At 33.8% G+C, this 72089-nt stretch overlaps 4 protein-coding genes and 4 long non-coding RNA genes across 12 annotated transcripts in view; 6 read left to right on the top strand and 2 right to left on the bottom strand.

Moving 5' to 3' along the window:
- LOC136839582 (pro-resilin-like) overlaps nucleotides 1-8946 on the top strand; it is a 57556-nt gene extending 48610 nt beyond the window's left edge. Inside the window, exons 2-5 of one of the 3 annotated variants that reach the window (XM_067105840.1) lie at nucleotides 672-730; nucleotides 8073-8169; nucleotides 8412-8498; nucleotides 8639-8946. In XM_067105840.1, the coding sequence (XP_066961941.1) occupies nucleotides 8158-8169; nucleotides 8412-8498; nucleotides 8639-8878 (339 nt within the window). In that variant the 5' untranslated portion in view covers nucleotides 672-730; nucleotides 8073-8157 and the 3' untranslated portion in view covers nucleotides 8879-8946. Of the gene's footprint in view, nucleotides 1-671; nucleotides 731-2871; nucleotides 3084-8072; nucleotides 8170-8411; nucleotides 8499-8638 lie in introns of those variants that run through there. The other 2 variants (XM_067105842.1, XM_067105841.1) reach the window with 2 other exon arrangements.
- A 3085-nt stretch (nucleotides 8947-12031) lies between these two features.
- On the top strand, nucleotides 12032-13350 carry LOC136839781 (pro-resilin-like). 2 transcript variants are annotated; one of them, XM_067106118.1, is made up of 3 exons: nucleotides 12032-12534; nucleotides 12818-12904; nucleotides 13041-13350. In XM_067106118.1, the coding sequence occupies exons 1-3, from the start codon at nucleotides 12433-12435 to the stop codon at nucleotides 13278-13280; spliced, it is 429 nt and encodes a 142-aa protein (XP_066962219.1). In that variant the 5' UTR covers nucleotides 12032-12432; the 3' UTR covers nucleotides 13281-13350. The 2 variants fall into 2 exon arrangements, with proteins under 2 accessions (XP_066962219.1, XP_066962220.1); XM_067106119.1 differs by having other exon boundaries at nucleotides 12467-12602.
- A 442-nt stretch (nucleotides 13351-13792) lies between these two features.
- LOC136839585 (uncharacterized) lies at nucleotides 13793-18816 on the top strand. Its single transcript, XR_010853390.1, has 4 exons — nucleotides 13793-14074; nucleotides 14286-14415; nucleotides 18078-18293; nucleotides 18572-18816. It is a non-coding gene; the product is annotated as an uncharacterized lncRNA (long non-coding RNA).
- Nucleotides 18817-26890: 8074 nt separating this feature from the next.
- LOC136839580 (uncharacterized) lies at nucleotides 26891-35096 on the top strand. Its single transcript, XR_010853388.1, has 4 exons — nucleotides 26891-27500; nucleotides 31733-31857; nucleotides 34035-34375; nucleotides 34644-35096. It is a non-coding gene; the product is annotated as an uncharacterized lncRNA (long non-coding RNA).
- On the bottom strand, nucleotides 33943-34279 carry LOC136839581 (uncharacterized). The gene is made up of 2 exons (XR_010853389.1): nucleotides 34137-34279; nucleotides 33943-34094 (listed from the first exon to the last, which is right to left on the bottom strand). It is a non-coding gene; the product is annotated as an uncharacterized lncRNA (long non-coding RNA).
- LOC136839579 (uncharacterized) lies at nucleotides 35020-55268 on the bottom strand. Of its 2 annotated transcripts, XR_010853386.1 has the most exons (8): nucleotides 53465-55268; nucleotides 50147-50370; nucleotides 46391-46497; nucleotides 44067-44217; nucleotides 39415-39546; nucleotides 37273-37484; nucleotides 35457-35829; nucleotides 35020-35282 (listed from the first exon to the last, which is right to left on the bottom strand). It is a non-coding gene; the product is annotated as an uncharacterized lncRNA (long non-coding RNA). The 2 variants fall into 2 exon arrangements; XR_010853387.1 differs by lacking the exon at nucleotides 46391-46497.
- LOC136839683 (cuticle protein 7-like) lies at nucleotides 48333-49139 on the top strand. Its single transcript, XM_067106036.1, has 3 exons — nucleotides 48333-48344; nucleotides 48586-48774; nucleotides 48900-49139. The coding sequence occupies exons 1-3, from the start codon at nucleotides 48333-48335 to the stop codon at nucleotides 49137-49139; spliced, it is 441 nt and encodes a 146-aa protein (XP_066962137.1).
- LOC136839578 (pro-resilin-like) lies at nucleotides 52158-53197 on the top strand. Its single transcript, XM_067105839.1, has 3 exons — nucleotides 52158-52193; nucleotides 52539-52622; nucleotides 52748-53197. The coding sequence occupies exons 1-3, from the start codon at nucleotides 52182-52184 to the stop codon at nucleotides 52985-52987; spliced, it is 336 nt and encodes a 111-aa protein (XP_066961940.1). The 5' UTR covers nucleotides 52158-52181; the 3' UTR covers nucleotides 52988-53197.
- Nucleotides 55269-72089: the final 16821 nt, after the last annotated feature.

Raw genomic sequence — 72089 nt, 5'->3', positions numbered from 1 at the left:
AAACTACTGAGGCCAGAGGGCTGCAATTTGGTATGTTGATCATCCACCCTCAATCACCAAACAAAACAAATTGCAGCCCTCTAGCCTCAGTAGTTTTTATTCAAGGTTAAAGTTAGCCATAATCGTGCATCTGGCAACGATATAGACCACGCCACCACCAGGTCGTGGTTAGTTTCATGGGCCGCGTCTCATACAGCATTAAACCGAGACTACCGAAATTTAGATCTGTTTTCGGTGGCCTTGATTATGCGATGTACAGAAAACTCGATTACGCCGAAGAAACTTCGGCGCCTTTTTTACTTGTTCTTGTTCCTTCTATAATAAGTATGTTGCACCGTACTTCGTTGTTTCGTAAAGTTGTGAATTTATTAATGAATGATTAAAACAGATATCCCGTTATTTCATCTTATAGTCAGTCTTACAGCCAAAATTTCTCGATTTTTTTTTATTTTCCATCAGCTATACCAAAAATTATTTTAACCCTCACTTGACAGTCTCTTGTCTAGCCATTCTCTGTAGCCTAAAGTTCTATAGAGAACTTTGACCACGTTCCTGAATGCCTGTGTGCAACTCGTTCTGTTGAGGTCTCACGACATCACTGGCCATTCCAAGAGATCATAATGTCGCGATGTCTGTTTCAGAAGGTACCGATGTCAATCTGTCCTTTTCAGGAGGTCACGATGCCATGCTGTCCATTTCGGTAGGTCATTTCGCCAATCTGTCCATTCAGGTAGGTCTTGACGTCACACTATCTATTCCAAGATGTTTTTCCTTAAATTTAGTTTTAGACTAAGAAACACTCTGCTTGGAAATAACATGGATGTTGATGCCCTAAATTCTTTATAGGCTATTTCCTCATTCTTTTTATCATCTTTTAGGAAATTATCTCTCTCTCTCTCTCTCTCTCTCTCTCTCTCTCTCTCTCTCTCTCTCTCTCTCTCTCTCTCTCTAAGCTATATAACATCCCCTGAACTCTCTAAAAAGCTTCCAAGTACATCGAATTTATGTAAAATGTTTAATCTGACACGTGTACAAGTAAATCTATCAGAAGTTGAATGCACTGAGATCATTTAAACGGTAAACATTGATATGCAAAGTCAGTCTTTTTAATAACACCAGCTCTTCAGTTAGCATCAAAGTAAATAACTTTACTAATTCACTTATCTCTTAATATTAGGCTCTTTCATGGCAGTAATTCAAAAGCTCATATCTAAGGTATATGTCAAGATCTCAAGATCGTTGCGCATGTATATTTAACCTAGGTATTTTATTTTATATTCATTTATTAAGCATTTCAAGCTTGCTGTCGCATAGGTTTTCTTGAATATCCTTTTATATATCAGCTGTATCTTCTTGATATTTTAGCACAGCATGTTTTAGACCCTCCGGTAATTTTGGGCAATATAATGAAGTACCAGAATTTATTGATTAAGACAATTTACTCTTGAACTATTTCAATTTCCTCAACATTCTTTGTAGATATCAGGACACCTGTCCTTGGCTTATGAATGGAAGAGTGTACTACGATATGGCTTTTTACATTTTACATATTCAGACTAGTTTATACATTAAAGTTTATCTGTATTTCATTATTTTGAGAGATTATTATAACCTCATGGTTCATTTACAGTACATAGATACAGATGAGTGGACCGACAGAAAATCAGAGGGGCAGTAGTCTACTGGTTTTCAGGTATGTTTATTTTGTCGTCCGATATGCGCAAACGTCTGAAGTCACCCATAGCTGCAAGTATACGTCCATCCAATTGTATCAGCTATGCCGCGATGCATTTGCATATAATGCAGAGAAGGTAGCCAATGGGCTAAGAATTTCTCTCTCTAAGGGTTCCCTTTAACACACATGCACCGGAACATGATTGAATGATTTTAAAATTCTTTTAACAAATTGACAATTATGGCATTCTGTAGAAGGATTTTGATTGTTGAAACCAGTAGGCCTATTTAGACGCTTGCAGCTCGCTGCATAGGTTTATATTTCAGTGATAAGGGAACAAATATATTCTAGTTGTACTGCTTAATATTTCTATAAGCTTGTTGATGGGTATTTCCAAAATAAAATAAACAAATAATATGTTCAATGTCTTGGTGGAATTGTAATTTCTGTATATATTGCTCATACTTTTTGCTATATCATAAAGTATATAGTTTTTTAAAAGATAATTATTATCTCATCCATTTTTTCTCCTTTTCATTTCCATCTGCAATATCTTATAATAGTGGTGTTGATTAAAAAAAAAACTATTATCTCATCCATTTTTATCTCCTTTTAAAAAAATAACATTTCACATTTTTTCTCCTTTTCAATCTCTATCTGATAATCAAAACTGGCCCACTACCACCCCATTCTTATGGTAATAAATAAAAACATACATGATATATAAAAACATACAAATGCCTATATGAAAGATACTGAATAGGAAGTGGTTACTGTCGATAATTCAGAACGTAAAAAGCCATATCGTAGTACACTCTTCCTTTCATAAGTTTGAGACAGAGAGAGAAACGAGTGGGCGGGCTTCTTTCCTAAACTCTTTAGCTAAGCCAAGGACAGGTGTTCGGATATCTACAACGAATGCTGAGGAAATTGAAAAAGATCAAGAGTAAATTGCCTTAATCAATAAATTCTGGTACTTCATTATATTGGCCAAAACTACCGGAGGGTCTCAAACATGCTGTGCCAAAATATCAAGAAGATACGGCTGATATTTAAAAAGATAATCAAGAAAACCTATGCGACAACAGGCTTGAAATGCTTAGTAGTGTTATCCTTTATCCTTGAAAAATCTCTGTCGTACTTTTTAATGCGACATAACTTCTTTGTGAATTAGATTAGCCAACTTGCATCAACCCAGCTAAGGCTACAATAGGGGTGTAACCAAATATTTTTTGTGAATAAACAAGCGTCGAAAAAGGATTCATATCCCGTAGCTACTAGGTCAAAGTGGGTCCTGGTGGCTACAAGTCTCATAATACGGCAGCTTTCGTCATCCGGGCACAAGATTTTGCTTATGTATTAAAGGATTTATTATCCCTGGTCTTTCAACGCTCTGCCACAGGTACCTGTAAGTATTCTGCACGTCTTAGTAAAACACACAGCCTTAAGTGAGGTTAAATATGTCTGGGAAGGGGGCCATGGCAGAAACGGGACAAGACTTCCTAGGTGAGGTTAGGTAATTTGGAAGACTCCAGGAAAGTTATGTTAAGTTAGGATAGGGTGGATCTCTTTCGATTGAAAAGGTATTTACAGCTAAACCAAGCGAACGCCAGGTGACTCTAGTAAAGAATAGGCATCTAATTATCCAGTAAATAAGTATTGAGCTTGCAAACTAAAGTTTGCCACACAAGTCATCTCCTTAAACTTTGGTTGAAATCGTTAGGATTGTAGTGGACATTAGGAAATTTAACCTTTCTAGATACTTTTAATTTTTTGAAAGTCTCTGTTGCAGCGCTTGCATGTGTTAATAAATAAGGATATGGTTTATATAACAAGATGGAAAAAAAGTTCCATCATCATATCGCAAGGGAATGCATAATCCTAACCGTTTTTGCATCGTTCCCAGAAATCGATTATCTTGAGCGTGAAAGGTAGAACTTATTGCTATGCCGATGAAAAAGGATTGATATTTCTTGCTCTTGCTTCCTTTTAACTTGAAATAATGGCCGATTGATTAGGATAAATTCCTCTTTTCTTTGGTAATTATTTCATTTACTCGTACACTGTGCCAGCTCATAAGACTCACAATCTGTTATCTTTAAGTCTTTAATTAAAGGTGGTGACTACTAACAATAGTATTCGTACACATGTACCGGTATTGTTTTCTGGCACTTTTTATCACCTTGCAATAAACGTGGTATTTTGGGCCCAATAACGAACTGATTGACTTCCTTAAAATACCGTTGTAAATCAGCCAAAACTGAGTCAAGTAAGTACAGCTGCATATAGTTACGATTGTGCTAAAAAAATAAAATATAAAATTATTGTTTCGTTGACTCGGTGCTAAATTCAGCGGGAAAATGACATCCTGCCAAATTTCGAATTCTCATCAGATTTTAACTGGAGGAAGCTCAAGAGCGTTCGTAAAAAATAGAAGATTTAAAAAAAAGAAAGAAATATATGACATTTCATTGCAATTTCAGGGACAAGAGAAGGTCTGCGACATGTGCAAGGAACTTCAAGTACATTTTATTATTTCTGCAAAACTGTTGAAACAGTTTTTTATGGTCCACGAATCAGTTTCTAATGAAAGTAATAGTTGTTCACAGATGAAAAAGTTCTCTATAAATGCAACTTTTTAGATTAAATAACTGGCGTTTCAACGAAAATTTATTATAGTGACGTATAAGACATCAGTTAATAACGAACTAAACTAAATTAACTAATGCCCTCTGTGCCGTAAAACGCAAAAGGCAACAAATTCTCTGATATCGGAAAGTTTTTTTTAACGACAGTTTACCTCAGACCAAACAAACAGTTTGAGTTTAGTATTCGTCAACAAAATGTTTTTTTTTTTTTTTTTTTTTTTTTGAGCCACTTTCATGATAGAAGAAATAAGTCGTTAGAAACATGTAGGATGAGATTTAATGAATAAAAACACTGATGACTCCGTCTGTGTTGTGTTTTCAGTCATAAACATGCATTCAGAACGTAACCTGCCGTGAGAACAGGTTTCCCGGAAAAATTACCATCGAATTAATAAAGTCCACCTAAGAATACATAGAAGAAATGATCTAAACGCAGCCTCTAACTTTGCTGATGTTGCAAGCAACTGCAAGCAACAAATGCTTACGAATCTCATCCTTTTGTCTGCATTGTTGGAGCCCATTTTTCATTCCAACAGCTCTGATTCACTCGGAACGCCGCTGCGTGTTTTCATGAGTTTCTCGCTTCTGCTTTCATGCGTCATGATTTTTGTCAGAGATATAACTAACTCTGAATAGGCTCTTCCTGCCATTAATATTTCTCAACTTCCAGCACTTGCTTCCCATTAATTATTGCTCTAATAGAGATGTTTACGCTTGCATATGCGCATGTTTAATGTTTATCCAAGGGGAAATACACTCACACAACTGTGCAAGAATGGAAAAGCATAAATGGAGTGCAAGAGCTCTGGTTTGGCATGAAATTAGCTGCAATTTATTAAGCGTTCTCATTACATAATAGATTGTTAATGGAAGTTGCTTTATTTTCTTGTTCAAAAATATGAACTGAGCGGTGGCCCTTTTAAGTTGGAAGAATTTCTCTTATGGTTTCATTAGGAAGATTCGAAAATAACGTAAGTTGTTTACGATTTTACAACCACTGATTCTTGTATTAATATTTTGATGACAACTAATTCCATTTCATCTTGGGTTTGTCTTGTAGAACATGTCATGCGAATTTAAGTAGTCTGTCTATTTGCTGCAATTCTATCCGTAATGGAATTTGTAAACCTTGATGTCACGTCATTTCATGCCTCATATGAGATATTCTTCTCTCTCTCTCTCTCTCTCTCTCTCTCTCTCTCTCTCTCACACACACACACACACACACACACACACATATATATATATATATATATATATATATATATATATATATATATATATATATATATATATATATATATATATATATATATATATATATGTATGTGTGAGTGTGTGTGTGTGTGTGTGTGTAAACGTGTGTGCGTGTGGGTATAAAAAAAGAAAACTATCACTTTTAAAACCCTTCACGTCTATTGAGAAATACACTGCTCTTCCCTTGCAAACTTTTCTATGAAACACAAAAATTTTTCCAATCCTTCTCCCCATGAATTCAAAATAGCTTTATATGTGTGTTCGTCTTTATCTTTTAAACTTTAAAGGCCATTATTGTCCAATTTTTATGAAAGAAAAAATAAACTGTCGATGAAGATAAATTTACAGATACATAAATTTCTCATCTACGTTAAGGAATATTATTTTGTAAGTATCCACAGAGAATTTCTCAGTTACGTTTCGAATGAGGAAATTATTCTTTGTCATTATTGAAATCATCACCATCTAAGTTATTCTCTACAACTTAGTGCAAGTATACATCCCCGAGGACAAAGAAATATATTTTCATCATAACTGTTTTTTTTTCAGCAGTAGTTACTCCCCAGTTTGATTCCTGCGTTTAATTCTGTTATAAATTCCATTTATTCTCAATTATTTTATTTGTATTTTTAAGATCCCTGAAATACAAACTATAGGACATCTTACTCCGTTATCATTTTTCCACGGCCAAGAATAGAATAGTTAGATCTTGCGCTTCCTGGCTAAAATCAAATTTAATATATTCACTAACCGTGAAGGAACTGCGAGGTTATTTTTCAAATCGTTGTAGAATCAAACTGGCAGCCTTTAAGGTCAGTCTTCGGATTTGTTTTATCTTGGATGCCTAGTTTTTCAAAGCCCCATTCGATCACTTCTCTCTAATACCGTAAATAAAACTAAATATGATTTTTACCAACTGGTCAGTCTCGAAGCTGATGACAAGTGCTCAGACTTTCTACGAACGTTGAAGAAGTATAATTTCAATACAAACTGCTGATTAGAGTAACAAGGGGAAGAAAAAAGAAGAACTGCTTGTGCAGCAAAAACAAAAACAAATCAGTAGTATTCCTAATCCCTTATGTCCGACATCTGAATATTCCTCATGAATCATAAAATGATACTCATGAATCACAAAGTTCAAGGTTCTCATTACTCTGCAGTAGCAAAACAAGTATTTTTTTAGGCTTCAATTTAGAGTGAAAAACGTACATGGTTCTACTTACAAAATGCCACCAGATCTAATTTCATATGATTTTTGGGTATTGGTGAATAAAAAAATCATATATCTATGGCACATAAACACTATCGCAAATAAAATCATGCATTTAAAATTCAAAGGCTCGCGCAGAAATTATTATTATTATTATTATTATTATTATTATTATTATTATTATTATTATTATTATTATTATTATTATTAATAGATTCACAATTTCGTGAAAAACAGTTTGAGTAATAAAAATCCACAGTTATATAGTAAATATATTACTATGTAAAATGAACCAATGACTTTCGAACACTGAACGGTGTTCCTCATCGGTGTTAACGTAGTAATATATTTACTATATAATTGTGGATTTTTATTACATTATTATTATTATTATTATTAGTATTATTATTGTTGTTGTTGTTATTGTTGTTGTTACTGTTGTTGTTGTTATTATTCACAAAGTGTTTATGTTCTTATAATGTAAGTAGCAGTGTAACAAAGAGGAAGATGAAGAAAGCTAAAACTGCTGTATACAATTAATAACACAAACTCGGTATGTAACATGAAAAAAAAAGTGAACTGACAGATGATAATTAAATGACCTTTCGTAGCCTCTGATCTCGAGCAGACTGCATCATTTACAAGATCGTTAATTGCCTTCCGCAATTGTTAAAGAAACGTTACACGCCCCATCAAGTAATAAGCAGCATACCGGCATGGTCATTATTTTATCATGAAAAGTACAATTAAAGGTACACGGTTTGTAGTCAGTACGAAGATGCTTGATAGTATGTGGTCAGGGGAATAAAGACAACTTAGCTCTTGAGGAACAATAGAGAATGAACAACAAATCTTGAAAATAAGATTTATTTAAAAGTATGTCAAAATAATTAGTAATAAAAAGGCAAAAACGATTCATATCGTTCAAAATTCAAAGTACTGCTGTTTTTTTCTTGATTTATCTTTCTTTCTTGTCCGAGGTGAGCAAGTAATTTCATCAGTAAGAAGAAATTCTGACAAATCACGTTTTTTTTTAAATCTCACTTCCTAAAGCAATCATCAAACCATGACAAATAAACATTACCCAGTTAAATAGAGCAGCGTACGTACTTGACCAAAACTCAATACATCTTTATGCAAATAACATAACTTGAACCACCTGCGGTGAATAACTGTTACGGACGAATCTCCTTAAACACAACCTTGCAAAGAGTGATATTTTCAAGATCTAAACGTTTGTTACGATTAGGTGGGACCCTGTGTGAATCCTTTCTCTTTCAAGGGCCGGAGACTCCTCCCTTCTCAGCTTCGGTATATAAAGCAGCCATTCGAGTAGACTACAACGCAGTCTTCTTCAGCAACCCACAATGATCGCTAAGGTAATGTAGATAAACTATGCTCGGAACTGACAGTTAACCTCTTGTGGTGGAACGATATTTCAAGAAATCCATACATGTGAATGCAAGGGATCTATTTTTTCAGCATAAGATGCCTCTCGGCTCGCTATTGCAACAGTCTGATAAAAGCACTGAGAGAAGTCTTAGATGCTATAATATCTGAGGACTTTATCAATGACATGAGCTATGGGGGAAACAATGTTTGATGGACATATCTGTTACAGACTTGTCTGGTGTTGGTCCTCGTCGCCGCCGTTTTCGGTGCCCCTTCTCAGCCTCCCTATGGATACGCCCCTCCACCCTCCTATGAGGTCAGGTTTGATCAGTGTTTTTGGATATTAAATATCTGATAGTAATTGACATTACTTTGAACAGCTTGCTCGTAATGCAGTTGACAATTGAGAATAATTTTGAAACGTCATAACTGGTTTTTTTTTTTTCTTTACTTCAGGAGCCAGCCAAGTACGACTTCAACTACGCCGTGAAGGACGACTACTCTGGCAACGACTTCGGCCACGAAGAGGCCCGAGATGGCTACGACACTCAGGGATCCTACTACGTCCTCCTCCCTGACGGTCGCCTGCAGAAGGTTTCCTACAACGTCAACGGAGACTCAGGATTTGTGGCTGAAGTCACTTACGAGGGAGAGGCTCAGTACCCTGAGTACCACCCGGCGCCTTCCTATGCTTAGGCAATCTATTTATGGAAAGAATATGTGCAACTATTTAAGAGAGATTTGTTAAATAAAACTATCGTTTAAAGAAATATCGTGTTTTAATATGGCAACTAGAAATGTTTGCTATACATTCAGTCGTTCGTGTACAATTCAAAAGTGGCTTATATTTATATATATATATATATATATATATATATATATATATATATATATATATATATATATATATATATATATATATATATATATATATATATATATATATATATATATATATATATATATATATATATATATATATATATATATAAAGGAGTCAATCGCCAGTTAACACGTACATTAAAGTTATATTAGACACAGGGACAGAAAACTTCATTCTCGTAAAATGCAGGGAAGGAAATGGGGAACCGAAATTCTTAAATTTCTTAAAATCACAAATTGCTCTTAGATAATCTAAACTTCCTTCTGATCAGAAATCATAATAATTTTGATGAAATCTTAGCTGATCCTCCTTACTTGCTGATTTTTTTTTTTTATCTAACCTCAGAGTTCAAAGAATTTTATGAACGATTACATCGAATCAAAAGTAATCTGAGCTATACATTAGTTACTCGAGACAATACCCATACAAGCATAATATTTCTACGAGGAGACAGGAATTTTTAAAAGCAGATTTCCCTCAAAAGTAAAAGTATAAAGTTTCTTCATATGTGTCTATGATGCCTGAGAACTTCTGCTTGATTAACTTAACTAGTCTTTAACTAAACTTCCACCTCCCTTCCCTCTAACCTGCCTATAACTAAACTTCTGCCCGCCCGCAAATTCCTGAGATGTATGCCAGTATTGCACCAGACCCGGTTTTTTTTTTTTTTACCATTCCCCTAGGTTAGGTTAGGTTAAGTTAGGCTGGGTTAGGTTAGATTAGACTAGAACTACTGGAGTAATTTGGGTGTTGGGAACATAATGAGATTGTCTTCAAGAAAATTCTATGGTTAGTTTTCAAGATATGGCGTCCCACTTTTTTCAGGGAAAGGTCTCGGTTACTCTCGGGAAAATGCAGCCCGCCCCCTCCATCAAACCTGCTGTCTGAAACTGAACTTCCACCTGCTCTCCATCTAACCTGCTGTCCTTTTCTAAATCTTACGGCTTTTTTTTTTTACATATGATCACCTTATCTATTTTGTCAGTACTTGTAGATAGATGTACAAACTTCCAATCCTATAGAAATAGGTGATATATTTCTTGTTCATTTTTCGAAATACGAATTAAAATAAACTTCTTTGTCCATCTTACCTGCTCTTAAGGTTTAAAAGACTACTTTTTCAATCAAACTTTCGAGAGGTTTCCCCTCCATATATAATTTATTCAGAAAAACTAACAGAGCTGTTTCCAAAACTTAACTTGTCTACAAATCTTCCACCTGCCCTCCATCTAACCTTGTTCTGCCCTGCACTAAAATTTTAACTAAATTTCCACCTTCACTCTCCATCCAACCTGCTGTCCTTTATTAATCTTTCATCCTACTCTCCATCTAACCTGCTGTCCTTTACTAAACTTTGCCAAACCAACTGTCCATCTAACCAGCAGTCCTTTACTAAACTTGCTTTACCACCAACTGTCCATCTAACCAGTTTCTTGTAATTGCCATTATCAATCTAAACCTATCTTGGAATGGTTTTATTTGATATCCATTTTTATCTCGCTGTTGTTATCTAACCAGCAGTCTTCCATCTAACCTGTTTCCCTTAACTAAACTTCCACCTGCCCTCCATCTAACCTGCTGCCCTTAACTAAATTTCCACCTACTCTCCATCCAACCTGCTGTCCTTTATTAAATTTCATCCTACTCTCCATCTAACCTGCTGTCCTTTACTAAACTTCCACCAACTGTCCATATAACCAGCAGTCCTTAACTAAACTTCCACCAATTGTCCATCTAACCAGCAGTCCTTAACTAAACTTCCATCTAACCAGCTAACCAGCTATCCTTAACTAAATCTCCACCCGCACTGCCTTCTTTTTAAATCTCAACCGGTTAGGTATGATATGGTAAAATCAAAAATGGTTTCTGACTGATAATCGTTAAAGTCATTATTTTGTGAAATTACAACGCGTTAAACTGAACTACTGATTACAGATGGTTTTTAAACTAAAGAGTACAGTTCGTTCGTAAATAAATTTTGTTTTGGGGAAGGAATCCAGAGAAAGACTTGTAAAATCAAAAGTTCCACATGACTTTTTTTTTCACTATCACTGTATATATTTCATGCAATCGCCTGGAGAATTAAATGTAGGCCTGTTTTGAGTATACTGGTTTTATTACACTGGGTAAAATGTTGTAGAATGAGAAGTATGAAGAATGTAGAAGAATGCAGATGACTGGCCGAATTTCAGAGATTTTTTATCCTTCGTCATAGTTATAACATATTTTCTCAACATACCCTAAAATCAGTTTAAGATATAGTAACATACAGGAACGGCGGTAATGTTAGAAATCTTCTTACTCTATATGATCTTGTCTAATAATTTTGTACGCACATTATCTTATATGTTGCCATTAAAACATTCTACAGGAGAGCAAAGCACTTTTAAACTGTATTAGACTAGTTATTTGTTAAAGACTGTTTGTGTAATTTTAAGAATTTCTTAAAATATGATATTATTTTTCCATGGAATCTTATAGAAAAGAAATGGAATTTTCGTGATCGAAAACAAAGAGAAAAGAATGAATGAAAATATAAATATAATAAACGGTCATTTAAAAAAAAAACAAAAGTACAAAGGGAAATATCTGATGCTTTAACCAGGCATAACTAAAACAAACAAAAAATGCACCGAAGTTTCTTTAGCGCAATCGAGTTTTCGGTACAGCCTCTACAGCGTATAATCAAGGCTACCGAAATTAGATATAAATTTCGGTAGTCCCAGTATAATACTGTATGAGCCGCGGCCCATGAAACTTTAGCCACGGGCCGGCGGTGGCCTATCCTATATCGCTGCCAGAAGCACGATTATGGTTAATTTTAACCTTAAGTAAAATAAAACTACGAAGCTACAGGGCTGCAATTTGTTATGTTTGATCAACATACCAATTTGAAGCCCTCTAGCCTCAGTAGTTTTTAAGATCTGAGGGCGGACAGAAAAGTGCGTACAGAAAAAAAGTGCGGACGGACAGACAAAGCCAGCACAATAGTTTTCTTTTACATAAAACTAAAAATTAAAAAGGAAAATTAAAAGTTTGCTTTGGCGTCCCATTGAATAAGAAGAAAACTCATTATCAAAATGGCCGTAGGTCTTTATCAAAGAAGTCTTAAAGAACTTGAGGTAAACAAAGGAAAAAAAACAGGAAATAAGGTAACTGTTAACATCAGCAGAATCCCAATCAGATATCCAAGTAACAGTTACGGATCGACTAGAACTTTTTTGTCCAAGTTGAAAAGTCCACAAAGAAGAAGAATCGATCAAGAAACATACATTGGCAACCAACCACAGCGAAGTAACTTGTTATGTCGCAGAAGAATGTCACTTTAGCTTTCGAAACTCCATCGTAAGGTACCTTGAGCGAAGTAATGGCAATGTCAAGGTCAGGTGGGTGGTGTAATAGTGAGGGACTTCTTCGGGAAGGACCTTTCTCCCGTCGACACAATTGGCTCCTCCCTCTTCGACGTCAGGTATATAAAGCCTTCTTGCCACTGTATGTTATCCAGTTCCTTTCGGAGAATTCATCATGATCGCTAAGGTAAAGCAAGGCTAACGATTACTTTTGAATATATCTAAATTATATAAATCAGTCACCGTAGTTGAATATATGCAAAGAGGTATGTTTCAATTCTTTGTTTAGGAAGCTATGAAGGTGATTTACTTAATAGAAAATACTTCTTACGTATGAAGCAGATGCTATGCATGATATCATAGACACATCAACATGTCACTTATTGCGTTACATTTTGTCAGGTTTCCTTGTTAATGGTCCTCGTGGCTGCTGTCTTTGGTGCCCCTTCCCAGCCACAGTATGGATACGCCCCTCCTCCTTCATACGAGGTCAGCTTTTAATCCTGTTATTCTGAAATGGAGAATAATTCCTAATACGTTCAAAATATTTCAGAAAATGATGAAGTGACTTTTGATCCAAAATACTAATAACGGAATGATCTTGTACTTCGGTGCATATTGACAGGAACCTGCCAAGTACGACTTCAACTACGCCGTGAAGGACGACTACTCCGGCAACGACTTCGGCCACGAAGAGGCCCGAGATGGCTACGACACTCAGGGATCCTACTACGTCCTCCTCCCCGACGGTCGCCTGCAGAAGGTGTCCTACAACGTCAACGGAGACTCAGGTTTTGTGGCTGAAGTCACTTACGAGGGAGAGGCTCAGTACCCTGAGTACCACCCGGCGCCTTCCTATGTTTAGTCTATTCATGGAACGATAATACATAACTATTTATGAGACATTTGTTAAATAAAACTATCTTTTAAAGAAATATGTTTTAATATGGCCACTAGGATTGTTTACTGTTCATTTCAGTCGTGGTTAAACTATAATATAAATCCCTCCCTCAAATTCCTCTTTATAAATATATATATATATATATATATATATATATTTATAATATATATATATATATATATATATATATATATATATATATATATATATATATATTATATATAATATATATATATTATATAAATATATATACAGTATTAGATATATTATGTATATATATATATATATATATATATATATATATATATATATATATATATATATATATATATATATATATATATATTATGTAAGTGCCGTATGCATTTTATATTTTATTCATAATTTTGAGGCTTCTTGACTCGACTGCTACAGCGTAACCTCTCAGGACTAACTTATTGGGCAATTGCCAGATCCAAGAAGCTGTAGTTTGACGAAGTGACGATTGTTTATTTGAGGAAAGCCGTCCTCCTCAAAGCTACTGTGTGGCCTTAGAGCAGTTCACAAGACTCATTGGTCAGACCCCATCTGCGATGGACTTCTGCATTTATTAGGCATGTGGACTGGACGAGAGGTGGTGTGCAATCGATTAGGACTGTATAGCTACAACTGATCTTAAGGTGTTACATCCGTTCAACTTGAGCAGTCGTAATATCTGCGGCCTGGACAATTATTGCTCCCATGCTGTTAAATATTTAGGTGGACCCAAATACAGTGTGGTTAGTATCATTGGTTTTGTTTATGTAGTAATATGTGCGATTTAATTAGAAACCATGTTAATGCTTGTTTTTCGGTTTTGGTAATTTTTTTATTTAGCTACAGTAATTAAAAGGTATTATCTGAAATTATCTACTAGATTAAATTTATTTAGGTGATTGGCAATTGAAAGTAAAGTTAGGAAGCCTCATGAGCGTTCTCACTCTCACCCAGTGTGAGTCTGTGACGTGCATGCGGTTAGCAGTAACGCTCACAAGGAAGGTGTGAGGCGACTACGACGACTACGACAACCTTCTCTGCTGTACTTTAAACTACAGAAATTGAATATCGAGGACAGTACAAGGTACCAACGTTGCTCTTCATCCGTAAATATATAAATTTCAGATTCGTATTTTCTCTCCATTCTCAATTCAGTTGTGTCTATCAAATTATATGAATGCATTCATTTAATTCAATTCCCGTAAATTGTTGCAAGAACTTGATAACTTTAAAAGCAATGAGCTTTTGCTGCAGACGGTTGTAAACGTGCCTAACCTTCTAAGCTATGCTGACGTTACAATAGCTGCCCACCACCGATATGGATTTATTCGTTTATATTTGTTGATGAAAATTAAAGCATTAATGATTATCTGAAATGTTCTTTGATGAATAGACGCAAAGAACCAGATGCCTTGTTCGTCTTGTTTTCATGTAATGTATGATCGCCTGTGAGGTATCTTGTTTAACAAAGTGATTCAAACTGCGTCGTAAACGGATGCATTGTTATCATTAATCTTCCTGCTCATCCATCCAGCGTCATATTTGCTTGAAATTTGTTAGCAATTTAATGTCATTAGTCGCTCCTTAATCATTCTCAGTGCGTTTCTCACAGTTCCTGCTGGATAAGAATCGGGTTCTTTGTATACCTGATTTAAATCTTGCCCATTGAAAATCTTAGTCTATATTAAAAAAAGTCGTTGGAGCGGTAGGGACATTCCTAGCTTCAAGCAGAAATTAAGAATGAGGTATTTCATCATATTTAAAAGGAAGCAGAAATGTGAAGTTTATATTATACTTGAGAAAAAGAAATTTGAAGCAATGATGTAGGTTTAAAAACCATTAATTTCTGCTTAAGGGAAATTTTGATAAATGTTTATCAGTCTGAAATAAAAACTGAAAAAGAGGAATTTTCTTATTAAACTGAAAAATAATTTGAAAGACACCAACTTTACATTCAAAATGTCCCCGTATAATGAAAAAACGCACGAAAAGATTAAGAAAAAGGATGTCTTGTTTGGCACAAATTGGAACAAAAGATAGATAAAAAGAAAATTCAAATGAAAATGAATCTAATTAGGCTCAAATGGAGATGAATTTTACGAGTCCAAATGATAATGAATTTCATTAGGTTCAAAGGAAACTCACAGAGTACCTGAGCCTGGCACCATCCTGCTGCTATTTTCCGTTTGTAGAAGTAACAAACTTTAATGGCATTTTGAAAATTAGTCAGCTTTTAGTGCTTACACTCTCATTAAAAGCATCTTTAAAAGAATTTTTTCTTTATTATTTCAGTGAATGTATATTTGATCGATCGGATTTATATCAAAGGCTTCGAGAGTGTATGTTAGGTTCTGGTTGTAGTGAAATTATATTCATTTTTCAGGCTTCACTTCTGGACTACCAATATCAAAGTTGATGAAAACTGTTAAATGTCCGCAAATGTCAATTTATTTACAACAAGCCAGCAGCTGTCGGAATAGATTTCAAAATGCTTCGCTAAAAGAATATTTTTTTTCTTCAATGAGAGTAATTCTAATGACGGGATTTATATACGAGTATAAGGGTTCAGAATTGTATGGAAGGATTTGGGTGAGGTGGGATCGTACTCACTTTTGAGATCACATCTGGGATGCTTCGATCAGAGTTGACGAATGTCAGTAAATGTCAGCATCCATACAAAAAAATCGACAGGTCTCGCACTAGATTTCAAAATGTAAGTAAGCAACCTATCTCAACGTCAAGTGATTTTCTATGGGGTGAAAGGAAGAGCAAATTGACGCCGTAAAATGAGTGAAGGCGGGAGAGAGTAAGTGGCGTTTGTTATTCTTGGTTTCATGGTTTAACAAAGGTCTGAATATATCATGTGCCTTTTATCCTCACGCGGTGTAGACCTAAGATATGTTAGCCATCATATTTTCACCCCGAAAGAGAGAGCGAGTACAGGCAATTATTAACATCAAAGGTGATGTGATTGCTGTCACTCATCACTGGCAACGGTTTTGGAGGTGGTGCAGATGGACCCCCTTGATCCCCCAAGGGAGGTCGTTAACTACAACAAAAGGGAAATGCTCATTGCGGCTTCAGTGAACTACTGAATCATTTTGCATGGCGGTCGATCCATGTGTTTCACCTCAACCGCAACGTATTTTTCCTACGAATCATTTTGCGTTCGCTTTTCTGTACTGTATGTCTTTTTTATTTTCGTTTATTCAAATTTTATATATTGGTGCGGTTTTACTCGTGTGATCATTTTGTTTTTACTACCCTCCATTTTTTCGTTCATTGCACAATCACGATGTGCTTACTTATTCGAATATATTTACTCTTATTTAAAGCGTGAGTGGTTCTGCTTAAATGATTTTCAGTTTAACTCGTGAGCTTTGATGCAGCCTGAAAATATCTTGACAACAGTAGTCTGGAAGACTTCTTTTTATATTGGCATGTTCATATTTACTCACCTGCCCCCGTCATTTTCTATATCATTAATCTTCTCATCAAAATATATTTAGCTTCTTATAACTCGTGTTTATTATTTCTGATTATCTCTCCTGCTCTTCCGATCTATTTATTTTTTATATGTATCTTTCTCTTAAAAAGTTATTTTTGTGTTTTAATGATTCGATTCAAATGAAACCTTTTGTTTGTTTGATATAACTTTCAGGATTTTAACAGCCCTCTTTGCCAGTAGTGTCTTTAATATATTATTGCAACGCATTTAGAGTAAACTAATTAACCCAACGTTGCTGTAAAAGCGGCCCCTGAAACCTAATAAGTAACGGGTCCGTATGTGTTACTTTTCCGGTTAATCGTAAACAGTCTCGCTTCGAGATGGAGGGATTGCAAAATTCATTCAATAAGGATCGTATTAACTGATGGTTTTTTCTCGAAGTGAATTTTTTCCACAGTGGACGCAAATAGCCTTCCGGAGAGAGAGAGAGAGAGAGAGAGAGAGAGAGAGAGAGAGAGAGAGAGAGAGAGAGAGAGAGAGAGAGAGAGAGAGAGAGAGAGAGCTAATGCTTGACAATTTCGTCTTGTTGTTCTTTCAAAAAGGCTCCTTTCGTATACAGAACGAATGGCTTCAGCCACATTTCTTCCGTAGTTATTTAACGTTTTATCTCGCCATTTTTTCTCTATTCTGTTTATTTGCTTTTGTTTGCTGTAGTTTCTGAGCTTCTTTAATGAGAGCTTCATGGTCCTTCTTTCCCAGCCCTAGCTCTTCGTTGGACAAGTCGGTAGAGCTGTGGACTAGCACTCGCTAGGCCCGAGTTCAAGTCTCCGGCCGGCTGATGAAGAGTTAGAGGATTTTATTTCTAGTGATAGAAATTAATTTCTCGCCATAATATGGTTCGGATTCCACAGTAAGCTGTAGGTCCCGTTGCTAAGTAACCTGTTGGTTCTTAGCCACGTAAAATAAGTCTAATCCTTCGGACCAAGCCCTAGGAGAGCTGTTAATCATCTCAGTGGTCTGGTAAAACTAAGGTATACTTAACTTTAACTTTTTCCCAGCTCTTCTGCGGAACGCACCTCAAATTTGTATTTCTTGTTTATTTTACTGTCAGTTTTTCTTTTGACTCGTGAAACCGAGACATTCATATTTGAGCAAACATAGATGAGATGGAAAATCTGGTAACACTCATTAGCATATACCCGGACAACTGAAAGGAAACTGGGCTTTGGAATAAAAAGAAAAATGTCAAAATGCTTATGCTGATAAAATCCGTTCATCTTGGTTGTTTGCTGTTGCAGTGATGACGCCAGCGGGTCGTGAAATATATCTGCAAGGAAGAAGAACTTTTTATCGTACCCAAAAATCATTAGATCAAGTGTGGCATGCGAGTGAAGTTCAACCACTAAGGACTCTCGTTTCCTGAAGAAGCTCAGTCTTATGTTTATGATGAGGCGTCCCTTTTAGCAGCTTTTGTAGGAAACTAATTTCCCTGAGCCAGCGATAACTGTTCACCGGTAAGTATTATACAGATTCAAACATTTTATTTCCCTTGTCGTCTCTACAGTATATATAATGTTTATATTCAACGCCTGGAAATCAGTCATGCTATATTTATTTATTTCAAATATCGAAGATAAAACTTATAAGAAGCCAGTTTTCTCATTCAAACAAATGTCTTAAAGGTTTTAAGGTGTGGTACAGAGAGAGAGAGAGAGAGAGAGAGAGAGAGAGAGAGAGAGATTGATATATTTATCGCCAATCTCTGTTCTCTGTCACCCATCCTCTTACACAGGACGTCAATCACGACTCCAGTCACGGGAGCACGGACGAAGACCCCAGGATGATGGCCTTCTTCTTCCTCGTCCAACTGGATCTGGAGGGCTGGACTTCAAATACGGACCTCTCGGACGACCAGGAGGACCTCGAGATGCTGCAGACGGTCAGTCCAGAGGAGGAAGATAGGCTACCGAAGCCGCCACTCAGTCTTCTGCCGTGACTTCCCAGTCGGACGACAATATTGACTCCTCAGCCCAGGTAAAGTTTGTTCTTCTCTCGGGCCACCTTCTTTTATTCAGCTCGGTTTTGCTTTCAGTTCTCTCTCTCTCTCTCTCTCTCTCTCTCTCAGGCCATTCTTTTATTCCTCTCAGGTTCCCTTTCAGACCTTTCAAATATGAATATTTTATAGTATATTGTTTAAGATTGTGAAATTGATTATATAGCTACACCATTGATTATATAGTTACTGAATTGATTATATAGTAACTAAATTGGTTATATAGTTACCGAATTGATTGTATAGTAATTAATTCATATAGTTACTGAATTGATTATATAGTAACTAAATTGATTATATAGTTACTGAATTGCTTATAAAACAAATAAATTGATTGTGTAGTTACTGAATTGAATATAGTAATTAAATCGGTTATATAGTCACTTAATTGAATATATAATTTATATAGTTACTGAACTGAGTAAATAGTAACTGAATTGATTATATAGTTACCGAATTGATTATACAGTTACTAAATTTAATATATAATTGCTAATTGCTTACATAGTTACTAAACTGATTATATAGTAACTATATTGTTTATATAGGTACTGAATTGATTATATAGTACCTAAATTGATTATATAGTTAGCGAATTAATTATATAGTTACTGAATTGATTATATAGTTTCTAAATTGAATATATATTTACTGAATTGAGTATATAATTGCTGAATTGATTATATAGTTACTAAATTGATTATATAGTTACTGAATTGATTATATAGTTACTGAATTGATTATATAGTTATTAAATTGATTATATAGTTACTGAATTGATTATATTGTAAATAAATTATATAGTTATTGAATAGATTACATAGTTACTGATTTGATTATATTGTAATTAAATTATATAGTTATTAAATTTATTATATAGTTACTGAATTGATTGTATAGTTACTAAATTTATTATAAATTTACTAAATTGATTCTGTAGTTACTAAATTTTGTGTATAGTTACTAAATTGATTGTTAACTAAATTTTTTCATAGTTACTGAATTGATTATATTGTAACCTAATTGATTATATATTTAGTGAATTGATTATATAGTAACTAAACTGATTACATGGTTAGTGAATTGACTATTTAGTAATATTGATTATATAGTTATTAATTTGATTATATAGTAAATAAATTTATTACATAGTTACTAAAATTTTTATATAGTTACTGAATTGATTATATAGTTACTAAATTGATTAGATAGTTACTAAATTGATTATATAGTTACTGAATTGATTAGATAGTTACTAAATTTATTATATAGCTGCTAAATTGAATTTATAGTTAAATAATACCAAAATACTCATAAAGACATTTGCAAAGAAGAGATATCTGTAACTATATAACTAAACTTCCATTTAACCAAAGAATTTCAGTGACTGGCAGAGGTTTTGAATAAAAATGGAAGACGATTCCGCACGATATATCGAAATTAATTTGCCGTTTGCCCCATGGACTGGTGGTCAGAGGCACGGAGGAAGGAGTTCCTACTTAAACAGGACAGACAACATTCTGTCATCAAACCTGGTCCTTTCACTTTCTGTCACTATCAAAATTCTCTCCTGGGGACAGAGCCACCAAGAAAGTAACCCTTCTCAAAACTTATTTTTATAGTTTGTGGAGGACCAGTTATTGATTTATCTGAGAAACTGGTAAGCCCTCTCGCACCTGCTTTGCTGCTAGAGAGAGAGAGAGAGAGAGAGAGAGAGAGAGAGAGAGAGAGAGAGAGAGATGGTCTTTTTTAAATCTGGCGGTTAATCTTTATCAGCGTAGAGATTCACCTTCATTTCAAGGGGCGTACGAAAAATATACTCCGCCTTCCTAGGTATTGCCAAATTAATATTTAAAATAGCCTTATAAATCTTTTAATTTGCTTAAATTCATTCATACTTTGGTATAAATTTTATTAATAAACATTTAATATTTAATTTTTAATTGAATAATTAACTTAATTCAATTTATAGCGCGACTAATAATAGGAAAAGAATAGTTTTTTAGACATTTAACAGAGGAGACTGGCAATGCCGTTAATATTTGCCAATAGATGGCGGTAGCAAATTTTTTTAAGTTTTTGAAAATGTAAATATGTAGTTTCAGTGGCTAATATATATTGTGTTTTTGGCTTCTTATAATATTCTATTATATAGTCGTATTTCTTAATTACTCAGTAATATAATCTTTTAAACATTATTTTAACATCCTACTGTAGTTTCAATGGAAATTATTCATTAGATTAGATGGATAAGGAAAGAATTTATTTCTAAGTATGTATCCTTAGAGTTTCCCAAATCCTCTTAACTTTATGGTATTTTTTCAAATATCTTTCAGAATTTGGACTTATAAGTTCTTTTGGACAGATTTGTACTTATCAGTTATCATGTCTTTAATTTAACAAGAAACCTTTCATTATATTTACATGCACCACTTAAAGTTACCTAATCACATATATGTACTGATCACTCACTATTGCTTTAATTTTAAAGCGAAAGTTTCGCTATGTACTTCGTAACCGCATTTCATACCGAATTTTTAAAGGTGAAATAATCATTAACAAAAAGCACTACTTAGTGACTGACTTAGTGTTTCTTCAAGTTGCCCCAGATGCCTCTCAGTATCAGCGTGTTACCGTGACAAGACTTGAGCCCTGCTCAAGTGACCTAAGTTATCATTATCAAGTTATATTGAAAACATCATTAATTTATTTCAAGTTGTGTGTGAATACAAATCTTGCCTAATTAAAGTTGATATTTATGTCGGGAAAACAGTTACTACATATATCCTGTTTGTTCCTTCCAGGATAATTTTAGACAAATCATATGAATCCAGAATCCACGATGGTTGACATGACAGCTTCCTGGCTACTCAGGGCCAGAAGTTGGAAGGATTTCAATCAATAACTATGGTGTTTACAAATGACTATTGATTCTTCATAGCTTTGTTGTTGCAAGGTGAGATTGTTTTTGTTTTCCAGTTAGGATAATGGCAGAAATTGCCTCTAGGGGTCATATTATTAGTGAAATAGATGGTGATAGGCTACTGATAACGATGGTGTGTTTATTCACCCTAAGAGTGTCCAGTTTTGGGGTGAAATTTGGGAGAAGGACACTACTTGATGCTATATGCTTTAAATTTTGGGTTATTCATATGAATTTTTAATGACTTTTTAGACCTAGCGAAAGAAAATTTTAGTGTATTAACTTTGAGTTATGGTCTGATAAGCTTTTCATATGTTAGCTACCACCAGATGACTTACGTACCAACAGGATATAGGCTACTATCTGTGTTTTGCGTAGTTTTGACATTGAATCTTTGCGAAATTTAGGGAGACCCTAGAACAAAGCTATACATGGTGTGTAGAAAGAAGCACAGCTGGGTACCATTAACTGTGAAAATGAGTGGTAGATACTAACACAAGTTACTGGTAAGATAAACTGAAAGCCTTACTGGTTATGTAGGCAAAATGTCACCATCAAATTGAACGTAACTTAATCCACAGAGTTAATAGATACCAACCTGGCCAAACCTAACCAAGGACACAAAAACCTCTCAAGCTTTGGCTGAAATTTGGAACTCATTATTTCTTACGAAGGAGAAAGGATGGATTAGTGGAGTTATTTTACAAACCTCTCTTGAGTCAACTGCTGCTTCAGGTAATTCGTAAATCGTGTAGTCATTTTTGTCTTGGTTTTGTTTCAAATTCATCTTGATAACTGATATTTATATTCAGTGATGAAAAAAAACACTACAGGATAAAGCCAAAGGAGTTGACATGGAGTGGTAATGGACTTGCAAGATCTTTTAATTAAACATGAATGCTTGAAAAGTTGACAACTGTAACTTCAAGCATAGAACTAACCATACAAAGATAGATTATAAAAGGTTTGCTGGTAATGTTCCATTTAAACATTATATAGTTAATGTTTATATAGTAACTGAATTGATTATATAGTTACTGAATTGATTATACAGTAACTAAATTGATTGTATAGTTACTAAATTGTTTATATAGTAAATAAATTCATTATATAGTTACCAAATTGATTATATAGTAACTAAATTGATTATATAGTTACTAAATTTATTATGTAGTAACTAGACTGATTATATAGTTACTAAATTGACTATATAGATACTAAGTTTATTGTATAGTTGCTAAATTGATTACAGAGTTACTAAATTGATGATATAGTAACTAAATTGTTTATATACTGTAGTTATTGAATTGATTATATAGTAACTAGATATTTATATAGTTGATTATATCTTTCATTGATTATATAGTTACTACATTCCTTATATTGTTACCCCACTGATTATATAGTAACTAAATTGGTTATATAGTTACTAATTTGATTATATAGTACATGGTTATTATATTGTTTATATAGTTGCTATATTGATTATTTAGTAACTAAATTGATTATATCGTTTCTGAATTGATTATATAGTTACTGAATTGATTATGTAGTTACTGAATTTATTATATATTTACTACATTGATTATATAGCAACTAAATTGGTTATATAGTTACTGAATTGATTATATAGTTAGAGATTATTGATTACATTGTTACAGAATTGATATAACTATTGAATTCATTATATAGTTACTAAATTTATTACATACCTTGTAAACAGAATTTATAGTAAAAAATGCCAATTTTTGTCAGACATCTGTAACTATATAACTATATAAATATATAACTGAACTTCCATTTAAACAAAGAATGGCATTGACTGGCAGAGGTTTTGCATCAAAATGGAAGACTATACTCCACGATATATCGGAATTAATTTGTCGTTTGTCCCAAAATGGTCAGACACAGAGTTTTCCTAAAACAGGACAGACAACATTCTGTCATAAATCTTTTTCACTTTCTGTCATAATGTCATGATTGTCAAAATGCCCTCATATGTTGGTAGAACCACTTGACGTTTAAAACTATTTTTATAGTTTAATACCAGTTATTGATTTATCTGAAAATTGGTGACCCCTTCAACCTATTATAATTTGAGAGAGAGAGAGAGAGAGAGAGAGAGAAAAGAGAGAGTTTTTTTAATTTTGTCAGCGACGAAAAATAGACTAAGAAAGTGCTGTATTGCCAAAATTAGTGTTTGAAACATCTTTATAAATCTTTTAATATACATGATTTAGTCATATATTGGTAGAGATTTTATTAATACAAGTTTAATATGAAATTTTTAATTTGGTGATTCGATTATTATAATTTATATAGGATAATAATAGTAGAAAAAGAATAGTTTTTTTAGACATGTTTCCCTTAGACTGACAATGCTGTATTTGAAATTGGCTAAATAAATTTTAAGTTTTTGAAAATGTAAATACGTAGATTCAGTGGCAAATATATAATATGTGTTGGCTTCAGATAAGTTTCCCTTACATAATTGTGTTTCTTAATTACAGAATTGGGACATCACTTCAGAGACATACTGTAAGTTCCTTTGGACATGTTTGTACTAATCAGTCATCAATACTTTAATTTAACAACAAAAAACCTTTCATTATGTTTATATGTACGACTTAAAGTTTCCTCAATTCTGATCACCTTTCGGTATTGGTTCAAATAATTTTGGAAAAGACATTATCTTAGAGACTTCTAACTTAATTGCACATATTTGTACCGATCAATTATTATTGCTTTAATTTTAAAGCGAAGTTTTCGTCATATAATTCGTAATTCCATTTTATACCGAATTTTTAAGGGCAAAATAATCATTCCCAAAAAGCACCATTCAGTGACTGACTTTGTGTTTCTTCAAGTTGCCACCATGATGCCTTTATGGGGTCATATTAGTGAAATGGATGGTGAAGGCTACTGATAACGATGGTGTGTTATTCACTCTATGGATGTCATTTTGGGGTTGGGGAATTTGGGGAGGACACTTGATGCTTCATACTTTATATTTTGGATTATTCATTTGAATTTTTAATGAATTCTTAGACCTACCTAAACAAATGTCTAGTGTATTAACTTTAAATTATGGTCTAATAAGTTTTTCATATGTTAGCTACCACCAGATGACTTAGTATCAACAGGATATACTATCTGTGTTTTGAGCAGTTTTGACTTTGTATCTTTACAAAATTTAGGGAGACCCTAGAGCCAAGCTATACATACTGTGTAGAAAGAAGCACAGCTGGGTACCATTAGCTGTGAAAGTGAGTGGTAGATACTACCAGAAGTTACTGGTAAAATAAACAGAAAGCCTTAGTGGTAATGTAGACAAAATGTCAGCATCTAATTGAATGTAGCTCAACCCACAGAGTTAATAGACACTAACCTGACCAAACCTAACCTAGGACACACTGACCTCTCAAGCCTTGGCTGAAATTTGGAACTCATTATTTCTTACGAAGGAGAAAAGATGGATTAGTGGAGTTATTTTACAAACATTTCTTAAGGTAACTGCTGCTTCAGGTAACTCAGAAATCGTGTTCATTTTTTTTTGTGTGTGATCTTGGTTTTGTTTCAAATTCAAATATTATGATGTCTTAGGATATTAAATATTCAGTGATGAAATTGGACAATTACAGTACAAGATAAAGCTCAAAGGAGTTGACAAAGAGTGGTAATGGTAACTTGCAAGTTTTTTTACTTGAACATGAGTGATGTAAGTGCTAACCTATTGCTTCAAGTGTGGCTACAAGCATAGAAGGGTAGCCATTATAAAGTAGACACTTTGCTATGAAAAGGTTTGCTTGGTATTATGTGGTGCCATTACTGAATTGATTATATAGTTACTAAATTGATTATATAGTTACTTGATTGATTATATAGTTACTAAATTGATTATATAGTTACTGAATTCATTATATAATTACTGAATTTATTATATAGTTACTAAATTGATTATATAATGACTGAATTCATTATATAATTACTAAATTGATTATATAGTCACTGCATTGTTTATATAGTAACTAAATTTATTATAATGTTACTAAATTGATTATATAGCTACTGAATTGATTATATAGTTACTGAATTGATTATATAATTACTGAATTAATTATACAGTAACCAAATTGATTAACCAAATTGATTATATAGTTAGTGAATTGATTACATAGCTGCTAAATTGAATTTATAATTAAATAATACTAAAGTATTTATAAAGTACTTTGTTAAGAACAGATGTCTGTAACTATACAAGTAAACTCCTATTTAACTAAAGAATACCAGTGATTGGCAGAGTTTTTACATCAAAATGGAAGACGATTCCACACGATATATCGAAATTAATTTGCCGTTTGCCCCAGGGACTGGTGGTCAGAGGCACGGAGGAAGGAGTTCCTACTTAAACAGGACAGACAACCTTCTGTCAACAAACTCGATCCTTTCACTTTCTGTCATTCTGTCAAAATTCCCTCCTGGGCCCAAACCACTAAGAATGTGACCCTCCCAAACTTCTTTGAACAGTTTGTGGAAGACCAGTTATTAATTTATCTGAGAAATGGGCAACCCTCTTGCACCTGCCTCGCTGAGAGAGAGAGAGAGTCTTTTTTTTAATCCTGGCGGTTAATTTTTATCAGCGTAGAGATTCGCCTTCATTTCAAGAGGCGTACGAAAAATAGACTCCGCCTTCCTAGTATTGCCATCATTAGTCTTTGAAATATTATTAGTATAAGTCTCTTAGTTTACTTAAATTCATTCATACTCTGGTATAAATTTTATTAATAAATATTATTTGAATTCTTAATTTAATGATTAATTTATTGTAATTTATGGGGCAATTTATAATAAAAAAAGAATAGACTTTTTTTTAGACATTTAGGAGTGGAGACGGACAAATGCTGTCAGTATTTGCCAATAGATGGCGACAGCAAATTTTTTTTAAGTTTTTGAAAATGTAAACATGTAGTTTCAATGGGTAATATACATAATGTATTTGGCTTCATATAAGTTTCTCTTACATAAATGTATTTCTTAATTACTCTATGAAGTAATTTTGTTAAATTATCTTAATATCCTAGTTTCAATGGAAATTATACATTAGATAAGGAAAGGACTTATTTGTATGTATGTATTCCTTAGAGTTTCCCAAATCCCCCTTGACTTTATGGTATTGGTTCAAATAATTTTGAAAATTAAGACGTTCTCTAAGAAACTTATAGCTTTAATTGCACAGATTTGTACTAATCAATCATCATTGCTTTAATTTTAAAGCAAAATTTTCGTTTTATACTTCGTAATTCTATTTTATATACCGAATTTTTAAAGGTGAATTAATTATTTCCAAAAAGCACCATTCAGTGAGTCAGTGACTGACTTCGTGTTTCTTCAAGTGCCAACAGATGTCTCTCATTATCAGTTGTGTCACTGTTACAAGACTGGTGCCTTGCCCAAGTGACCTAATTTATTATTATCAAGTTAATTGAAAACATCATTAATTTATTTCAAGTTGTGTATAAATACAAAACTGCCTAATTACCGTAAGTTGTATTTATGTAGGAAAACATTTACTACATATATCCTGTTTGTTCCTTTGAGGATAATTTTAGACAAATCAAGTGAATCCAAGATGGTTGACATGACAGCTCCCTGGCTACTCAGAGGCAGAAGTTGGAAGAATTTCAATCAATAATTATGGTGTTTACAAATGGCTGTTGATTCTTCATGGCTTTATTGTGTTGCAAGGTGAGATTGTTTTAGTTTTCTAGTTAGGATAATGACAGAAAGTGCTTTTATGGGGTCATATTAGCAGTGACATGGACAGTGATAGGCTACTGATAACGGTGGTTGTTATTCACCCTAAGGGTGTCCATTTTTTGGCGGTAAATATGGGGAGAAGGACACTTGATGTTTCGTACTTTATATTTTGGGTTATTTATACGAATTTCTGGTGATTTTTAGAACTACCTAAACAAATTTGTAGTGTGTCAACTTTAAATTATGGTCTAATAAGTTTTTCACATGTTAGCTACCACCATATGACTTGTGTACCAACAGGATATTGGCCACTATCTGTGTTTTGAGCAGTTTTGACTTTGTATCCTTGCAAAATTTATGGAGACCCTAGAGCCAAGCTATACATACTGTGTAGAAAGAAGCACAGCTGGGTACCATTAGCTGTGAAAATGAGTGGTAGATGCTACCACAAGTTATTGGTAAAATGAACAGAAAGCCTTAGTAGTGGTGTAGGCAAAATGTCAGCATCAAATTGAACGTAGCCTAACCCACAGAGTTAATAGATACCAACCTGACCAAACCTAACCTAGGACACACTGACCTCTCAAGCCTTGGCTGAAATTTGGATCACATTATTTCCTACGAAGGAGAAAGGATGGATTAGTAGAGTTGTTTTACAAACCTTTCTTAAGTTAACTGCTGCTTCAGGTAACTCGGAAATCGTGTAGTAATTTTTTGTGCGATCTTGGTTTTGTTTCAAATTCAAATATTATGATGCCTTAGGATATTTAATATTCAATGATGAAATTGGACAATTACAGTACAAGAGAAGACCCAAAGGAGTTGACAAAGAGTGGTAATGGTAACTCAGCAAGCTTTTTGACTTGAGCATGAGTGATTGAAGAGTTAGCCTGCAGCTTCAAGTATGGCTACAAGCATAGAAGGGTAGCCATTACAAAGTAGATAGATTGCTATGAAAAGGTTTGCTTGGTATTATGTGGTGCCAAATACTATTTCTGAAGGTGTTGAGGATCTATTAGTGCCAAATTCAGACCTGGAATGGCTTGGGGGCTTTCTGGGCTCTGGTCCAATGTTTAGATTGATCAAACTGTGACTAGGAAGGACAGCTTTTAGTATTCAGTTTATATCATGAAGTAACATCGCAGTCAGGGTATGTAATTAATCCCATATTCAGGATATTTTTAAAAACTGGGCTAATATAATATTACTAGTTCATTATATCCTGCACTTAATGAGCAATTTATTTACCAAATATAGCAGGAAGCGATACGTATGAAATTTCAATATTTTTAGTGAATTTCAGTACTCTGGACAGCACAAAGACTGTCTTTACTGTTGCTAAAATTACATTGAGGTTTTTATTTTATTTTTATGCTGTTAAGTTATTTGAAGCTTTGTGCATACTGTTAAGGAAATCAATTAGCTATTGGTTTTATATTCTCAAAAGTTCTAAGTAAGGTTGCTGATAGATATGACGTGCCTAATGTGACTTGCAGCAAAATGATTCTGTAGGCTTTATGCTTCACAATGACCAATACTGTACCCCATATTACTGAGAAATCTGATATATAAAACCTTTGTAAAAATGTTTTGTCAGAAGAATTAAATTGTATTAATGTTATTAACCAAAGTCAATCTTATTAACTAAATGAATTTAGGACATAAATATCAGTTAGGTTATTTTTTGTTCCAATATTCACGATATTAAGTAAAGTTAATGTTATTAACTGAGCATCTAGGCCTTAGATAAACGTGTGGTTATTATTTGATCCTATACTAATGTTAGGTTAATAGCTTAGTTAATTTAGGCCTTAAATATCAGGTTATTTATGGGTCCAGTACTCATGTTATTAAGCAAAGTTTGGTATAAACTGAATTTAGTTAGTCCTTAAAAATCATTTAGGTTATTTATTGGTCCAAAATTATTGTTATTAACTCAATTAATTTAGACCTCATATAGGTGTGGTTATTCAATTGCTCCAATATTAATGTTATTAACTAAATTGATTTAGTCCTTAAATAAGTGTGGTTATTAAACTGATCCAATATTAGTGTTGGTTCTTAGCCACGTAAAATAAGTCTAATCCTTCAGGCCAGCCCTAGGAGAGCTGTTAATCAGCTCAGTGGTCTGGTTAAACTAAGATATACTTTTTTTTATTAACTAATGAATTTAGGCCTTAAGTGTGGTTATTAAATTGCCCCAATATTAATGTTATTAACTAACGAATTTAGGACTTCAGTAAGTGTGGTTATTAATTTGCTCCAATATTAATGTTAATAACTAAATGGATTTAGTCCTTAATTAAGTGTGGTTATTAAATTGGTCCGATATTAATATTAACTATGTGAATATAGGCCTTAAGTAAGTGTGGTTATTGAATTGTCCAATATTAATGTTATTAACTAAGTGAATTTAGGCCTTAAATTATTCAAGTGTGGTTGTTAAATTGCTCCAATATTAATGTTAACTAAATTAATTTATGCCTTAAATAAGTGTGTTATTAAATTGTCCAATATTAATGTTATTAACTAAGTGAATTTAGACCTTAAACAAGTGTGGTTATTAAATTGATCCAATATTGTTATTAACTAAATGAATTTAAGCCTTAAATAAGTGTTATTAACTTGGTCCAATATTAATGTTATTAAATACGTGAATATAGGCCTTAAATAAGTATGGTTAATTATTGGTCCAAAATTCATATTAACTAAATTGACTCCTGGTAGTCTGTGTCAAATTCGATATAATGTTAATGGGACTGCGTTAGGCTAGAATAGAACCATTTGTCATTAGTGTCAAGTTAGTTACACAATTGAATGTAGGAAAAGAGTATTTTCATAGTCTAACATAGTCTAGTTACACAATTGAATGTAGGAAAAGAGTATTTTCATAGTCTAACATAGTCTAACTTTGACTAACCTAACCTGATGTTACTAACACATCCTTAGTCTTGCATAGCATAGCCTAATTTAAGGTGTTAATAATATGTCCTTAGTTTTACATAGCCTAACTTGAGGTGTTAATAATACATCCACTGAGCTAAGTTCATCCCATATTAACGTCTAACCTAGCTTCACCTAACCCCAGGTGTCTAATATAGCCTAACCAACCCTTACTACTCCTAGGTGCTTAATTCACCTTAACTCATTCACCTTAACTCAGCCTGACTCAGCAATCAGGTGACTAATTTAACCCAAAATTGACTTAGCTTAACCCCAGGAGACTTGGGTTGCCTGACGTAACCTATATGATCCTTACTTAGCGTAACACTAGTTGAATAGTATAGCCTAACCTAACCTGTGTTACCTTAGGTACTTCATTCAACTTAACCTAACTCAACAATGGAGTGACTAATTTAACACAAAAGTGAATTAGCCTAACTGTAAGTGACTATGCCGTTATATAAATTTTTCCAAATTCTAACCCTTTCATTTTAAATATATTTTTCCTAGTGAAAACAATTGCATATTAAATAAATGTTACATAATTAAAAATTACTTTTTTAATAAATTTTCCTTAGTTATTATTCCTTACATTGAGATTATTTCTTTCTCATTGTAAGCATTGCATTTTAAATAAAGTTTTCTTAATTTAAACAATTGAATTCTAAATAAATTTTCCCTAATAATAACCTTTCATTTAAAATATATTTTCCCCAATGTAAAACAATTGCCTCTTGAATAGATTTTCTATAGTTATAACATTTACCTTTTAAATATATTCTCTGTAATTAAAACTTACATTTTAAATATTTTATTCCAAATCATAACCCTTTCAGTTTGAATAAATTTTCTCTAAATAAAACAATTGTATTTTTAATACTTTTTTTTTTATAATTATAACCCTTACTTTTAAAATAGATTTTTCCCAATTATGACCATTGCATTTAAATAAATTTTCGCTTAGTATAACCCTTTAATTTTAAGTATGTTTCTCCTAATTCAAAACAATTGCATTCTTAAATAAATTTTCTATAATTATAACTATTACATTTTAAACATATTCTTGCTAATTATAAAACTTTAATTTTAAACATATTTTCCTGCTTAAAACAATTGCATTTTAGAACAAATTTTCTATAATTATAACCCACCCCAAGGAGATATATATATATTTAAAAATATTTTGAAATTGGTTTTTATTTATATTTGTATTTATTTAGGTTAGCAAAATAATGATAAACTAAGATCTCAATCTTTTTTTTTTTCTTTTTTTTCAGACAAATTTATTTGGAAAAACATCACATTACGAAGGCCAAAGGAACATCAGAATTTATACGAGTGTATGAGGATTATTAAACACATCAGCTAATCTATCAAAACATCATCTAATATACCAGAACTAGTAAGTGCCTCCTTTATTGCAACATATCTGCCAATATCTACAATCTAACACTTAGTTCTTATTCCATTCATGACCATTTTGGGTGTAGGTCTCTCTCTCTCTCTCTCTCTGTATGTGTGTATCAGCCTTACATTTCTCTCTCTCTCTCTGTAACAGCATCTACATTTCCCACTCTCTCTCTGTATGTCTATGACACCATCTACATTTCTCTCTCCATCTCTCTCTCTGTCAGTGTTGTCAGAATCGGCGTTCACTCTCTCTCTCTCTGTCTGTCTGTCTGTGTCAGCATCGACATCTACATCTCTCTCTCTCAGTATTGTTTGTAAGAATCTACATTCTCTCTCTCTCTCAATATTGTTTGTACGAATATACATTCATTCTCTCTGTCTCTCTCTCTCAGTATTTTTTGTCAGAATCTAGAGTCTCTCTCTTGCTGCATTCTTTGTCATCATCTACATTTCTCTCTCTCTCTCTCTGTACTCGTATGTCTGTGTCAGCATCTTCATTTCTCTCTCTCTCTCTCTCTCTCTCTCTCTCTCTCTCTCTCTCTCTCTCTCTCTCTGCATGTGTCAGCATCTACATTTTTCTCTCTCAGTATTGTTTGTCAGAATCTATATTCTCTCTCTCTCTCTCTCTCTCTCTCTCTCTCTCTCTCTCTCTCTCTCTCATATGTCTGTCTGCATCTCCGTTCTTCTCTCTCTCTCTCTGTATGTCTGTGACAGCATATATATCTCTCTCTCTGCATGTCTGTTTCAATATCTACATTCTTTTTCTCTCTCTCATATGCATTTTTCCAAATAATATTTCGTTCCCTGATAATTTTTGTAAATTTTGAGTAAACTCTCTCTCTCTCTCGTATACTTTGCCAGATATTATGTTCCTAGATAGTGTTCATAGATTTTGACCAAATAATTCCCTCTCTCTCTCTCTCTCTCTCACTCTCACACACACACACACACATTTTGCTAAATATTATTTTGTTCCCCCCCTCCCTCTCTCTCTCTCTCTCTCTCACACACACATTTTGCTAAATATTATTTTGTTCCCCCTCTCTCTCTCTCTCACACATACATTTTGACAAAATATTTTGTCCCTGATAGTGTTTCCAGATTTCGACCAATTCTCTCTCTCTCTCTCTCTCTCTCTTCCCTGATGATGTTTTGAGATGTCGACCAAAGAATCTGCAGACATAATCCCAAAAACCACCAGTTAATCTGGTTAGGCTTTGTTCCACGCACAATTTTCTCATCATAATACTGTATGAATATTGTACTACACCGTACAAAATTTGTCCCATAGTGTATGAATAGTGTACCTTTCGTATATTATGAATTAAATACTTTTTAGGTGTGTACGGCACTATGATTTTGCAATAATCTGTTAAAGTTCTTTTTCACTGCTAAAACTGCAACACTAATATCATCTCTTAATCTTTGTCATACTTTGTCAATTCAAAAAATGCTGTGTCATATTTTCTATATGGAAAAAGGCTTGTCTGTTGAATTATATTGTATATTCAAAAAAGGTTGTCTATTATATTCTATTCTATACTCAAGAAATTTTTTGTCTGCCTTTGTGTATTTCCTATATTCAGAAAGGCCTGTCATAGTATTTTATACATTCTAAAAGGTCTACTTTCTTTTAAAGGCCTGTGTTACATTTTCCGTATTCATAAAGGCCTCTAATATTTTCTGTATTCAAAACAAGGCCTTTTAATATTTTCTGTATTCAAAAGGTCTTTTCACTTTTAATCTTAAGACAGTAATTTTGGAATGCATTTACCGAGGAACATTGTAATGTCTTCTGTCATGTTCTATATGAAAAAGGCTTCGTAATGTTCTGTATGAAAAAGGCTTCTCTTTCATATTTTGTTTCTATAAAAAGGACTTTCATAATTTTGGTCAGAAAGCCTACAAATTTTTAAAATCGTAATGTTCTATATGAAAAAGGCTTCGTAATGTTCTGTATGAAAAAGGCTTCTCTTTCATATTTTGTTTCTATAAAAAGGACTTTCATAATTTTGGCCAGAAAGCCTACAAATTTTGAAAAAAATTAAAAATTACTTTGGAAAAGAGAAACCGTACACAATTTTAAGATCCTTTTACTGACAAACTTTACAGTCTTCTGTTTGGATGCTTTTATACTAAGAAGCATTACAATTTTACTTTGTTTTTCAGGTCAGAAGCTCAAGATATCTAAGCAAGTGGAACAGATTTGGCAATGATTCCTCAAGAACTCTAAATCAGGCCTGGGCAGGAAATGATGCCCCATCTACCCACCAGAATCAGGCCTGGGCAGGAAATGATGCCCCATCTACCCACCAGAGTACCACTTCTGGAGGACTCACTGTTGATGTCTACATTTAGGACAGGGAGACCACTCCACTTCCTGTCTACTACTGTTACTTTTAGGACATTTGGACTGTATCCTAAAGCTGGCCTGCCTTGCTGCTGCTACAGAAGCTTCAAATTATAAGCTTCTGTCATTCAAGGATAACTTGGATGCAAATGTAGTCCAGGTAATTTTTCTAAAATTAGTGCGTGATGAAATTACAACATGTCAACTGATTTATACTGCTAATTCAAATAGCATTAAACTCTCACGCTTTTGCTTGAATAATATACTGCATTTTTTTTTATATCAAATTCTCACGCTTTTCCTTGAATAATATACTGCATTTTTTTATTATATATCAAAGACCAAATGCAGTACTATAATATTTTATATAATATCAAAGACCAAATGCAGTACTATAATAAAGTCGTATTTCCATCCTTTTCTTTCAGTTTCTCGTTGCCGGAGAAGTGGCAGAGGAGATGAAGGCACTGGTAATGCCCCACAGATATAATACATGGCTGTCCACCGATCTTGGTGGAACAATTGGAACAATTAATTGTTCCTGAAGTAACAAGAAGTCAGGGCAACAGCTAATTCGATTCTTCAGTGTTACAAGTGATTCATTGCCCTTTTACCTAGTTGTTTCGTTAAAAGAACTACTGTACAAGCTTCAGAATTTGTAGACGTTATACCAGCTATATGGAACATGATCTTGTACATTGTACAAACTGCTCAGCAGTAAGAAACTTACACCTAATTCAAGTTACTGTATAGATGAATTTACTGGAAAAAATGTGTATATATTGTATATAAAAATGTATGTAGATAGTTTTTATTGCAAAATTCATGCAGTTACACGAACTTGTAGATGCAGCCTCAATAAAAGCTTGCACTTGGATAAATTTTATAGCAAAATTCATGCAGTTACACGAACTTGCAGATGCAACCTCTATAACAGCTTGCCAAGTGCAGACATACTGTATTTTCCATTATACCATGCCCAGGATGTGTTACTGCCGTGTAGACCTTGCTTCAGGTATAAGTGCTGCTGTTTACCAATTTTTCCCAGCATGCAGTTGTCACAAAACCTGTAGAGAGAGAAAAGAAATTTATACATTTTAATCCCTCTCGCTAGTTTGACTAATGAAAGCCAAAGATGCTCTATCAAAATAGACTTGCCCATATATAACCCATACATAATTTGATTATCAAGATATTGGTCCCTTAAAGTTTGACTGTCAAACATAATGGGTAATATTTACCTGTCTGTGCACCAGCTGAATGAACACCACTCTCACAGTGCACTGAAAATGAACACTGCTTGCATAAGGCCTCTCTATGCACAGTCAGAAGGAACCTCTCTCCTCCACAATATGGCAAGTGTTCGTTGTGTCCAAAATTGCCTGCTGCCATATCTAAGCTTTTTAAGCTGCTTCAACAGCTAGCAGCTAACAGCGCAATAGTCACTGTATTGACTACCCTGGTAGGTTGGCAAGACTGACCCAGCATTGTTTATTTTCATAGAGTTGGTTGAAGAAATCACCTTGACAACCTCCTTCCAAACCTCTGGGGTCCTTTCTCAATGGTGGGGCCTCATCGAGGTAATCTAAAGTCATCGATCTTGCTGGTGTTATTCTGAAATAAAAAAATGTGTATCAGGTCTTGTATACAAAATGGTAGTTTAGTAAAGATATATAATTGTCACATTACTGAAAGCAATTTCTGATCTTGACTATACTATATCCATCTGCTGAATCCTCATCAATTCTACGAGAAGCAGAACAAAATCTAAATCCCATACTCCAAGAACTATATGAAAATTACCGATATTTAAAATTATGAAGCTTATTTGATCACTAATGTTTAGCTGATCCAAAGAGCATACATAATCTTTATAGTTAAACTATTTGCTGCTTTGTAAATTGCTTGGAAAAAATCTAACTACCTGGAACTCTAAACTGTTTAAACTAGCTCCCTTTCCATATAAAAAATCCTGCCAAACAAGTCTAAACTCACATATATATATGAAACAGTCATCTACTGTATATCTGTATGTGTAGAATATGCAGCTTTCAAGAACGTCCAGCAATTATTCGACAATATTTAAAGTGTTTATTCTTGAAAGTATCCTAGGCTCCACAACTTCCGAAATCAGCCTCTTGAACCTGTGAACAAGTTTCTGAAAGCAATAAATAATATCCCTTCACACGATAACCTGTTGAAAGATGTTCTGATTAACAACTTTTAACAACTTCAACTCTGTTAATTTAAGAATTCTATTTTTCTGGACTGACACTCTTGAGTTCTTCACTTGGAGATATGGAAAAAATTGTGCATTTTTGTAATCATCACTAACAACCATTTAGTTCTTTTGAAAGGTTTCTTCTTACTGAATTTTAATGAAAATATTCCCTTCACACTTAGCTGATCACAGGTATTCTGTAACATACAGTTCTATACAGATGAAAGGAAAATAGTTTTTTGCACATTATTATTGTATACACCTATTACAAGTGTTACAGCCTACTTTCTGTCTTATTGCTTGGCACTTTGCATCACCTGTATATCCTATTTGTATAGTCACCTTTCCGTCACGTTTTAACACAATCTAAGATTACGACAATGACTATACACTTTATAGTCAGGGAAACTAATGGTTATATAGGCCAGTGACTTCTTGTTTCTATATACAGTTATAGGCCAATTTCACTTTATGATTATATATAGGTTATAGGCTAATTTCACTTGATGTTTATATACAGGTTTTAGACCAATTTCACTTGAAGCCTACAGTTTATCTAGCCATGACCTAACTTGAAAAGGGCCAACCAAGATTGATAGATTATTCTTGCCAAAAAACACCATCCACCCCTGACTAATACTGTACATCCTTTTCTATTTAGTCAGCTCTCAAAAGAATCTACTATCTAGTTCTAGCTTGGTTCAGGAAGGATTCACCATGCCCTGGATCCTTAACACCCTAGGGTCCTTTCACATCGCAAAATATATCCTAAGCTGGATAAGGTGCTTTACCTTCACGTCACATTTGGGTAATCACTTTGCAAAATTTTCCCTTACCTTAAACTAGTGAGGTTGAAGACTGATAGCCCTTCAGGGCATTTCTGATGAATAGTGATTAGGTTGGTCCTAACTGAAGAGTTTTGAATGAGGATTCACTTGGCTATATTCCCAAAACTTGATGTGGATGTTCCATACAGTAACTTTTATACTGTACATCCATATTCCAGCTGAAGTATCAGGATTCAGATTCCTCTGATTGGAGAATAATTCTGAAAAATGATTTAGTTTTGAATATCTGATATCCTAATTGGTGAAAGACAACGGTTTACCAGTGACACACTTCATGTGATAAATTAGATGAAGCTACAGTTCCCTAGGTATATCAGCAGGTATTCAAAATAAACTAAGTTTACTGTAGGAAACTACAGACACCATCTCAGAATGGTTGAAATAATTCCAATTTTTAGACCAACAACCCCAAAATCTAGTTTACAATATTTTGCTTTTTATTAGACGGTCCTATTTATGTTTGTGACATTTAGTTAATATGTAATTATAAAATACAATGCAATTTTTTTGATAAAACATTTTTACAAAGATTTATATATCAGATTCTCAGACTAAAGTAATACGGGGTACAGCACAGATATATTTTGAGTGGCAATTGGTCACTGTGAGGAGGTATATAGCCTACAGAATCATTTTGCTGCAAGTCACATTAGGCACATATCTATCAGCAACTTCACTGACTTAAAACTTTTGAGAATATAAAACCAATAGTCAATTGATTTCCTAACTGTATGCACAAGGCTTCAAATAACTGAACAGGTATAAAAATAAATTGAAAATTTCAATGTACTTTTAGCAACAGTAAAGACAGTCATTGTACTGTCCAGAGTAATGAAATTCACTAAAAATATTAAAATTTCTTATGTAATGCTTACCGCTATATTTGGTAAATAAATTGCTCATTAAGTGCAGGATATAATGAACAAGTAATATTACATTAGCCTAGTTTTTAAAAATATCCTGAATATGGGATTAAATTAGTTACATACCCTAACTGTGATGTTACTTGAAGATATGAATTGGATACTAAAGGCTATCCTGCCTAGTCATAGTTTGATCAGTCTAAACATTAGACCAGAGCCCAGAATGTCACAAGTCATTCCAGGTCTGATTTTGGCACTAATAGATCCTAAACTCCTTCAGAAATAGTATTTGGCACCACATAATACCAAGCAAACCTTTGTATGGCAATGTGTCTTTGTAATGGTTACCCTTCTATGCTTGTAGCCATACTTGAAGCTGTACCCTAACTCTTCAATCACTCCTGTTCAAGTCAAAAAGCTTGCATGTTACCATTACCACTCCAAGTCAACTCCTTGGGGCCTTATCTTGTACTGTAATTGTCCAATTTCATCACTGATTATTAAGAATCCTAAGGCATCATAATATATGAATTTGAAACAAAACCAAGACCACACAAAAAATGACTAAACGACTTCCGAGTTCCCTGAAGTAGCAGTTAACTTAGGAAAGGTTAGAAAAATAACTCCACTAATCCATCCTTTCTTCTCCTTAAGAAATAATGAGGTCCAAATTTCAGCTAAGGCTTGAGAGTTAACTGTGTCCTAAGTTAGGTTTGGTCAGGTTGGTATCTATTAACTCTGTGGATTAAGCTACTTTCAATTTGATGCGGGCATTTTGCCTACACAACCACAAAGGCTTTATTTTTCCAGTGACTTTTAACAGTATCTACCACTCATTTTAACAGCTAATGGTACCCAGCTGTGCTTCTTTCTACACACTATGTACAGCTTGGTTCTAGGGTATCCCTAAATTCTGCAAAGATTCAAAGTCAAAACTGATCAAAACAGATAGTATATCCTGTTGGTACGTGAGTCATCTGGTGGTGGCTCACATATGAAAAACTTTATCAAATCATAATTTAAAGTTAATACACTACAAATTTGTTTAGGTAGGTCTAAAACTTCATTCAAAATTTTAGTATGACTAATCCAAAACAAAGTATGAAGCATGAAGTGTCCTTCTCCCAAAATTTACCCCCCAAAAACTGGACACACTTAGGGTGAATAATACACCATCGTTATCAGTAGCCTATCACCATCCATTTCACTAATAATATGACAAGCAATTTCTGCCATTATCCTAACTGGAAAACAAAAACAATCTCACCTTGCAACAATAATCCATGAAGAGTCAATAGCCATTTGCAAACACCATATTGAAATTCTTCCAACTTCTGCCCTTGAATGGCCAGGGAGCTGTCATGTCAACCATCATGGATTACGGATTCACTTGATTTGTCTAAAATGAGCATGGAAGGAACAATCAGGATATATGTAGCAACTGTTTTCCCACATAAATATCAACTTAATTAGGCAGCTTTGTATTCACACACAACTTGAAATAAATTAATGATGTTTTCAATATAACCTGATAATAACAACTTAGGTCACTTGAACAGGTTACACGTCTTGTCACACTGACACACTGTCACTGATACTGAGAGGCATCTAGTGGCAACTTGAAGAAACAGTAAGTCAGTCACTGAATGGTGCTTTTTGGAAATGATTATTTCACCTTTAAAAATTCGGCATAAAATGCAATTACGAAGTATATAACGAAACTTTCGCTTTAAAAAGGAATAATGACTGATCAGTACAAATATGTGCAAATAAAGTTATAGGTCCCTTAGATAATGTCTTAATTTCCAAAATTATTTGAACCAATACCAAAAGGTGATCAGAATTTAGGAAACTTTAAGTAGTACATATAAATATAATGAAAGGTTTGTTGTTAAATTAAAGAAATGATGACTGATAAGTACAATTCTGTCCAAATGAACTTATAAGTCTCTTAGATAATGTCCCAATTCCGAAAAATATTTAAAACAATATCATAAAGTTAAACAGGATTTGGGAAACTCTAAGGAATACAGGATTACAAATAAATTCTTTCCTTATCTATCTAATGAATAATTTCCATTGACCCTAGAATATTAAAATAATTTTGACAAAACTACATGATAGAGTAATTAAGAAATACAATTATGTAAGGGAAACTTATACGAAGCCATAAAACATAATATACATTAGCCATTGAAACTACATGTTTACATCTTCAAAAACTTTTAAAAAATTTCTACAGCCATCTATCGGCAAATTTTGACAGCATTGCCAGTCTCCCTTTCTAAATGTCTAAAAAAACTATTCTTTTTTCTATTTTTATTTGGTCTGTAAATTACAATAAATTACCTACTTCATTAAGAATTTCATATTAATACTATATTCATAAAATTTGTACCAAAGTATGAATGAATTTAAGTAATTTAAGAGATTTATAGGATATTTCAAAAACTAATTCTGGCAATGCCTAGTAAGGCGGAGTCTTTTTCGTACGCCCCTGGAAATGAAGGTGAATCTATACGTTGATAAAATTAACTGACAGGGTGAAAAAAAAAGACTTCTCTCTCTCTCTCTCTTAGCGAAGCAGGTGCGAGAGGGGTTAACAATTTCTCAGATAAATCAGTAACTGGTCCTCCACAAATTATTCAAAAAAGTTTTGGGGAGGGTGACTTTCTTAGTGGTTCTGGGCCAAGGAGGGAATTTTGACAGAAAGTGAAAGGACCAAGTTCTCTGACAGAGGGTTGTCTGTCCTGTTTAAGTAGGAACTCCTTCCTCAGTGCCTCTGACCACCAGGCCCTGTGCCAAACGGAAATTAATTTCGATATATCGTGCAGAATCGTCTTCCATTTTTATGCAAAAACTCTGCCAATCACTGATATTCTTTGGTTAAATGGAAGTTTAGTTATATAGTTACATAGTTACAGACATCTGTTCTTAGCAAATGCCTTTATAAGTACTTTGGTGTTATTTAACTATAAATTATTTGACCCAATACCACAAAGTCAAGCAGAATTTGGGAAACTCTTAAGGAATACATAGCCTACTTACGAATAAATCCTTTCCTTAGCTCATGAATGATTTCCACTGAAACTAGAATATTAAAATTTACATTATAGAGTAATAAATAAATACAATTATGTAAGGGAAACTTATAAAAAGCCAAAAACATAATATATATATTAGTCATTGAAACTACATATTTACATATTCAAAAACTTTTAAAAAATTTCCTAACGCCATCTGTTGGCAAATACTGACAGCATTGTTAGTCTCCGCTCCTAAATGTCTAAGAAAATCCTATTCTTTTTCTTTCATTATTTTCTCTATAAATTACAATAAATTACTTACTTACTTAAGAATTTAATAGTAAACGTACATTTATAAAATCTGTACCAAAGTATGAATGAATTTAAGTAAATTAAGAGATTTATAACGATATTTCAAACACTTATTCTGGCAATACCTAGGAAGGCGGAGTCTATTTTTCGTACGCCTCTGGAAGTGAAGGTGACTCTTTTAGCTGATAAAAATTAACCGCCAGGTTTAAATAATACTCTCTCTCAGCAAAGAAGCCCCGAGAGGGGTTACCAATTTCTCAGATAAATCAATAACTGGTTCTCCACAAACTATTCAAATCAGTTTTGGGGGAGGGTCACTTCCTTAGTGGTTCTGGGCCCCTGAGATAATTTTGACAGAATGACAAAAAGTGAAAGGACCAGGTTCGTTGACAGAAGGTAGCTTTTCCTGTTTAAGTAGGAACTCCTTCCTCCGTGCCGCTGACCACCAGGCCCTGGGGCAAACGGCAAATTAATTTCGATATGTCGTGCAGTATCATCTTCCATTTTGATACCAAACCTCTGCCAATCACTGACATTCTTAGGTTAAATGGAAGTTTAATTATATAGTTATACAGTTACAGATATCTGTTCTTACCAAAGCCAAAGTACTTTATAAGTGCTTTGGTATTATTCAACCATAAATTCAATTTAGCAGCTATATAATCAATTTAGCAACTATATAATTAATTCAGTAACTATATAATCAGTAACTATATAATCAATTCAATAACTATATAACCAATTTACTTACTATATAATCAATGTAGTAACTAAGTATTCAATGTAACTATATAATTCACTAGCTGTATAATCAATTCAGTGACAATATAATCAATTCACTAACTATATAATGAACTCAGTAACTATATAAACAATTTAGTTATTATATAATCATTTCAGTAACTATATAATCAATTCAGTAACCATATTATCAATTTAGTTTCTATACAATTAATTCAGTAACCATATAATCAATTCAGTAACTATGTAACCCATTCAGTAACTATATAATCAATTTAGTTACTAAATAATCGATTTAGCAACTACATAAACAATTTAGTTGCTATATAATCAATTTAGATACTATATAATCAAATTAGTAACTATATAACCAATTTATTTACTATATAATTATTGTAGTAACTATATAATCAATGTAGTAATTACATAATTAATGTAACTGTATAATCAATTTACTAACTATACTGTATAATCAATTTAGTTACTATATAACCAATTAACTAACTACATAATTAATTTAGTTACTGTATAATCAATTCAGTAACTATAGCAAAATTTAGTTACTATATAATCAATTTAGCAAATATTCCATAAATTTAACTATATAATCAATTTAGTAACCATATAATCAATATACCTACTATATAATAAATTGAGCAACTATGTAATAAATTTAGTAACTATATAATCAATTTAGTTACTATATAATCAATTCAGTAACTATACTGTATATTCAATGTTGTAACTATATAATCAATTTAGTAACTATATAATCAATTCAGTAACTATATAAACAATTTACTAACTATATAATCAATTCAGTTACTATATAATCAACTTCAGTAACTATATAAACAATTTAGTTACTATATAATCAATTTAGTAACTATACAATAAATTTAGTAACTATAATAAATTAAGTAACTATATAATCAATTTTAGTCACTATAAAATTAATTTAGTAATTATATAATCAATTTAGTACCAATATAATCAATTTAGTAACTATATAATCAAAGCAGTAACTATATAATCAATTCAGTAACTATATAATGAATTTAGTTAATATATAATTACTTTAGTAGCTATATAATCAATTTACTTATTATATAATCAATTCATTAACTATATAATCGATTCAGTAACTATATAATCAATTCAGTAACTATATATATAACCAATTCAGTACCTATATAATAAATTTAGTTACCGTATAATCAATTTAGTAACTATGTAAATTATTTAGTTACTATATATTAAATTTAGTAACTATATAAATTATTTAGTTACTATATATTCAATTTAGTAATTATATAATCAATTTAGTTACCATATAATCAATTCGGTAACTATATAATCATTTAAGTAACTATATAATTAAATTTTAGTTACTATATACTCAAATTTAATAACTATATAATCAATTTAGTTATTATATAATCAGTTCAGTAACTATATAATCAATTAAGTAACCAAATAATGTATTCAGTTACTATATACTCAATTTAATAGCTATATAATAAATTAAGTAACCAAATAATGTATTTAGTTACTATATACTCAATTTAATAACTATATAATCAATTCATTAACTATAAAATCAATTCATTAACTATATAATCAATTCATTAACTATATAATCAATTCAGTAACTATATAATCAATGGCGTAACTATATAATAAATTTCGCAATCCTAAACGATACTATAAAATATTCATATTTGAAAGTTCTGAAAGGGAAACTCACAAGACAAGAATAAAAGAATGGCCTGAGAGAGAGGTCTGAAAGCGAAACCGATCGGAATAAAAGAAGGTGGCCCGAGAGAAGAACAAACTTTACCGTGGGCGGAGGATTCATTATCGTCGTCCGACTGGGAGGTCACGGCAGAAGACTGAGTCCAGCCCTCCAGATCCCGTTGGACGTGGGAAAAGAAGGCCATCATCCTGGGGTCTTCGTCCGTGCTCCCGTGGCTGGAGTCGTGATTGTCGTCCTGTGTAAGAGGGTGACAGAGAGGTAACGCTTGAGATTGGCGATAAATAAATCAAACTCTCTCTCTTTCGACCTTTCATTCGCTCTCTCTCTCAATCTCTCTCTTTCTCAATCTTTCGCTCCTCTCTCTCTCTCTCTCTCTCTCTCTCTCTCTCTCTCTCTCTCTCTCTCTCTCTCTCTCTAGTAGTCTGAATAGGCAGTTTGATTTAACACTCACTTCACATTTTAGAAATATGGCCCAGTACAATAAACAGAAAAAGTCCCTTTCTACATAAAAAAATATGCAATTTTAACATAAAAAATCCCTTCCAACATAAAAAAAAGTGCAATTTTAACTGAAAAAAGTACCTTCCTGCATACAAAATCTGCAATTTTACTGGAAAATATCCCTTTCTGCATAAAAAAACTGCAATTTTAACATTAAAAAAGTCCCTTCCTACTTTAAAAATAAACTAGTAAAAAAATCCCTCTCTACATTAAAAAAATTCCAATTTTCACTAAAAAAAAAGTGCCTACAAAAAACATGGAATTTTAACTGAAGAAACCCTTCTTACATGAAAAAAAATTTGCAATTTAAACCAAAAAAAGTTCCTTCCTAATAAAAAAAAAAATTTTTTAACTGAAAAAAGTTCCATCCTAATAAAAAAATAAATTTTTTAACTGAAAAAAGTTCCATCCTACATAATAAAATCTGCCATTTTAACTGAAAAAATTTCTTTTCAACATAAAAAAAACCTGCAGTTTCAACTGAAAAAATCCTTTCCCACATAAAAAAAATCTGCAATTTTAACAGAAAAAAAAGTCGCTTCCTATTAAAAAAAAACCCTAGATTTTCAACTGAAAAGATCCCTTTGTATAAAAAAAAAACTGCAATTTTAACAGAAGTGAGTCCCTTCCACCATAATAAAAACTGCGATTTTAACTGAAAAATGTTCCTTCCCACTTAAAAAAAAATTGCAATTTTAACCGAAAAAATCCTTCATAAAAAATCCCTGCAATTTTAACTGAAAAGTCCCTTCCTCCATAAAAAAAAAAAATTCCTGCAATTTTAACTGAAAGAAGTCCCTTCTTACATGAAAATAACTGCAATTTCAACTGAAAAAGTACATTTCTACATAAAAAAAACATGTAATCATCACTGAAAAAGTCGCTCCCTACATAAAAAAAACCCTGCAATTTTAAATAATAAAAATTCCTTTCTGTATAAAAAAAAACCTACAATCTTAACTGAAAAAAAGACCCTCCCTACATAAAAAAAACGCAATCTTAACTGATAAAAATTCCTTTCAACATAAAAATACCTGCAATTTTAACTGATAAAAATTCTTTTTTACATAAAAAAAAACCTGCAATTTTAACTGAAAAAAGCCCCTTCCTACATAAAAATCTACAATTTTAATCGAAAAAAGTCCCTACCTACATAAGGAAAACTGCAATTTTAAGTGAAAAAGCTCCTACTACATTAAAAAAAAACCTGCAATTTTAACTGAAAGAATCCCTTTCTACATAAAAAAAATCCTGCAATTTTAACAGAAAAAATTACTTTCTGTATAAAAAAAAACCAGCAATTTTAACTGAAAAGGTCCCTACCTACAAAAAAACTGCAATTTTAACTGAAAAAAGTCCCTGTCTACATTACAAAAAACCTGGAATTTTTATGGAAATTAGTCCCTCCCTACATAAAAAAATCTACAATTTAAAAACCTTCCTACATGAAAAATATGCAATTTTAACTATAAAAAAAGCCCCTTTCTACATAAAAAAAAACACGCCATTTCAACAGAAAAAAGTCCCATTCTACATAAAAAAAATATACAATTTTAACTGAAAAAATCCTTCCTGTATGAAAAAACTTGCAATTTAAACAAAAAAGTCCCTTCCTACATTAAAAAAAAATTTTTAACTAAGAAAAGTCCACTCCTATAAAAAAAAATCTAAATTTTAACTGAAAAAAGTCCCTGTCTACATCAAAAAAAGCCTGTAATTTTAATTGAAAAAGTCGCTTCCTACTACAATAAAACCTAGCTTTTTAACTGATAAAGTCCCTCTCTATAAAAACTGCAATTTTAACAGAAAAAACCATTCCTGTATAAAAAAAAAAAAACCCTGCGCCTCATCAAAAACATTAGTCTGAGCTTCATAAAACGGAATTTCCTCAGTTGTGGAACAATTACCTCGGGTATGAACTTCACTCACATGCCACACTTGATCTAATGATTTTTGGGTACGATAAAAATTCTTCTTCCTTGCAGACATATTTCACGACCCACAGGCGTCATCTCTGCAACAGCAAACAACCAAGATGAACAGATTTTATCAGCATAAGCATTTTGACATTTTTCTTTTTATTCCGAAGCCCAGTTTCCTTTCTATCTATGTTCCTTCTTTCCTTGATTTCTTCGGGTATATGCTAATGAATATTAATATATTTTTCATCTTACCTAACTTTGCTAAAAAAATTATGTCCCAATTTCATGAGCGGAAATATAAATTGACAGTTAAGTATAAACGAAAAAATTCAAATTTGAGATGCGTTCCGCAGAAGCGCTGGGAAAGATGGACCATAAAGCTCTTGCTAAACATTCTCAGAAACTCTAGCAAACAAAAACAAATAAACAAAAAATATAAAAATTGGAGAGATAAAACGTTAACTAAAGTAGAATTGTTGCTTAATTTTTTCGTTTTGTTTATGAAACAAGTCTCTTTGAAAGAACCGCATGATGAAGTGCTCACGTAAAAAAGTTCTCTCTCTCTCTCTCTCTCTCTCTCTCTCTCTCTCTCTCTCTCTCTCTCTCTCTCTATACACGGTAGGGTGCACCACCTTCTTACTTTTTCAGTCATTAACAGAATTATTTTTTCTGTAAGAACGAAAAAAGGCGTTAAAACTAAGTGTAGAATTTCGAAGTAAAAAAGGAAAATATTACCGACATGAAAATCAAGAGATGAAACTCTCTGGAAAAGGGCAAAAAAAGGAGATGACGTCTTTTCATCTGACGTGATTGTCAAAAAAAAAAAAAAAATATTCAATCTCCTCCGCTACGAAATGAGAATTCATCCCTACAGGTTTGCTGAACACCGAAAGCTCTCTCTCTCTCTCTCTCTCTCTCTCTCTCTCTCTCTCTCTCTCTCTCTCTCTCTCTCTCTATATATATATATATATATATATATATATATATATATATATATATATATATATAATATATATATATATATATATATATATATATATATATATATATATGTGTGTGTGTGTGTGTGTGTGTGTGTGTGTGTGTGTGTGTCCGTATATATATGTGTGAAAAATATATATATGGCTAGAAAGAGCTAGGCATCTACGTACATGCATACATACATATATATATATATATATATATATATATATATATATATATATATATATATATATATATACATACATATACATGTGTATATATACATATATGTGTGTGTGTGTATTTATGTAAACGATATTTTCATAAATCTACAGACTTGGACTATATGAGTATCACACGAAATATAATAACCCTATTACATGTTACGAGGTGAATTCAAGCATGACTTTCACCGGTAATTATTAGCTGTCAATGGTGAGACTACAATGCTACAAATCTTTATCAAGAACATTTTATAATCAATATCCGGATAAAGGATTTAATTTTATGGAAAGAATCTAAAGACATCGCGATTAGCATTATGACTACAATTGTTTAACAAAAAACTTTAATAGTAGATTTTATTGCTAAATTTATTCCATGCAGTTACGTATGCAACAAAATGTCTTTAGGTTTTAGATTTTACCAGCTATAGGCGACTTGCAATATAAGTAATATGGGTAAAGACAAATATTTTTTGGACTGAAGTGAATTGTAGATATAATACTGTGAATATACTTTTTTCATTATAAATAAAATATCTAAAAGTAAACACATAAGAACTCACTACAGCTTTCGAAACTGTTCAGGTACCTTGGGCAATGAAATGACAATGTCAGGGTCACATGGGCGGTGTAATACTTTCCTTTCTCATAACTACAGTAGAACAAACTTCTCTTCGACTTCGGGTATATAAGGCCTTCCTTCCACTATCTGTCACCGCAGTCCATTCCCACAATTCACCATGATCGCTAAGGTAGAGAAAGTAAAATAATGTGATTTTGATATATTTTATGTCAATCTGGATCTAGCGAGCCCAGAACTCTTACTTATGTGACGATATTTTGCAATAGTCAAAAAGAAACAGTTATGTTTCCTTCAGCAGTTGTATAATTGTTGAGAAATATGCGAAAAAAATATTTTGATCTCTAGTTTTTCAGAGAACTTCAGAACTGTCGATACATTACTTCAGATTTTATTTCCTCTAATTATTCAAGAGAATTATTTGCAAGGAATCTGCGAAAGTCTTGTACCTGACTGAGAGAACGCCGTATAATTTCCGAGACATTTCCTCATCAATCGTGTTCCATTCCCGTCAGGTTTGCTTCCTCTTGGTCCTCGTGGCTGTCGTCTTTGGTGCCCCTTCCCGCCCACACTATGGATACGCCCCTCCTCCTTCGTATGAGGTCGGTTTCAATCTCAAAAATAATTTAAACTTCAAATATCTAAAATTAACTCGAAACATTTGTAAGATAGAGAATCTCCAAAATTTTCACGAAATTATTTTTTTTAAATTGCTGTCTGTTCATAGGAACCAACCACGTACGACTTCAACTACGCCGTGAAGGACGACTACTCCGGCAACGACTTCGGCCACGAAGAGGCCCGAGATGGCTACGACACTCAGGGATCCTACTACGTCCTCCTCCCCGACGGTCGCCTGCAGAAGGTGTCCTACAACGTCAACGGAGACTCAGGATTTGTGGCTGAAGTCACTTACGAGGGAGAGGCTCAGTACCCAGAGTACCACCCGGCGCCTTCTTATGGTTAATTTATTGAATACGAATTTGTCGATTTATCTGTATTTATGAAATATGTCAAATATATTTTGTCCTTGCTATAGACCGTGTTTTCTTCCGTAAAAATTACTACAAAATTAAAGGAGAATGGTAAAGTTTCGAGGTGAAAGTTAAACTTTTTCATCCTAGAAGCTTTGATAATTTCTCTCTCTCTCTCTCTCTCTCTCTCTCTCTCTCTCTCTCTCTCTCTCTCTCTCTCTCTCTCTCTCTCCGTAGAATACATAGTTCCACTGAGACTGGTTTACATATCCTGAAACAAAAGAAAATCATAATTTTCATGCATTATTTCCCATTTATATTGGTTTTTTCCTTTTTTTACCAAGTCACTTTACAATGTAATTCAGCCGTATGCGTTATTTTTTCCTGCACTTTTTCGTAATCTAAAACGGGAAACCTATACAACAAATTTTCAACTGAATAGGAAAGACGGAAGGAGTTAAGCTTAGTCCATGAAGATGGAAGAAACAGATAAGTAAAAATAACACATATCACCTCTAAAACAACCACAAAAAAACAGAAAGAACCATATATTTCAGTATGCATGTGAAAAGATATTCATCACAAGCCCCGAAGAACAAAATTTTTTATAAACTCCAAGACATTATTTCTGACAACAAAGTGGAAACGTTTCGTCTCTGGACGGAAAGTCAGATTTGTCTTTTAAAGCCAAGCTAAAAAGAATGCGCTGTAAAATACTGTCCTCCCATTATTTTGGTACCTTGTGCTTCTCCTCTCTCTCTCTCTCTCTCTCTCTGCAAGTACCATACCTTAAGACCTTCGAGACATCGGCAGCCTAATCTATAAAAAATCTTGAGAATTTCAACGTTCGATGGATAAAACTCCTGGCTTTTTCACAAGTTTTATCTTCAGTATTTGAAATAAATAAATTTAGGATGATTGATTGCATACGGTGAATATGAACATAATAAATTGTACAAGACAAGGAAGTATAAAATGTTTGAATATGTTTAACACTTACCGGTGAGCAGTTATCCTTGGCTCAGGAAAGTTAGTTTCCAATACAGTCTGCTAAAGGGGGACATCATCAGAAACATGAGACTGAACTTCAGAGAACGAAAGTGTCCTCAGTAGTGGAACAATTACTTCGGGTATGAACTTCAGTCTCATGCCAGACTTGATTTCTGCGTACGTTAAAAATTCTCGTTCCTTCCAGCCATATTTCACGACCCGCTGGCGTCATCACTGTAACAGCAAACAAGCATTAAGAGCAGATTTTACCAGCACAGGCATGTTGTCATTTTCGTTCTTATTCCGTAGCCCAGTTTCCTTTCAATTTCTGTTCCTTTTCTTCTCGTTTTCCTCAGGCATTTGTTAATGAACGTTACTAGAATTTCCATCTTATCTTTGTTCAAAAACGAATGTTCCCCTTTCATGAGTCGAGTCAAAAGAAAACCTGACAATAAAATATACAGGAAAGAAAGTCATATTTGAGATGCGTTCCCCGGAGGAGCTGGGAAAGGAGAACAATAAAGGTCTCACTAAACATCCTCAGGAACTCCAGCAAACAAAATAAATAAAAAATGGCGGGATAAAATGCTAACTTAAGCAGAAATGCGGCTAATTTCTTTCATTCTGTATATGAAAGGAGCTTCTTTGAAAGAACAGCATGACGAAATTCCCAAACAAAAGTTCTCTCTCTCTCTCTCTCTCTCTCTCTCTCTCTACCTGGCAGGCTATGTTTCGTACTCCTACAATCATTCACAGATTTATTAAATTGAGAGATGAAAAAAAGGTGTTAAAACAAAGTTTATAATTTCGAAGTAAGAAAGAAAAATGTTACCGAAATGGAAATCAAGATATTAACTATGGAAAAGGCCAAAAAAAGTGGATGACGTCTGAAACGAGACTTCATCCCTAAAGAATTGCTGAGCATCTAAAGGCTAGCTCGCTCTCTCCCTCGCAGACAGAGAGAGCCTGTAGGTGCTCAACAAATCTTCAGGGATTATATGTACAGTATATACATACATACATACATACATATATAGTCATATACAGTCAATGTCTGTAGATTCTTGAAAATTTCGTTTCCATACATATATACATACATATATACACACATATATATACACACATTTATATGTATGTTTTTATGTGGGTCTTTATCTATCTATCTATCTAAATATCTATCTATCTATCTATCTATCTATCTATCTATCTATCTATCTATCTATCTGTCTATCTATCTATCTATATAGATATAAATATATGTATATATATAAATATATATATTATATTTATACATATCATATATCTATTTATTTACATATATACATATATTTATATCTATATAGATAGATAGATAGATAGATAGATAGACAGATAGATAAAAACCCACATAAAAACATATACATAAATGTGTGTATATATATGTATGTATGTATGTATGTATGTATGTATGTATGTATGTATACAGTATATGTATGGAACCGAAACTTTCAAGAATCTACAGACATTGACTATACATGAGTATCACAATATTTAATCCTATATTAGGTGTTATAGGTTGAATTCATGTATGACTTTGACTGGCAATAGTGATTAGTAATATGACTACAATTGTTTAACAAATAAAATAGTAGATTTATTGCTAAATTTACTTAATGCCTATGCCTATACAACACAATGTCTTTAGGTTTTAGATTTTACCTCTTATCATAAGATCGGTGACCTCAAAGTTCTGGATAATGTTTTGTAAAATAAGTAATATCGGTAGATACGTGTAGCTTTTGAACTGAAGTGAACTGCAGATTATGAATAAATCTTTTTTCATTATTATACGTAAAACGTGTAATAAAAACTCACGAGAACTCACTACACCTTTCCAAACAGTTCAGGTACCTTGGACTATGAAATGACATTGTCAAGGTCACATGGGCGGTGTAACAGGGACGCTTTTCCTTTCTCTTAAAGCCAGGACTAACTTCTCTGCGACTTCGGGTATATAAGGCCTCCCTTCCACTGTCTGTCACCGCAGTCCATTCCCCCAACTCACCATGATCACTAAGGTAGAGAAAGTGAAGCGATGTGATTTTGGTATATATTTGATGTTAATTTGGATCTAGCAAGCCCATAATTCTTTCTTACGTAATGATATTTCACAGTAGTAAAAAAGAAACAGTTATGTTTCATTTAGAAGTTATATATTTGTTGAGAAATATGCAATAAAAAATTACTTTGTTTCTAGTTTTCAGAGAACTTTAAACATTGCGATACATTGTTTCAGACTTAATTCCCTCTAATTATTCAAGAGAATTATTTGCAAGGAATCTGCGAAAGCTTTGTACCTTACTGAAAGAACGCTGTATAATTTCCGAGACATTTCCTCATCAATCGTGTTCCATTCCCGTCAGGTTTGCTTCCTCTTGGTCCTCGTGGCTGTCGTCTTTGGTGCCCCTTCCCGCCCACACTATGGATACGCCCCTCCTTCGTATGAGGTCAGTTTCAATCTCAAAAATAATTTAAACTGTAAATATCTAAATTTAACTCGAAACATTTGTAAGTCGGAGAATCTCCAAAATTTTCACGAAATTATTTTTTTTTAATCGTTCCTCGTTCACAGGAGCCATCCACGTACGACTTCAACTACGCCGTGAAGGACGACTACTCCGGCAACGACTTCGGCCACGAAGAGACCCGAGATGGCTACGACACTCAGGGATCCTACTACGTCCTCCTCCCCGACGGTCGCCTGCAGAAGGTGTCCTACAACGTCAACGGAGACTCAGGATTTGTGGCTGAAGTCACTTACGAGGGAGAGGCTCAGTACCCAGAGTACCACCCGGCGCCTTCTTATGGTTAATTTATTGAACACGAACTTGTCGACTTGTTTGCATTTATGAAATGTCAAATAAATTCTGTCTTTGCTATAGACCGCGTTTTCTTCCGTAAAAATTACGACAAAATTAAAGGAGAATAGTAAGTTTCGAGGTGAAAGTTAAACTTTTTCGTCCTAGAAGTTTTGATGATTCTCTCTCTCTCTCTCTCTCTCTCTCTCTCTCTCTCTCTCTCTCTCTCTCTCTCTCTCTCTCTCTCTAAGTACCATACCTTAAAACCTTTAAGACACTCGGCGGCCCAAAGAAAAAAAGAAAACAGAATAAGGAAAGAATTTAGGAATTATAATGTTTGAATGAGAAAACTCCCCGTTGCTTATAAGTTTTACCTCAAGTATTTGAAATAAATGAATATAGTCATGCTAATTTCCACGCGTTGAATATGAACATTATATACTGTAGAGACGACAAGGGAATTAAAATATTCGAATCTGTATATTACTTACCGGTGAGCAGTTATCGTTGGCTCACGGAAGTTAGTTTCCTACAAAAGCTGCTACAAGGGGCGCCTCATCTAAAAACACGAAACCGAGCTTCTTTAGGAAACGAAAGTCCTCAGCGGTTGAACAATTACTTTGGGCATGAACTTCACTCACATGCCACACTTGATCTAATGATTTTTGGGTACGATGAAAACTCTTCTTACTTGCAGATATATTTCACGACCCACTGGCGTCACCACTGCAACAGCAAACAACCAAGATGAACAGATTTTATCAGCATAAGCACTTTGACATTTTTCTTTTTATTCCAAAGCCCAATTTCCTTTCAGTTCTTCGGGTATATGCTAACGAGTGTTAGCAGATTTTCCATATCATCTATGTTTGCTCAAATATGAATGTTTTCGGTTTCACGAGTCAAAAGAAAAACTGACAGTAAAATTAATAAAAAATTCAAAACTGAGGTGCGTTCCGCAGAAGAGCTGGAAAGGAAGGACCATGAGGCTCTCATTAAAGAAGCTCAGAAACTACAGCAAGCAAAAGCAAATAAACAAAATAAAAAAAAAAAGGGCGAGATAAAACGTTAAATAACTGCAGAAGAAATGTGGCTGAAGTCATTCGTTCTGTATATGAAAGGAGTCTCTTTGAAAGAACAGCAAAACGAAATTTTCAAGCATTGGTTCTCTCTCTCTCTCTCTCTCTCTCTCTCTCTCTCTCTTTACAAGGAAGGCTATTTGTGTCCCCCGTGGAAAATATTCACTCCGCGAAAAAAACATCAGTTAATACGTTCCTTATTTAATGAATTTTACAATCCCTCTTCTCGAAGCGAGACTGTTTACGACCTCGTAGTTCAATTAACCGGAAAAGTAACACATACGGACCCGTTACTTATTAGGTTTCAGGGGCCCTTTTACAGTAACGTTGGGTTAATTAGTTTACTCTAATTGCGTTGCAATAATATATTAACGACACTACTGGCAAAGAAGTTTCATTTGAATCGAATTATTAAAAGACAAAAATAACTTTTTAAAAGAAAGATACATATAAAAAATTAATACATCGGAATAGCAGGAGAAATAATGAGAAATAATTAACAGGAGTAATGAGAAGCTAAATATGTTTTGATGAGAAGATTAAATGATGTACAAAATGACGAGGGCAGGTGAGTAAATATGGACATGCCAATATAAATAGAAGTCTTCTGGACTACTGTTGTCAAGGTATTTTCAGACTGCATCAAAGCTCACGAGTTAAACTGAAAATCATTTAAGCAGAACCACTCACGCTTTAAATAAGAGTATATATATTCGAATAAGTAAGCACATCGTGATAGTGCAATGAACGAAAAAATGAAGGGTAGTAATAACAAAATGATCACACGAGTAAAACCGCTCCAATATATAAAATTTGAATAAGCGAAATAAAAAAAAAAAATAAAAAAAGACATACAGAAAAGCGAACGCAAAATCATTCGCAGAAAAAATATGTTGCGGTTGAGGTGAAACACATGAATCGACCGCCATGCAAAATGATTCAGTAGTTCACTGAAGCCGCAATGAGCATTTCCCTTTTGTTGTAGTTAACGACCTCTCTTGGGGGATCAAGGGGGTCCATCTGCACCACCTCCAAAACCGTTGCCAGTGATGAGTGACAGCAATCACATCACCTTTGAAGCTAATAATTGCCTGTTCTCTCTCTCTCTCTCTCTCTCTCTCTCTCTCTCTCTCTCTCTCTCTCTCTCTCTCTCTCTCTCTCTTAGGGTGAAAATATGATGGCTAACATCTTTTAGGTCTACACCGCGAGAGGGTAAAATACTTATGATATATTCATGTAATGTGTGAGAGAGAAGAGACAAAGTTTGTGGATGGCAGTCAGTACAGATTCCTACTACTGGCAACAATGCCTGTAAAATAATGATAATAATTAACACTTTGGAGTCGCTCATCTAGAGACCACTATCCATAGAATGCACGATTAATTCAATTCATCTTGTTTGACAACTAGATTTTGAACAAATCTGACTCCATTATAGCAGAGTATGTGTTCACATAATTCTTTCCGTAAAACCCATCTTTCATTACTGCCCACCAAAATGGACTTATAAATGAACTTTTAAATTATCAACGTAAGACCTATTATCAATAATTCTAGTCCGAAGCTTCTTATTATGGTGAGACGAGAAAAAATGCTCCTCACCTGAGATGAAGTTAAATTAAGCTGGACCAAACTAAGACCTTTGTTAAACCATGAAACCAACTACTGTACAACAAACGCCACTTACTCTCTCCCTCCTTCAATCATTTTACGGCGTCATTTCGCTCTTCCTGACGTGAGATACCGTTCCCACACTCACCGAGAACTGTTGCTAACAAAGAGAGCAGTGAAAAGCGAAATGCTGCAGAACCTTAGAATAAATCTGAAATTCCACGAAAAGACAATTTCATCATTCCGTTCTGTCTTTCCGGCTTCGCTGACCTTCGCTCCGTGCTTGTTCTCAGGTTGCCCGAGGACAGGAAGCAGCCACGCGCTGTAATCTTACCCAAAAGCTAGACGAAATCTTGCTTTTGGGCTGAACCGACTGCGTTGAAAAGGAATTGCATTTCGATTATGAATTTTCATTATCAGCGTTGGCTCTTGTCTAAGAAATGCTGGATTTCGAATTCGAATAAATGGAACATCCTAATCATCTCAGTTTACCATACCAAGAGTTGGAAATCAGACAAAACACTTTACACAGTACGATGTACAAATCATTCATCATATATATATATATATATATATATATATATATATATATATATATATATATATATATATATATATATATATATATATGTGTGTGTGTGTGTGTGTGTGTTTGTGTACATTCATGAGGCACAAAACTTAAACAAGTAACATGCAAAATGTACGTGACATAAGTTTGGTTAAATTGCAAAACTAGATTAACATACCTGTCTGTCAACAGCGGCGGCTTGGTAATATGAGAAAGACATATATTGTACACAAATAAGTATGTATCTTTCTCATATTACCAAACCCGCAGCTATTGACAGACTGGAATGTTAATCAAGTTTGTTTCTTTACAAATAAATCATCGGCTATTTCGCACACGACTCGCTCTCTCAAAAATCTATCACTGAATGAATTGACTACACATCCCTCTCCTCGACCTCATCTTACGGAATATGTTTCATAAATTCAGACTTGTTGACGACTTTCCGGGCACGATATATTCATGACCATTAACATTCATAAATGTGAAACAACTACAAATAAGCTCTAGCTAGATTCCACGGCGTATAATTCTTCACAGAAATCAAATATCCCTTCATCGGGAAATTCATGATTTTCGCTTCGTAAATCTATAGGCTACCCATTCAGTGTTTGATCCTGCTTTTACCTCCCAGTTTTTTTCCTTTCTGAATAATGAATTAAAGAGTTGGAGGGCTTACGTTTCATCTCTCTAATTCGTCTGTTTCAAAAATGTTATCAGAAGTTCAAGTATCTCATTCATCAACAGATGAAAACGTTACGATCAAACTTGCTCATTTCCTGCTCTCTTTGACGTGGATTGAATATATTTACTCCATCATTTATAATTTATGGCTTTATCATTCCCATGAATCTTATACGAGTTTACATTTTTACATCATCTTCAGGTAGTTTATATGTTAAATTATTTAATTCCCTTTATTATTCTCAAGCGTCAATAAATAAAGTTCGCCAACTAGAGGTGCCATAACTAGTGGAAACTGGTACCTGGCATATAACTTGATGGTTGAGCACACCCTAGTCGCTCTTGGATTTATTCTAAGCATCTAAGAGAAAAAACATAAAAGTTTTTCATCAAGTTTGTGAATTTACGTCCGATGTTTTTCCGCAGTGTTTGAAATTAGACAGCACACTGCGGTTCTTACACTCCGACTTCCTTAGGGTTTAACGAAACATATTTTTCTTATTGATTACTTATCGTAAATATTATGCTATATGACTCCTGAACTCTCTGGAAGAGGAAGGAGCGAAAAACTAAAGAAGGATCGTGACCTTTGTTGGTCAATAACGAAAAAAAAAAAAAAAATCTGCCGAGATTTTTTTTTAGGAAAAATTTTGGTAAGCAACATTTTCGGTCGATTGAAATAAAAACATCTGAATAAAAACACCTAAAAAAGTATTGCTGCTCCCGGATATGATAACGATCTTAATAAGGGAGAGAATTTTAATTAACGTCTGATGACTGTCGTATTTTGGTTCGCGGCGTACCGTGAAACCTGGTTTTTACCATACAACGGATATGGTCCGTGTCGTATGGAGGATCGGCGGTTTTAAGACGATAACCTGATTAACAACTTAATGAATAAGCTTTCAAAATTAATTAACGCGCAGGTCGCTTACTTACATTTTGAAATCTAGTGCGAGACCTGTCGGTTTTTTGTATGGATGCTGACATTTACTGACATTTGTCAACTCTGATCGAAGCATCCCAGATGTGACCTCAAAAGTGAGTACGATCCCACCTCACCCAAATCCTTGCATACAATTCTGAACCCTTATATATAAATCCCGTCATTAGAATTACTCTCACTGAAGAAAAGACAAAAAAAAAAATTCCTTTAGTGAAGCATTTTGAAATCTATTCAGACAGCTGTCGGCTTGTAAATAAATTGACATTTGCGGACATTTAACAGTTTTCATCAACTTTGATGTTAGCAGTCCAGAAGTGAAGCCCGAAAAATGAATATAATTTCACTACAACCAGAACCTAACATACACTCTCGAAGCCTTTGATATAAATCCGATCGATCAAATAAACATTGACTAAAATGATCAGAAGACAAAAATTCTTTTAAAGATGCTTTTAATGAGAGTATAAGCACTAAAAGCTGACTAATTTTCAAAACGCCATTTAAGTTAGCTACTTCTCCAAAAGGAAAATAGCAGCAGGATGGTGCCAGGCTCAGGTACTCTGTAAGTTTCCTTTGAGCCTAATGAATTTCATTATCATTTGGACTTATAAGATTCATCTCCATTTGAGCCTAATTGGATTCATTTTCATCCGAATTTTCTTTTTATAAATCTTTTGTTCCAATTTGTGCCAATTTAGTATATTGGGACATTTTGAATGTAAAGTTGGTGTCTTTCAAATTATTTTTCAGTTTAATAAGAAAATTCCTCACTTTCAGTTTTTATTTGTCTGATAAACATTTATCAAAATTTCACTTAAGCAAAAATTATTGTTTTTAAGCCTATATCATTGCTTCAAATTTCCTTTTCCTCAAGTACAATATAAACTTCAAATCAGTGTCATTTTTACTTTGCTCATGAGTTTTATTTTCGTTTCTTCTTCCTTTTAAATATAAGGAAATGCCTCATTCTTAATTTCTGCTTGAGGCTAGGAATATCCTTACCGCTCCAACGACCCTTTTTTCAATATAAGCTAAGATTTTGAATGGGCAAGATTTTAAATCAGGTATACAGAGAACCCGATTCTTATCCAGCAGGAACTGTGAGGAACACACTGAGTATGATTAAGGAGCGACTACTTACATTAAATTGCTAACAAATTTCAAGCAAATATGACGCGGGATGGCTGAGCAGGAAGATTAATGATAACAATGCATCCGTTTATGACGCAGTTTGAATCACTTTGTTAAACAAGATATCTCACAAACATGGCGATCATACATTACATGAAAACAAAAGACGAACAAGGTATCTGGTTCTTTGCTTCTATTCATCAAAGAACATTTCAGATTATCATTAATGCTTGAATTTTCACCAACAAAGTAAACAAATAAATCCATATCGGTGGTGGGCGGCTATTGTGACGTCAGCATAGCTCGAGAGTGCACAGTAGTTCGCATGTTATAGGTTAGGCGCAACATTTACAACCGTCTGCTGCAAAAGCTCATTGCTTTTAAAGTTACCAAGTTCCTGCAACAATTTATGGGAACTGAATTAAATTAATAGCTTCTTAAAATTTGACAGGAATAACCGAAATGAGAATGGAGAGAAAATAGGAATCTGAAATTTATACATTTACGGATGAAGATTCGCCGAATGCGGAAGAACATAAAAGGCAGAGCTGGGAGACGCAGGAGTGCGAGTGATTCTTACGAGTTTGAGAACGCTCGAGAAGGTGACGACTGAATCATGTAGTGACTGACAGAATGTGTAAGATATATCTGGATATAAGAAAAGTTATAAAGAAATGGATGAGAGCAATGTCGGCACCTTGTACAAGGGTAAGATAGGTGACAGAAAGATTGATAGTCTAAGAACTGTGTGGCTTTATACATGGTTGGTGGACAAGAGTGTTATGAAACATGGTGCGCACACACACACACACACACACACACACACACACACACACACATATATATATATATATATATATATATATATATATATATATATATATATATATATATAGTTTAACTGCATACATGTGTCCTTGTTTCAACTATACACCTTCCCTTCTTGAAGAGGGTGACTCTTGAATGTGCAACCCTCTGTTTTCTCGACAATTCTTTTTGGATGATGTTCCCAGCCTCATGCCCCTTTCTCACTCTGGCTGCATGCCACCCCAGTTGTCTAATCACCACGAACTCAATTCATTTCTTAGGCCAAGAGAGACACAATGAATTCTTCAGGAAACAGTCCCAAGTCATTGTCCACCATAGGATTGACCTATGGTCCCTCGCTGTGCAAAAGCGAGTTTGGAGCCATTATGCAAAACAGTTCCTGCAGCTCAGTGGTAGAGCACAAGGCTCGTAATCGCCAGGCCCGTGGCTCGATCCCGACCTGCCGTGAACCAGTCAACTCAGCTGTTACAACTCAAAAATCAACACAAACGGAAGAAAGAAAAGTTTGGCAACTCGCTTGTAACAGTGACCCGATGGAGCGCCTGGAATGACTAAGAAGGTAACAAGAGTAAAAATGCAGTTTGAGGGGAAGAGCACCTCTAAGGAAAATCGTCAAGTGTCTCAGCGATGTGGCTGTGGAATGTAGGAGAACCGCCTGCCTCAAGGCAAAATAAAACTTGCACATTATATGCAAAATTAAAACCATGCCTTCTAAAAGAAAAAAAAATTTAATAGCGATAATTTAAAGAATTTCCAACGAATCGGCTCTGAGCGGAATTGTTCTGTCTGATTGGAAGCACTTGCAGCCTCCACTCGCGCTGACAGGATGCAATCCTTATCCTCTTACGAAGAAGAATTTGACAATCAAATAACTTAACAAGCTTCCACAGCCTCTTTGGAAACTGTCGAGAGGCAATGCATCCGTTGGAAATGAAGGAGATGCGAAAGTAATCGTGTTATGGAAAGCACTTATAATTCTGTCTTTTGCCGTTTGATGAGGGGAATCCATTTCCAAAATTACTCGCTAATCTTTTCAATAATATTTCGTGTGCCGGTAAGAACTTGCCTAATTACCCCACCATCTGTCTTTGTTTCAAAACGAATATGTAAACGCTCTTGCTACTGCTCTCCGAGTATGCGTGTTTGTCAGTGCGTCTATATGCATTCAATTGTAACCTTCTGGCTTACCTTAGGCTTTAACACATCTTCAAGCAACTACAGTATGCAAATTCTTAACATCGCATAATTGACTGATTAGGCAATAGCTTACAAAAGATATTTTAACCCATGAATCTGAATTAATCTCCTTGTAGGAAGTACCAACTGGTAGCAGTATATATATATATATATATATATATATATATATATATATATATATATATATATATATATATATATATATATATATATATATATATATATATAATACATATATACATTATAATATATACATATACAGATACATATAAAATATGTAGACAGATCGATTGATAAATATAACTTGCTTTTATCCCTTGGAGAGGATGGCTTCAGAGAATGTTAAACTTCTGGTTCTCACCAAGTCATCTATCTGGTTCTTAACCCCATGCCTTACTCTACCCTAACTGCTACCCTTGAAGTCAACTAACGACCTAGCACATTTTGTAGACTGTAACCGTCCTGTGCAATGTATTCTTTAACCGATTATTAGGGTCTGTGTTTTCACTTCTAATTGCAGTTAATGTTGTACACTAAAGTAAGACATAAAAAAGGTATGACAAAAGAAAAGGGTAAATGGACACTCATATATTTTTCACTTATGTATTCTTATGTCTTTCAGTCATTAATAAAGTTATTATACAGTAAGATCGAATTAAAAAAAACAAAGTTAAACTGAAGTAAGAAAGGAAAGTATTACCGCCAGGTAAATCAAGATATTACAGTTTTGAAAAAGGCTCAAAAAGTGGATGACGTCTTTTCACATCACGTGTTTGTCGAAAAACAAACTCATATTTATCCCCTAAGAAACGAGAATGAATCTCCTAGATGAAATAGTTGTCTACTCCTTTTCCCGAATAAAACAGTTAAAACAGTACCTATGGTAAGGCAGTAGCTTAAATTTAGAAACTCACAAGGCATTCATTTTACATTTTTAAATGAAAATTGTCTCAATTTATCCGATCTCCTAGCTATCTCTACATTTCACGCCAAGAATGAAAGCTTCTCTCTCTCTCTCTCTGTAATAAAGAGCAAAGTAGGTGTACTTCATATTTACCTTGAACATAAGTAAAACCCAAGTGTAGTGCAGAGAGCACGTACTGCACAGTAAGTTCCCGAATCATATATCAAAGAGGATGTCCATAACGTGTTGTTGTCGTTCGGGAAATGCTACATATCCCGAGTCATCTACCAAGACCTGGCTAAAAACGTGGTAAAACATGATTTTTCCCTGACCAGAAGGATTAAGGGTGATCAGTACAGAGGTAAGCCAGTCCTACAGACTCTCTAAAATACGTCAGGACTTGGGGATGATTCGAGTCTTTGCACTTTCTCAGTAAGTGAAACTCTGGTCTCAAGCAAATGTAACATGAGAACTGGTGGTACGAACTTTAAAGCCTCTTATCTGTTTATTGCTCGCTGTATTGTGTGAACTACTTAGCTCCTGCCACGAATTAGATATCTAGCCTTTACGTTCGCGGTTTACTTTGTGGCATAAGAATTTAATACGTTTCTATCTGAGTAAATGGGATTACGTCCGTTTTGAATAACTAGATTCTCTCTCTCTCTCTCTCTCTCTCTCTCTCTCTCTCTCTCTCTCTCTCTCTCTCTCCTGAACTTTCGTTCCCAGTTTAATGAATTCAGCTACTTTATAACTATTTAGATATATAAATGTTCGCAAATCTTTCACTTTAAACAGTTCAACAATCCGTACCTCAGATCTCGTAGGCAATTTATGACCTATCTAAATTATATATTTTTTATTCCTGATTATCATCTGTTTTTAATCTTACAGTTCCTGTGTCTTAATTTCTTAATTCTGTAATTGTTTGTCTCCTTATCTTCAGCTTTCATTCATAAACATGTCTACTTTTTTTAGATTGAATTTTCGATCACTTCTAATCGTACTTAAACTTTTTATTCAGAAATTTCTCAACACCCTAATTCGCTATACCTCAAGTAAAACAAATTGATCTTTTATGCAAATGGAAAGAGTAAGAGTCAACATACTTTTATTTACTCAGAATATTTCTTTAAGGGGCAACAAACTTCAGATTCACTGACGAAGGGCAAAACTGCAATCGTTAATGGAGTATCAGACCCAACGAATCAATTGAAAATACATTGCACCGAATGGAAAAAACTTACCAGTTATTATTAATAACTACATAAAAGAAATAAAGGGCGAACTGGTAAAATAATAAACTTGATTTAAACAATCATATGAAGAAAATGTTAATATTAAAATAAAATTTGATAGGGCAAAGTCTAGGTACTGTGCACATCAAAAATAAAATAATGTTGATTATTCTCACTACTCAAATGATCGCCAATTAAACTTTCTGTAAAGACAGCACAAGCTGCAAACGACAGAAACATTCATTAGTTGTTGCTATTTTCAAAACTACCATTTCTGAATCAACGAATGAGATATCTTAGTTTGCAATAAATATGGAGAAAATTGGTCAAGAAATCAACAATGCCCAAGGGCAAATTCAAGCAAACTGTAACAATATATCAAAATGGCCACATATTATTGTTGTAAGTTCCGAGACGAACAGAACATTAATTCCGAAGCAGTACTGTAACGTAGACAGCACATGGTTTTTAGTGAGGCCCGTGGCTCAAGCTTAAAAGCAACTTTAAGAAAATACTTTTTTCAGGTACTTACACATGGGTTGACTGCTGAATCAGGAATGGGAAACACTTAAAAAAAGCATGCAGCAGTGCTGGTCCTTCAGACGAGGTAACTAGTTGCCAAGAAACTGGCGTTGTTTCCAGAAGAGTCGCGAAGTAACAACGCTGCTGTAAGACGGTTATTTAACAAACAGTAACTAAGCGAACAAGATTTAGTTTGATCTCCCAAAAACTGAATTTCGTTCAACGAAAGGGCCAAGCCCAGTGCTGTAACTTACCAGTCCCTTTTTACCCGCGTGGTAAGCTTTGAAGGTTGCAACAGGTGGAAGCTACAATTCTTGCCATAAGTATCAGAAAAATACTGGCATGACCTTATAACAATTTCCAGCCACTCAACTGCCGTACTTAAGCCATTATATTATGCATTTAAATATCCCATAAAGAACCAAATTTAACGGCCTGGCTGTATGTATTTTCTTATATAATTCCCAAAACAGAATAGTTACCTTCATATTCGTCCGCAACGAATGTACAAATCTCTAATTAAAAGGATATTTTATTATAGTTTCTTTCACTATTCACAAACGCCGTACTTTTCTGTTTTTATTAGTTCATGAATACGTGCATTTGTTAATTCTCACTTACATTCCTTTAAGAGGATTATTTCTACTTTAATTAATCAGCGGATTTGTAATCGCTAAAGAAAACTTCATTTAAATGAGGCTTAAGCTTAAGCTTTGTGTTAGACGTAATCAGAATTTTCTCCACCAAAATTTTGTACAAAGTACAATTGGCTTGCTGTAGCGGACGAATAACGCCACCCCGGCTCAATATCGGTGAGTGTCGTTTTTTAAAGCTGTTTCCAAAGAAAGGAAAAAGATCATATTTCCTTGAAACAAAACGAAAGCCAGAGGGTATCAACAATATCCCTCCAGTTCAAAAACAAAAACAAAAATATTTATTTCTTTCAGACTGTCGCCCCCAGAACTATGCTAACTAATCTTATGAAACTGAAGATTGAAACGAACCCGGTTTCAAATATCCTACAACTCGATAAGTTTTTCCTTCGTTCTTTATGAATTTAGTTTCAAAAACTATCATCCCCACACGGAACACTTCTTCCTCAATTTTACCGCACTATTCGCTGATGAAAACTAGAGAATGGCCGAAGCAGTATGTCCCGAGTATTCAGTCATTACATAAATATTTGCTGAACTATTAAACCTCAAGGTTTTTCTGTCAATTTTTTTTAAAAATTAAAGCAAATCCTACAGATAAATCAGGAGAGTGACCACAAACCAACAGTGAAAGTTATAAAAATACACACACACACTATATATATATATATATATATATATATATATATATATATATATATATATATATATATATATATATATATATATACACACACAATTTATAATTGTGTGCTTATGCATGTGCCCTGCTAATCTTTCCTCATGATGTACTTGTCGCCTCGTCCTCAAGTTTTCGATGCGCTTGTTGCACGCAAATAAGGTCGAAAAGCTTAGGTTCTTGAAAAACTGTTCGAAGGATTCAGTAATGACTTCTTAGAAGACGGTGTAGTTTTCTTTCTGCGACATGCGACATCATATTTCCGACACCACGTATGCTGCATGCATTTTCAACAAAATAATTCCTACTGAAGTTCTGGTCACGCAATTGTTCATTTTACACAAGAGCTCGTTACAATTCTCTCTTTTGGGAAAAGATTCTGAGGTCGTATCCTTTATTCAGCATGATCCTTTTACTCGATAATGAACGTCCATAATTATGACACACTAACAATATTTCACTTCACGCATAAAAATGTTCATTTTTTCCAGAAAGCTTTCAGCTCTTCAGTCTCCTTGTCTCGTTTCAGACCTGAGGAGAGAATTTTCTCCGTACCTGGTTGCTTGTCTTTATAATGCAGTAATGTGACCTTCACCGAGTCTTGCCACTCTGAGACTCTCAAGGGACGACTTGAGGAGGTGAATATGATCACACTTCCTAGGATTTATTAAAGGTTGCAACTTGCAATATCATGCCTGTTGAAAACTTCTATCTATCTCTCTGTCTATCCATCTCTCTCTCTCTCTCTCTCTCTCTCTCTATATATATATATATATATATATATATATATATATATATATATATATATATATATATATATATATATATATATATATAATTGTATATGTATGTGTGTGTAGATATATATATATATATATATATATATATATATATATATATATATATATATATATGTGTGTGTGTGTGTGTGTCTGTGTTGTGTATGAATGTGTCTGTTGTATATGAATGTGTGTGAGTGTTTGTGTTACATCTCTGCATCACTGGCCTCTTTTGATCTTTTATTGCTGGAAACTTAAATAATTTCTGTCACAGTACTTATCGAAACGGATGAACTTTACTACCAAGAATGGGCAAATTCATTTTACTATACAGTAATATAAGTTAAACTGCATAAATAACTGTTATGCAAGAAAGTAAATTAATAAGAGAGCGACATACTGTAGAAAATTGTAGTGGTACCACAGAGAGAGAACGAGCCAGCAAGCGAATATACTTAAAATGAGAGAGAGAGAGAGAGAGAGAGAGAGAGAGAGAGAGAGAGAGAGAGAGAGAGAGAGAGAGAGAGAGTACTAGATACTAATGTCACCTAAGATAACCTAGAAAGTTCTGATGATCGTCTTCTAAAACAGTTACCTGATGAATGATATACTCCAGACAATCAATATCTTTCTTTGGGTATCACCGTTACTGCATCACATACGTTCGCGTTCGATTATATTGGGAAATAAATGGCTTTCCCAAATTCTATCCGAGAGTACATTTCATGGATTCTTTCTGAAGATTCCAATAACCGTGGAGATTCCAGGGTCCCCTTTAGTGTGACACGAATACTAATACTTGCGGGCCTATCGTTTCTCTGAAATGAGACGAAAAATTCTGCGCTTTGCTTTCACTCTTTCCATTTAACGTCAATGTTTCTGTATTCGTCATAAAAACGAAAGCATGGATCTTGACAGAAAGATTAATATCCAAGAACCACTGGTAGTTACAAAAGATCTGACAACAACAGGCCTCAAAAGCCCAAAGTTATCTGTTTTTACACTTACATATATATATATATATATATATATATATATATATATATATATATATATATATATATATATATATTAATAAAAAAAAAAAGATGCATAATGAAATCTAAGCAACCGTCCAGAATATTTCCCACCACAAAACTTCACGAAATCAAAGCACCCAATCAAATTAATAAAAAAAAAACTGTAAAGTTACTATATATATATATATATATATATTATATAAAAAAGAAAAAATGGAATCTCTTAGTTTGCCTGCGATCAATATTTTTCAAGGTCGATGTCACTATATACAACTGTCTACACACACACACACGCACACATACACATATATATATATACATATATATATATATATATATATATATATATATATATATATATATATATATATATATATATATATATATATATTAAAACCTTCCACCCTGTTATACAGAAAACACCAATGCACGCATATTATTACGACCTGGGAAATACTAATAAAAAAAAATTTGAGTATTCGTTTTCTTTGGAAGAAACGTCTACGTTTTCTTTCTTTGTCATATGATAAACTATGATATTTCTTGAGCTCAGCCAACACGATCATGAAGTGAGGGATGAAAGAGGTAATGACGTAGACAAATTATAAAAATAAGTAATGATTAATGATGCACAAAGACAAAATTAATGTTAAATCTAACAGATTTTTTATTGAAACGTATGATGCTGTTTTGCTTTCTAATTTTTTTTTTTTTTGTGCACTGTCCGATTCGTTGTTGCTTATTCCGTCACCCCGTTGAAATAGCAATATGGAGTGTGAGTCTCTGCCGTCAACAAGCACTATATATATATATATATATATATATATATATATATATATATATATATATATATATATATATATATATATATATATATATATATACACATATAAATATATACATATAAATATATAATATATATATATACATATATATAATATATATACATATATATATATATATATATATATATATATATATATATATATATATATATATATATATATATACGTTTGTTCAGCAAGGTTGTGCAACGCGGGGAGGTCAGTACTTAACTAGGTGAACACCAAGAGATGCTGAATGCCGTCAGTACAAAAGCCCTTAAACATTCTTTATGGAAAAGTGTTCTCTAGCAACCTCATCCCACAAATACTTGCTGAAAACTGGAGAGGTATATGGCATTCTCTATGGCCATCCCTCCAAGGCGTAAAGTGTAAACGAGAGAAGCCGGGTTCGATTTCTTTGGGAAGAACTAATAGGGTAGGGCCTTTTTTATCACACTGTTCCTTTGTTTATCCCAACCAGTGAATCAGATACCTATTAGATAGTCAACTGCGTAGCGTATCAGGCAGAGTGCTGAATGAGATGGAGTCCGTACCAAACCTCCCTAAGATTAAAAGGCGCATTGGTGAATATATAACTTATTAGTAGAGCAATTGGTCCATGATTTCAACTCTTCTCCTTTTAAGCTATTTTTCATTCGTCAAATACTTGTGACGCAAACCTCATTCCACTGGAATACGTGCAATCGTGTTACTGCCTAACATTTCATGTTCATCACTCTTGCATGTTGTCAGCGTCGGAAACTAAAGCTTTTTAATGAGAACCCCAGAGGTCCGTGCATTTATTACTCTTTCTGATTTGTGCTACTAAAACTTTTTATATTTATTCTAGCAGTCCCTTTGTTTTGAATATTTTTCCATTTAGCTTAACGGTAGTCTTTAGATTTTGAAAAACCGAGATGAATAATTCTAAAGGGTAATGCGGTCCTTCTGAAAAACAAAAGACATCAAGAACAGAATAATCACCATCTTAAGAGCACTATTGGGTGACGGCAAGCATATCATGACACTCAGGTGAGGGCAACAGCAAGAAATCCCGATAAAAATTTAAAATAAAGACCAGGAGCAACTCCATCAACTAGAACGAAAACAAGGAGTAAAGCCTTGAGCAGTTTAATAATACTTCTTGTGGCTTTTGACAATCTACATTTTGAACGTTTCATTCGCACCAATCATCATATTATATCTGCGAACTTGAATTTACCCGTAAACCCGTCAGAGACTGCCTTATATAGTTGTGATGCAAGAAAGTCTTTTATCCAATGCACCTCTGTTTTAAATTTAAGTAAAATAGGATATGCTGCCAACCACTCTTTTGGATAACAAAAACAGATCTTTAAGATTAAAACGTAATGTATTTGAAACCTGCACTGGCCTGCGCTTCTGTTTAGCTATACCCAATATCTATCCCAATTTTGTGTTTATTTACTACAGCTCCCGAAAAAATTTTAATAAGAATACCACAAAGAATAGGTTGTTCACTGTACGTTAGGAAGCTAGTCTGAAATTTCATTAAGATACGATGGACTTACTTTGTTATTAGCGCCTTTAGGGAAGGCAAATAAATATTGCGGGTTATACGTTGGACAGCTTTATCATATATTATACACAATTATGTATATATATACATATATATGTGTGTGTGTGTGTGTGTGTGTGTGTGTGTGTGTACACGTGTGTGTGTATGAAATTGTAAATCTGAGTACATTATATAATCAGTTTACTTCGAACTCACATGAAGTAACTTGAGTGCATACAATTTTCTGGCGACTTTAACTACTCTAAATCCTTATTTTTCTCAACAAATTCTAATGAATTACATTTTCAAGCTCAAATAGTGAAATTTCAGAGAGAGGATAAAGAAGGCTAACACAACCACACCAGTGCAGCTTGAAGTTTAGCTATTTTCAAGATGCACATATCCACTTCGCAATGCTTTCCTTCACCAATTGCTTTTTCTTTATCAGGCCGCTATATAATTATAGTAAGTATCAACAACTAGGTTTATTATTCAGCAAATGATGCATCTCTCATTCTACACCTTTGTAAGAGGGTTTACAACATATACCAGGGAACTAGATGAATCACTTGATCATGGTACTTGGTCGCGTATGGTGTGTTGGAAATGGAATATAGAGTTTAGGCCAAAGGCCAAGCACTGGAACCTAAGAGGTCATTCAGCGCTGGAAAGGAAATTGAGAGTAATAGGTTTGAAAGGTATAACAGGAGGAAAACAGTTAAAAACAATTGTTAATGAACAAGATGGAAGAAAGATCATATGAATGGAGGTACAGTAAAAAGAATGAACGGGGTTGCAGCTATAGGGGCCGAAGGGATGCTGCAAAAAAACCTTTAGTAATTCCTACAGTGCACTCCGTGAGGTGCACTGACGGCACTAACCCCCCTACGGGGTATAGTGTATTAGTGGAAAGGAATCTAAATCATAATATTCTCCCTCTACCACATTCCTCTGTCATGTAAGATTTCCTAACCATTTTGGCCATACACTCTTTGCCCGCTTGAGAAGCCTATCTTTATCCTATTTGACCTATTGGAAAACCTTGAATTCATCGTCTGGGAACCGGTTTTATCACTTTATCGATGCAGGTTTTTGTTTGCTAGAATTATTCGCGATGTGGGCCCTCATACGGCTTTTGCATGTTTGCCATATCATAATGTTTGCTGGCCATCTGCATGCTGATTCTCCAGAGGTTCCTTGCAATTTATGATAGCTTTTTAGAAGACGTCAGGCCCGTTATCCCGTTTTGTGTTTATACTCTACGCTTGTGTGTGTGTGTTTTTTTTTTATTCCGATTTTGCTTTCCTTAGGTATTCCTTTCGTTATTTGTTTATTATTTCAGATATTATTTTTACGCCACATTTGTACAATAGCGGTGGAAGAATTGGTCATACTCTATCAGTAACTGTTTTAGAAATCGTGGTGTAACATGGCTATCTAATATTGGTGGAGGATGACTGACATACATTAACCCGGCCTTATGCTAGCACAGGCCTTTAGACAGTGGTGGTCCGTAAGTGATGGTAAGGTGTTGAAGTGAATAAAAGGCCTGGTGTGGACCTCTGGACTCATACTGCCATACTATCGCACACTGCTAGACAGAAAATCTATATTCATTCCTGCTCAAGCAATAGACAGTGGTTACAAATTCTATATACATTTTAATATATTGTATAGGTGCATATTTGTAGAACTTTTATATCACTCTACGTGTATACTAGTTTTTTATCAAAACCAAACTCGTAGTTGCGCAGCCAGTTCACATCAACCCAAAAATAACTACTAAGTCCGCGAATTTTCCTTTTCTTTTTCTCCCGTTCGTACTATGAAACTTCTGTGAATGAACTTCCATGTTTCACAAGCAATAATTTACCATAAAGAGAAATTTTACGCTCATCATAATACAAGGAAAAAATAAAAGAAGAGGCTGCAGATTACAGAGAGAGAGAGAGAGAGAGAGAGAGAGAGAGAGAGAGAGAGAGAGAGAGAGAGAGAGAGAGAGAGAGAGAGAGAGAGAGAGAATGTCTTTAACTTTGGGTCTTTAATTATCCCCTGCCGTCTTCGGGAGCCTTTTAATCCACCCGTTCCCTGCATATATGGTTACCTTCGATCGTTTAAAAAGGAATCGTACGCTTTCAAAATGCAGCACTCAGTGCAAATAACTTCAAAGTACGAAAAGACGATTTGAACTTGAAAAGAATCATTCGTAATCATTTTTCGATCTCAAGACTGCACGGTACGGACCCCAGGAATCAAAAGGTGCTGCACTATAAAGGCTATCCAAGACTTTGACCCGACCCGAGAACGGTCGCATTATGTTACGAAATGAAATTCCCGGCGGCTTTTCTCGCTCGTATCTACGGGATCGGGTTATCCTAGCTGCAATGGACGTTGACATGACACAGGCTGTCCGGGAGGATCACGACTGCAGGACCGATGTGTATCTTTGCATCTTGTTTTTTAAGACGCAGTTTAAGGAATTGTTAATAACTGCTGAAAGGAGAAACGAATATAAGAAGTGAATTAGAGAAAACGGTATGTCTGAGGTGAAGCGCAGGAATGAAAAAACGAGGAAGATGTAATTTCAGATGATCATGTATAATCCAGAACTAATAACAGATGTCTTTTATTAAAAAACACACATAGTATCATTCTTTCATGTGTTTCAAGTCAAAATATTGTTATCCCAAGTCAGAATATTGTTATGCAACTAATAAGATTTCTTTCAGGATAACCCAAAATTAATCTCGAGGACTACCCTTATAGGGAACAAACAAGGAAAAGAGTACTGTATTCCACCCACTGGAAGCAGGTTGAAGAAAACTGCACACACTCTTAAAAATGTATTTTTTTTTTATACAGCGGGTGATCATAGGAAAGAGGTTCAATTATAGTCTATATAGACTGAATTACTTGGAAA

This window comes from Macrobrachium rosenbergii, chromosome 6, assembly GCF_040412425.1.
Source record: "Macrobrachium rosenbergii isolate ZJJX-2024 chromosome 6, ASM4041242v1, whole genome shotgun sequence".
Lineage (NCBI taxonomy): Eukaryota > Metazoa > Arthropoda > Malacostraca > Decapoda > Palaemonidae > Macrobrachium > Macrobrachium rosenbergii.
The sequence above is the reverse complement of the archived record's forward strand: the minus strand, read 5'-3'. Positions and strand labels throughout refer to the sequence as shown.

Bases quoted from the DNA above. Each gene is read 5' to 3' on its own strand.
- LOC136839781 (XM_067106118.1), top strand. From the start codon at position 12,433: ATGGCAATGTCAAGGTCAGGTGGGTGGTGTAATAGTGAGGGACTTCTT. The intron at 12,535-12,817 runs GTATATAAAGCC...ACATTTTGTCAG, and splicing joins TCCTCCCTCTTCGACGTCAG to GTTTCCTTGTTAATGGTCCT. The intron at 12,905-13,040 runs GTCAGCTTTTAA...GCATATTGACAG, and splicing joins CCCCTCCTCCTTCATACGAG to GAACCTGCCAAGTACGACTT.
- LOC136839683 (XM_067106036.1), top strand. The intron at 48,775-48,899 runs GTCGGTTTCAAT...GTCTGTTCATAG, and splicing joins CCCCTCCTCCTTCGTATGAG to GAACCAACCACGTACGACTT.
- LOC136839578 (XM_067105839.1), top strand. The intron at 52,623-52,747 runs GTCAGTTTCAAT...CCTCGTTCACAG, and splicing joins ACGCCCCTCCTTCGTATGAG to GAGCCATCCACGTACGACTT.